The sequence below is a fragment of the Aristolochia californica genome, unplaced genomic scaffold (genome assembly GCF_029961685.1).
Source record: "Aristolochia californica isolate CCGP_79_NKW_82.1479 unplaced genomic scaffold, dmAriCali1.0.hap1 SCAF_4, whole genome shotgun sequence".
Classification (NCBI taxonomy): Eukaryota; Viridiplantae; Streptophyta; class Magnoliopsida; order Piperales; family Aristolochiaceae; genus Aristolochia; species Aristolochia californica.
This window is the reverse complement of record NW_027182103.1, coordinates 28069125-28141213: the sequence shown is the minus strand read 5'-3', so window position 1 is coordinate 28141213 and position 72089 is coordinate 28069125.

Below are 72089 nucleotides of genomic sequence, written 5' to 3'. Positions count from 1 at the left end.
TCATGCGTAACCGGCTATATTTTTGTAAGGAATGACATATGGATTGGTAGTCAACACTCAGTTAAAAATCCCTTGCCTCCCTTTTTTCCCAACGATTGTAGAACCTGAAATATAAAAACTAAAATGTGTTTACAATCCTTAAAAATTATAGACACTTTTATGAATTATCTCTCTTTACATTTTGTGCATTGTGCATTTCCTTTTTAGACGTATACTTTTTTCTTAAATCAAAACTTGTGTTTTCACTTTCCCATAATCTCGTAAACAAAAAAAGAGATAAAAGGCAAATCAATCACAACAAAATGAAAATTTTAGAGTTTATCTATGGAAAGAATTCAAAGCAATAAACAAATGTAAGTAAAGAAAATTTATTCACACATCACAAATGAAGACAAAATTTTTTTTATCAAAGATATTCAAATTCCACTAGTTCAACCCTAATAGCTTAGAATTTTGTAAGAAATAGATTTTTCTCCAGATGTTTTACAAAACGGATATGCATGCTTGAAATATGTTAAAAATAAAAATGACCTATGGATCAAAACCTTTTAAAGCGAATAACATTAAATTCTCAAGTGAACGTGCAGTGGGATATTTACCCGAATCAAACAAGCTATTATTTTGCCCATTTACAAAAAGCTGACCTAACGATCATAGATGATTGTAAAGTGATTTATCATGCATAACGGGCTATATTTTTGTTAGGAATGACTTATGGATTGGGAGTCAACACTAAGTTAAAATTCCCCCGCCACCCCCTTTTCCCAACGATTGCAGAACCTGATATATAAAGACTAAAAAGAGTTTACAATCCCTAAATATTATAGACTGTTTTTGGAATTATCTCTCTGTACATTTGTGCATTGTGCATTTCCATTTTTGATGTATACTTTTTTTCTTAAATCAAAGCTTAAGTTTTCACTTTCCCATCATCTCGTAAACAAAAAGAGATATAAAAGGCAAATAGATCACAAAAAAATGAAAGTTTTAGAGTTTATATATGGATATAGTTTAAATAAATAAACAAATGTAAGCAAATAAAATTTATTCACACACCACAAATGAACACAAAAGTTTTGTTATCCAAGTTTTGTAAATTCCACTAGGTCAACCCAAATATCTCGGAATTTTATAAGAGGGAGATGATAAAGATGCAGATGACCTATAGATCCAAACATTTTATAGGGAATAACATTATAGTCCCAAGTGAACGTGTGGTGGGATATTTACCCGAGTCAAAAGAGCCATTATTTTGTCCATTTACAAAATGCTAACCTAACGATCATAGATGATTGTAAAGTGAATTATCTTGTGAAACGGGATATATTTTTTTAAAGAATGGCATATGGATTGGTAGTCACCACTCAATTAAAAATCCCATGCCTTCCCCTTTTCCGGACGATTGAAGAACCTGATATATAAAAACTAAAATGTGTTTACAATCCTTAAAAATTACAGACACTTTTATTAATTATCTCTCTCTAAATTTGTGCATTGTGCATTTCCATTTTAGATGTATACTTTTTTTCTTAAATCAAAGCATGTGTTTTCACTTTCCCATAATCTCATAAACAAAAAAAGAGTTGAAAGGCAAATTGATCACAATAAAATGAAAATTTTAGAGTAGATGTATGGAAAGAATTCAAAGCAATAAACAAATGTAAGTAAAAAAATTATTCACACATCACAAAAGAACACAAAAGTTTTTTTATCCAAGTATTGGAAATTCCACTAGTTCAACCAAATAACTTGGAATTTTATAAGAAAGAGATTTTTCTACACATGTTTGAAAAAATGGATATGCATGCTTGAAATATGTTAAAGATACAAATGACCTATGGATCAAAACCTTTAAAGAGAATAACTTTAAATTCTCAAGTGAACGTGCGGTGGGATATTTACCCGAATCAAACAAGCTATTATTTTGTCCATATACAAAAAGCTGACCTAACGATCATAGATGATTGTAAAGTGATTTATCAGGCATAACGGGCTATATTTTTGTTAGGAATGACTTATGGATTGGGAGACAACACTCAGGTAAAATTCCGCCGCCACCCCCTTTTCCCAACGATTGCAGAACATGATATATAAAGACTAAAAAGGGTTTACAATCCCTAAATATTACTGACACTTTTTGGAATTATCTCTCTGTACATTTGTGCAATGTGCATTTCCATTTTCGATGTATATTTTTTTCTTAAATCAACCTTGAGTTTTCACTTTCCCTTTATCTCATAAGAAAATAGAGATAAAAGGCAAATAGATCACAACTAAAAGAAAATTTTAGATTTGATGTATGGAAAGAATTCAAAGCAATAAACAAATGTAAGCAAAGAAAATTTATTTACACACCACAAATAAACACAAAAGTTTTGTTATCCAAGTTTTGGAAATTCCACTAGTTCAACCCTAATAGCTCGGAATTTTATAAGAAAGAGATTTTTCTACGCATGTTTTAAAAAATGGATAAGCATGCTTCAAACAAGTTAAAGATGCAAATGAGCTATGGATCCAAACCTTATAAAGAGAATAACATTAAATTCTCAAGTGAACGTGCGATAGGATATTTACCCGAGTATAACAAGCCATTATTTTTCCCATTGACAAAAAGCAGACTTAACGATCATAAATGATTGTAAATTGATTTATCATGTGTTACGGACTATAATTTTGTAAGCAATGACTTATGTATTGTGAGTCAACACTCAATTAAAAATCCCCTGCCTCCCCCTTTTCTCGACGATTGCAAAACGAAATAAATAAAAACTAAAAAGTGTTTACAATCCAAAAAAATTACAAGCACTTTTTTAAGATTTTCTCTCTGTACATTTGTGCATTGTGCATTTCCATTTTAGATGTATACTTTTTTCTTAAATCAAAGCTTGAGTTTTCATTTTCCCTTCATTTGTAAAGAAAAAAATAGATAAAAGGAAAATACATCACAACAAAATGAAAATTTTAGAGTTTATGTATGGAAAGAATTCAAAGCAATAGAAAAATGTAAGTAAAGAAAATTTATTCACACACCACAAATGAACACAAAGGTTTTGTAATCTATGTTTGGGAAATGTCACTAGTTCAACCCTAATAGCTCTGAATTTTATAAGAAAGAGATTTATTTGCACATGTATAAAAATATGGATATGCTTGCTTGAAAGATTATAAAGTTGCAAATGACCTATGGATCCAAACATTTTATAGAGAATAACATTAAAGTCTCATGTGAACGTGCGGTGCGATATGTACTCGAGTCAAACAAGCCATTATTTTGTCCATTTACAAAAGCTAACCTAAAGATCATAAATGATTGTAAAGTGATTTATCATGCGTAACGGGCTATATTTTTGTAAGGAATGACATATGGATTGGTAGTCAACACTGAGTTAAAAATCCCCTGTCTCCCCCTTTTCTCAATGATTGCAGAGCCTGATATATAAAAACTAAAATGTCTATACAATCCCTAAAAATTACAGACACTTTTATCAATTATCTCTCTCTACATTTGTGCATTGTGCATTTCCATTTTAGATGTATGCTTTTTTCTTAAATCAAAGCTTGTGTTTTCACTTTCCCTTAATCTTGTAAAAAAAAAAGAGATAAAAGGCAAATTGATCACAACAAAATGAAAATTTTAGAGTTTAAGTATGGAAAGAATTCAAAGCAATAAACAAATTTAAGTAAATAAAATTTATTCACACATCACAAATGAACACAAAATTTTTGTTATCGGAGTTTTGGAAATTCCACTAGTTCAACCCTAATAGCTTGGAATTTTATAAGAAAGAGATTTTTCTACACATGTTTTACAAAATGGGTATGCATGCTTGAAACATGTTAAAGATACAAATGACCTATGGGCCAAAACCTTTTAAACATAATAACATTAAATTCTCAAGTGAACGTGCGGTGGGATATTTACCCGTATAAAACAAGCTATTATTTTGCCTATTTACAAAATATTAACCTAACGATTATAGATGATTGTAAAGTGATTTATCATGCATAACGAGCTATATTTGTGTTAGGAATGACTAATGGATTCGGAGTCAACACTCAGTTAAATTTCCACTGCCTCCCCTTTTTTTCCAACGATTGCTGAACCTGATATATAAAACCTAAAAAGAGTTTACAATCCCTAAATATTACAGACACTTTTTGGGATTATCTCTCTATACATTTGTGCATTGTGCATTTTCCATTTTAGAAGTATACATTTTTGTTAAATAAAAACTTGAGTTTTCACTTTCCCTTCATCTCGTAAACAAAAAAAGAGATAAAAGGCAAATAGATCACAATGAATGAAAGTTTTAGAGTTTATATATGGAAAAAATTTAAAGAAAAAAACAAATGTAAGTAAAGAAAATTTATTCACACACCACAAATGAACACAAAAGTTTTGTTATCCAAGTTTGGGAAATTCCACTAGTTCAACCCTAATAGCTCGGAATATTATAAGAAAGAGATATTTCTATACATGTTTTAAAAAATGGATATGCTTTTTTAAAACATGTTAAAGATGCAAATGACCTATGGATCCAAAACTTTTAAAGAGAATAACATTAAATTCTCATGTGAACGTGCGTAGAGATATTTTCCCGAGTCAAATAAGCCATTATTTTACCCATTTACAAAAAGTTGACCTAACAATCATAAATGATTGTAAATTGATTTATCATCTGTTACGGGCTATATTTTTGTAAGCAATGACTTATGGATTGTGAGTCAACACTCAGTTAAAAATCCCCCGCCTCCCCCTTTTCTCGATGATTGCAAAACCAGATAAATAAAAACTAAAAAGATTTTACTATCCAAAAAAATTACAGACACTTTTTTTAGATTTTCTCTCTATACATTTCTGCATTGTGCATTTCCATTTTATATGTATACTTTTTTCTTAAATAATAGCTTGAGGTTTCATTTTCCCTTCATCTTGTAAACAAAAAAAGAGATAAAAGGAAAATACATCACCACAAAATGAAAATTTTAGAGTTTATGTATTGAAAGAATTCAAAGCAATAAACAAATGTAAGTAAAGAAAATTTATTCACACACCACAAATGAACACAAACGTTTTGTAATCTATGTTTGGCAAATTCCACTAGTTCAACCCTAATAGCTCCGAATTTTATAAGAAAGAGATTTATCTACACATGTTTAAAAAAATGGATATGCTTGCTTGAAAGATTATAAAGATGCAAATGACCTATGGATCCAAACATTTTATAGAGAATAACATTAAAGTCTCATGTGAACGTGCGGTGCGATATGTACTCGAGTCAAACATGCCATTATTTTGTCTATTTACAAAAGCTAACCTAAAGATCATAAATGATTGTAAAGTGATTTATCATGCGTAACGGGCTATATTTTTGTAAGGAATGACATATGGATTGGTAGTCAACACTCTGTTAAAAATCCCATGCCTTCCCCTTTTCCCGATGATTGCAGAGCCTGATATATAAAAACAAAAATGTCTATACAATCCTTAAAAATTACAGACACTTTTATCAATTATCTCTCTCTACATTTGTGCATTATGTATTTCCATTTTAGATGTATACTTTTTTCTTAAATCAAAGCTTGTGTTTTCACTTTCCCATAATCTCGTAAAAAAAAAAAAGATAAAAGGCAAATTGATCACAACAAAATGAAAATTTTAGAGTTTTTGTATGGAAAGAATTCAAAGCAATAAACAAATGTAAGTAAATAAAATTTGTTCACACATCACAAATGAATGCAAAAGTTTTGTTATCCAAGTTTTGGAAATTCCACTAGTTCAACCCTAATAGCTTGGAATTTTATAAGAAATTTTTTTTTCTGCACATGTTTTACAAAATGGGTATGCATGCTTGAAACATGTTAAAGATACATATGACCTATGGGCCAAAACCTTTTAAACAGAATAACATTAAATTCTCAAGTGAACGTGCGGTGGGATATTTACCCGAATAAAACAAGTTATTATTTTGCCTATTTACAAACTGCTAACCTAACGATTATAGATGATTGTAAAGTGATTTATCATGCATAACGGGTTATATTTTTTTTAGGAATGACTAATGGAGTCGGAGTCAACACTCAGTTAAAATTCCCCCGCCTCCCCCTTTTTCCAACGATTGCAGAACCTGATATATAAAAACTAAAAAGAGTTTACAATCCATAAATATTACAGACACTTTTTGGAATTATCTCTCTATACATTTGTGCATTGTGCATTTTCCATTTTAGAAGTATACTTTTTTGTTAAATAAAAACTTGAGTTTTCACTTTCCTTTCATCTTGTAAACAAAAAAAGAGATAAAAGGCAAATTGATCACAATGAATGAAAGTTTTAGAGTTTATATATGGAAAGAATTTAAAGAAAAAAAATGTAAGTAAAGAAAATTTATTCACACACCACAAATGAACACAGAAGTTTTGTTATCCAAGTTTTGGAAATTCCACTAGTTCAACCCTAATAGCTCGGAATTTAATAAGAAAGAGATATTTCTACACATGTTTTAAAAACTGGATATGCTTTTTTAAAACATGTTAAGGATGCAAATGACCTATGGATCCAAACCTTTTAAAGAGAATAACATTAAATTCTCATGTGAACGTGCGTAGAGATATTTTCCTGAGTCAAACAAGCCATTATTTTACCCATTTACAAAAAGCTGACCTAACGATCATAGATGATTGTAAAGTGATTTATCATGTGTAACAGGCTCTATTTTTGTAACCAATGACTTATGGTTTGGGAGTCAGCACTCAGTTAAAAATCCCCCGCCTCCCCCTTTACCTGACGATTGCAGAACCTGATATATAAAAACTAAAAAGTGTTTACAATCCCTAAAAATTACTGACTCTTTTTGGAATTATATCTCTCTACATTTGTGCATTGTGTATTTCCATTTTAGATGTATACTTTTTTCTTAAATCAAAGCTTGAGTTTTCACTTTCCCTTCATCTCGTAAACAAAAAAAGAGAAAAAAGGCAAATAGATCACAACAAAATGAAAATTTTTCAGTTTATATGTGGAAAAAATTTAAAGCAATAAACAAATGTATGTAAATAAAATTTATTCACACACCACAAATGAACACAAAAGTTTTGTTTTCCAAGTTTGGGAAATTCCACTAGTTGAACCCAAATAGCTCAAAATTTTATAAGAAAGAGATTATTCTACAGAAGTTTAAAAAAATGGATATGCATGCTTGAAACATGTTAAAGATACAAATGACCTATGTATTAAAACCTTGCAAAGAGAATAACAGTAAATTCTAGAGTAAACATGCGGTGCGATATTTACCTGAGTCAAACCAGCCATTATTTTTCCCATTTACAAAAAGCTGACCTAGCTATCATAGATGATTGTAAAGTGATTTATCATGTGTAACGGACTATATTTTTTTAAGGAATGGCTTATGGATAGGGAGTCACCACTGAGTCAAAAATCACCCACCTCCCCCTTTTCCCAACGATTGCAGAACCTGATATAAAAAAACTAAAAAGGGATTTGAATCCCTAAATATTACAGACACTTTTTGGAATTATCTCTCTCTACATTTGTGCATTGTGCATTTCCATTTTAGATGTATACTTTTTTCGTAAATCAAACCTTGTGTTTTAACTTTCACTTCATCTCGTAAACAATAAAAGAGATAAAAGGCAAATAGTTCACAACAAAATGAAAAATTTAGAGTTTATATATGGAAGGAATATAAATTAATAAACAAATGTAAGTAAAGAAAATTTATTCACACACCACAAATGAACACAAAATCTTTGTTATCCAAGTTTAGTAAATTCCACAAGTTCAACCCTAATAGCTCGAAATCTTATAAGAAAGAGATATTTCTACACATGTTTTAAAAAATGGATATGCATGCTTTAAACATGTTAAAGATGCAAATGACCTATGGATCCAAACCTTTTAAAGAGAATAACATTAAATTCTCATGTGAACGTGCGGTAGGATATTTACCTGACTCAAACATGCCATTATTTTGCCTATTTACAAAAAGCTAACCTAACGATCATAGTTGATTGTAAAGTGATTTATCATGCATAACGAGGTATAGTTTATTATGAAATGACTTATGGATTGGGAGTCAACACTCAGTTAAAAATCTCTTGCCTCCCTCTTTTCCCGATGATTGCAAAACCTGATTTATAAAAACTAAAAGGAGTTATACAATCCCTAAAAATTATAGAAACTTTTTGGAATTATCTCTCTCTACATTTGTGCATTGTGCATTTCAATTTTAGATGTATACTTTTTTCTTAAATCAAAGCTTGAGTTTTCACTTTCCCTTCATCTCGTAAACTAAAAAAGAGATAAAAGGCAAATAGATCACAACAAAAAGAAAATCTTAGAGTTTATGTATCGAAAGAATTCAAAGCACTAAACAAATGTAAGTAAAGAAAATTTATTCACACACGACATAAGAACACAAATGTTTTATTATCCAAGTTTTCAAAATTTCACTAGTTCAACCTTATTAGCTCAAAATTTAATAAAAAAGAGATATTTCTACACATGTGTTAAAAAATGATTATGCATGCTTGAAACTAGTTAAAAACGTAAATGACCTACAGATCCAAACCTTTTAAAGAGAATAACATTAAATTCTTATATGAACATGCGGTGGGATATTTACCCGAGTCCAACAAGCCATTATTTTCCCCATTTACAAAAAGTTGACCTAACGATCATAGATGATTATAATGTGATTTATCATGCGTAACGGCTATATTTTTGTTAGGAATGACTTATGGATTGGGAGTCAACACTATATTAAAAATCCCACGCCTCCCCCTTTTCCCGACTATTGCAGAACCGGATATAAAAAAACTAAAAAGAGTTTACAATCCCTAAAATTTATAGAAACTTTTTGGAATTATCTCTCTTTACATTTGTGCATTGTACATTTCAATTTTATATGTATTCTTTTTTCTTAAATCAAAGATTGAGTTTTCACTTTCCCTTCATCTCGAAAAGAAAAAAAGAGATAAAAGCCAAATAGATCACAACAAAATGAAAATTTTAGATTTTATATATAGAAAGAATTTAAAGCAATAAACAAATGTAAGTAAAGAAAATTTATTCACACGCCACAAATGAACACAAAAGTTTTGTTATCCAAGTTTGGAAAATTCCACTAGTTCAACCCTAATAGCTCAGAATTTTATAAGAAAGAGATTATTCTACACAAGTTGTAAAAAATGGATGTGCATGCTTGAAAAGAGATAGAGATTGAAATGACCTATGGATCAAAACCTTTTAAAGAGAATAACATTCAATTCTAGAGTGAACGAGCGGTGGGATATTTAATAGAGTCAAACAAGCCATTTTTTTGCCCATTTACAAAAAGCTGACCTAACGATCATAGATGATTGTAAAGTGATTTATCATGCGTAACGGGATATATTTTTGTAAGGAATGACTTATGGATTGGGAGTCAACACGAAATTAAAAATCCCCCACCTCCCCCTTTTCCCAACGATTGCAGAACCTGATATATAAAAACTAAAAAGAGTTTACAATTCCTAAATATAACAAACACTTTTTGGAAGTATCTCTCTACATTTGCGCATTGTTCATTTCCATTTTAGATGTATAGTTTTTTCTTAAATCAATACGTCAGTTTTCACATTCCCTTCATCTCGTCAACAAAAAAAGGAGATAAAAGGAAAATAGATCACAACAAAATGAAAACTTTAGAGTTTATATATGGAAAGAATTTAAAACAATTAACATATCTACGTAAAAAAAATTTATCCACGCACCACAAATGAACACAAAAGTTTTTTCATCCAAGTTTGGGAAATTCCACTAGTTCAACCCTAATAGCTCAAAATTTTATAAGAAAAAGATTTTTCTACACATGTTTTAAAAAATGGATATGCATGCTTGAAACATGTTAAAGATGCAAATGACCTATGGATCCAAACCTTTTAAAGAGAATAACATAAAGTTCTCAAGTGAACGTGCGGTGGGATATTTACCCGAGTCACACATGCCATTACTTTGCCCTTTTACAAAACCCTGACCTAATGATCATAGATGATTGTAAAGTGATTTATCTTGCGTAACGGGTTATATTTTTGTAAGGAATGACTTATGGATTGGGAGTCAACACTCAGTTAAAATCCCCTGCCTCCCCCTTACAGAACCTAATATACAAAAACTACAAAGAGTTTACAATCCCTGAAAATTACAGACACTTTTTGGAATTATCTCTGTCTACATTTGTGCATTGTGCATTTGAATTTTAGTGGTATACTTTTTTCTTAAATTAAAGCTTGAGTTTTCACTTTCCCTTCATCTCGAAAACAAGAAAAGAGATAAAAGGCAAATAGATCAAAAGAAAATGAAAATTTTGGAGTTTATGTATGGAAAGAATTCAAAGCAATAAACAAATGTAAGTAAAGAAAATGTATTCACAGACCACAAATGAACACAAAAGTTTTGTTATCCAAGTTTGGGAAATTCGACTTGTTCAACTCTAATAGCTCAGAATTTTATAAGAAAATGATTTTTCTACACATGTTTTAAAAAATGGATATGCATGCTTGAAACATGTTAAAAATGCAAATGACCTAGGGATGCAACCCTTTTAAAGAGAAAACATTAAATTCTCAAGTGAACGTGTGGTGGGATATTTGCCCGAGTCAAACAAGCCATTATTTTGCCTATTTACAAAAAGCTGACCTACTGATCATAGATGATTGTAAAGTGATTTATCATGCGTAACAGGCAATTTTATTGTAAAAAATGACTTATGGATTGGGAGTCAACACTTAGGTAAAAATCCCCCGCCTCCCCATTTTCCCGACGGTTGCAGAACCTGATACATAAAAACTAAAATGAGTTTACAATCCCTAAATATTACAGACACATTTTAGAATTATCTCTCTCTACATTTGTGCATTGTGCATTTCCATTTTAGATGTAAACTTTTTTCTTAAATAAAAGGTTGAGTGTTTACTTTCCCTTCATCTCGTAAACAAAAAAAGAGATAAAAGGCAAATAAATCACAAAAAAATGAAAAATTTAGAGTTTATATATGGAAAGAATTTAAAGAAATAAAAAAATGTACGTAAAGAAACTTTATTCACACACACAAACATACACAAAAGTTTTGTTATCTAAGTTTGGGAAATTCCACTTGTTAACCTTTAATAGCTCGAAATTTTATAAGCAAGAGATTTTTCGACACATGTTTTTAAAAAATGGATATGCATGCTTGAAACATATTACAGATGCAACTGGCCTATGGATCCAAAAATCTTTTAAAGAGAATAACATTAAATTCTCAAGTGAACATGCGGTGGGAAATTTACTCGAGTCAAACAAGCCATTATTTTTTTCCTATTTCCACAAAGCTGACCTAATGATCATAGATGATTGTAAAATGATTTATCATGCATAATGGGCTATATTTTTTTAAAGAATGAATTATGGATTGGGAGTCAACACTTACTTAAAAATCCCCCGCCACCCTCTTTTGCCGACGATTGCAGAACTTGATATATAAAAATTAAAAGAAGTCCACAATCCCTAAAAATTACAGACTTTTTTTGGAATTATCTCTCTAAATTTGTGCATTGTGTATTTCCATTTTAGATGTATACTTTTTTCCTAAATCAAAGCTTGAGTTATCACTTTGCCTTCATCATGTAAACAAAAAAAGAGATAAAAGGCAATAAGATCTCAACAAAATGAAAATTTCAGAGTTTATGTATGGAAAGAATTCAAAACAATAAACAAATGTAAGTAAAGAAAATTTATTCCTACACCATAAATTAACACAAAATTTTTGTTATCGAAGTTTGGCAAATTCCACTAGTTCAACCCTAATAGCTTGTACTTTTATAAGAAAGAGATTTTTCGACACATGTTTTAAAAAATGGATATGCAAGCTTGAAACATGTTAAAGATACAAATGACCTATGGATAAAAACTTTTTAAAGAGAATAAAATTATATTCTAGAGTGAACGTGCAGTTGGATATTTACCTATGTCAAACAAGCCATTATTTTGCCCATTTGCAAAAAGCTAACCTAACGATCATAAATGATCGTAAAGCGATTTATCATGCGTAACATGCTCTTTTTTTTGTTAGGAATGACTTATGGATTTGGAGTCGACACTCAATTAAAAATCCCCCGCCTCCCCCTTTTTCAACACTAATGCAGAACTTGATATATAAAAACTAAAACGAGTTTACAATCCCTAAAAATTACATACACTTTTTGGAATTATCTCTCTCTATATTTTTGCATTGTGCATTTCCATTTTAGATGTATACTATTTTCTTAAATCAAAGCTTGATTTTTCACTTTCCCATCATCTCGTAAACAATAAAAGAGATAAAAAGCAAATAGGTCATAAAAAAATGAAAATTATAGAGTTTATGTATGGAAAGAATTCAAAGCAATAAACAAATGTATGTAAAGAAAATTTATTCACACACGACAAATGAACACAAAAGTTTTGTTATCCAAGTTTGGGAAATTCCACTAGTTCAACCCTAATAGATCGGAAATTTATTAAGAAAACGATTTTTCTACACATGTTTTAAAAAATGGATACGCATGCTTGAAACAAGTTAAAGATACAAATTACCTATGGATCAAAACGTTTTCTCGAGAATAACAATAAATTCTCAAGAGTGGGATATTTACTCGAGTCAACCAAACCAATATTTTGCCCATTTACAAAAACTGACCTAACGATCATAGATTATTGTAAAGTGATTTATCATGCGTAATGGGCTATATTTTTGTTAGGAATGAATTATCGATTGGGATTCAACACTTAGTTAAAAATCCCCCGCCTCCCCCTTTTCCCGATGATTGCAGAACCTAATAAATAAAAACTAAAAAGAGTTTATAATCCCTCAATATTACAGACACTTTTAGGAATTATCTCTCTCTATATTTGTGCATTATGCATTTCCATTTTAGAAATACACTTTTGTCTTAAATCAAAGCTTGAGTTTTCACTTTCCCTTTTAAAAAATGGCTATGCATGCTTGAAACATGTTAAAGATGCAAATGATCTTTGGATCCAAACCTTTTAAAGAAAATAACATTAAATTCTCAAGTGAAAGTGTGGTGGGATATTTACCCGAGTAAAACAAGCCATTATTTTGTCCATTAGCAAAAAGATCACCTAACGATCATAGACGATTGTAAAGTGATTTATCATGCGTAACGGGCTATATTTTAGTAAAGAATGACTTATGGATTGGGAGTCAACACTCCGTTAAAAATCCCCCGCCTCCCCCTTTTCCCGGCGATTGCAGACCTGATAAATAAAAACTGAAAAGAGTTTACAACCCATAAATATTACCAACACTTTATGGAATTATCTCTCTGTACATTTGTGCATTGTGCATTTCTCTTTTAGATGTATACTTTTTTCTTAAATCAAAGCTTGAGTTTTCACTTTCCCTTCATCTCGTAAACAAAAAAAGAGATAAAAGGCAAATACATCAGAATGAAATGAAAATTTTAGAGTTTATATTTGGAAAGAATTTAAGTAAAGATAATTTATTAACACACCAGAAATGAACACAAAAGTTTTGTTATCCAAGTTTGGGAAATTCCACTAGTTCAACCATAATTGCTCGGAATTTTATAAGAAAGAGATTTTTATACACATGTTTTAAAAAATGGATATGCATGCTTGAAACAAGTTAAAGATGCAAATGACCTATAGATCCAAACCTTTTTAAAAAGAATAACATTAAATTTTCATGTGAACGTGCTGTGGGATATTTACCCGAGTCAAACAAGCTATTATTTTGCCCATTTAAAAAAAGCTGACCTAACTATCATTGATGATTGTAAAGTGCTTTATCATGCATGACAGGCTATATTTTTGTAAGGAATGACTTATGGATGGGAGTCAACACTTAGTTTAAAATCCCCCGCCTCCCCCTTTTCTCGATGATTGCAGAACCTGATATATAAAAACTAAAAAAGAGTTTAGAATCCCTAACAGTTATAGACACTTTTTGAAATTATCTCTCTCTACATTTTTGCATTGTGCATTTCCATTTTAGATGTATACTTTTTTCTTAAATCAAAGCTTGAGTTTTCACTTTCCCTTCTTCTAGTAAACAAAAAAAAAAAAGATAAAAGGCAAATAGTTCACAACAAAATGAAAATTTTAGAGTTTATGTATGGAAAGAATTCAAAGCAATAAAGAAATGTAAGTAAAGAGAATTAATTCACACACCACTAATGAACACAAAATTTTTGTTATCCAAGTTTGGGAAATTTCACAAGTTCAACCCTAATAGCTCGAAATTTTATAAGAAAGAGAATTTTCTACACATATTTTAAAAAATGGATATGTATGCTTGAAACATGTTAAAGATGCAAATGACCTATCGATCCAAATATTTAAAAGAGAATAACATTAAATTCTCAAGTGAACGCGCGGTGGAATATTTAACCGAGTCAAACAAGCCATTATTTTGTCCATTTCCAAAAAACCTGACCCAACAATCATAAATGATTTTCAAGTGATTTATCATGCGTTACGGGCTATATTTTTGTAAGGAATGACTTATAGAGAGGGAGTCAAAACTCAGTTAAAAATCCCATGCCTCCCCTTTTCCCGACGATTGCAGAACTTGATATATAAAAACTAAATAGAGTTTAAAATCCCTAAAAATTATAGACACTTTTTGGAATTATCTCTCTTTACATTTGTGCATTGTTCATTTCCATTTTCGATGTATACTTTTTTCTTAAATCAAAGCTTCCCTTCATCTCGTAAACCAAAAAAAAAAAGATAAAAGGCAAATAGATAACAACAAAATGAAAATTTTAGAGTTTGTGTATGGAAAGAATTTAAAGAAATAAAATAATGTTAGAAAAGAAAACTTATTCACACACCACAAATGAACAAAAAAGTTATGTTATCCAAGTTTAGGAAATCCCTCTTGTTCATCCCTAATACCTCAGAATTTTATAAGAAAGAGATTTTTCTACACATGTTTTAAAAAATGGATATACATGCTTGAAACATGTTAAAGATGAAAATGACCTATGGATCCAAACCTTATCAAGAGAACAACATTAAATTCTCATGTGAACATGCGGTGGGATATTTACCCGAGTCAAACAAGTCATTATTTTTCCCATTTACAAAAAGTTAACCTAACGATCATAGATGATTGTAAAGTGATTTATCATGCGTAACAGGCTTTATTTTTTTAAGAAAAGACTCATGAATTGGGAGTCAATACTCAGTTAAAAATCCCCCGCCTCCCCCTTTTCTCGACGATTGCAGAATCTGATTTATAAAAACTAAAAAGAGTTTACAATCCCTAAAAATTACCAACTTTTTTTAGAATTATCTCTCTCTACATTTGTGCAAAGTGCATTTCCATTGTAGATGTATACTTTTTTCTTAAATCAAAACTTGAGTTTTCACTTTCCCTTCCCCTTCTTCGCGTAAATAAAAAAGAGATAAAAGGCAAATAGATCACAACAAAATGAAAATTCTTGAGTTTATGTATGGAAAGAATTTAAAGCAATAAACAAATGTCAGTAAAGAAAATTTATTGAAACACCAAAATGAACACAAAAGTTTTGTTATCCAAGTTTGGGAAATTCCACTAGTTCAAGCCTAATAGCTCGAAATTTTATAAGAAAGTGATTTTTCTACACATGTTTTAAAAAATGGATATGCATGCTTGAAACATGTTAACTACTCAAATGACTATGGATCCAGACCTTTTATAGACAATAACATTAAATTCTCATATGAACATGTGGTGGGATATTTACCCGAGTCGAACAAGCCATTATTTTGCTCATTTAAAAAAAGCTGACCTAACGATCATAGATGATTGTAAAGTGATTTATCATGCCTAACAGGCTATATTTTTGTAAGGAATGACTTATGGAGTGGGAGTCAACACTCTATTAAAAATCCCCAGACTCCCACTTTTCCCGATGGTTACAGAACTTGATATAAAAAAACTAAAAAGAGTTTACAATCCCTAAAAATTATAGACACGTTTTGGAATTTTCTTTTTCTACATTTGTGCATTGTTCATTTCCATTTTAGATGTGTACTTTTTTCATAAATCAAATTTTGAATTTTCACTTTCCCTACATCTCGTAAACATAAAAAGAGATAAAATGCAAATAAAACACAACAAAAGGAAAATTTTAGAGTTTATGTAAGGAAAGAATTCGAAGCAACAAAAAAATGTAAGTAAAGAAAATTTATTCACAACCACATATGAACACAAAAGTTTTGTCATCCACGTTTGGGAAATTCCACTAGTTCAACCCTAATAGCTCGGAATTTTATAAGAAAGAAAGTTTTCTACACATGTTTTTAAAAATGGATATGCATGCTTGAAACATGTTAAAGATGCAAATGACCTATGGGTCCAAACCTTTTATAGAGAATAATATTAAATTCTCATGTGAACGTGCGGTGGGATATTTACCTGAGTGAAACAAGCCATTATTTTTCCCATTTACAAAAAGCTGACCTAAGGATCATAGACGATTGTAAAGTGATTTATCATACGTAACGGGCTATATTTTTGTAAGGAATGACTCATAGATTGGGAGTCAACACTCAGTTAATAATCCCCCGCCTCCCCCTTTTCACGACAATTGTAGAACCTGATATATAAAAACTAAAAAGAGTTTACAATCCATAAAAATTACAGAAACTTTTTGGAATTATCTCTCTCTACATTTCTGCATTGTGCATTTCCATTTTAGATGTATACTTTTTTCTTAAATCAAAGCTTGAGTTTTCACTTTCCCTTCATCTCATAAACCAAAAAAATAGAAAAAAGGCAAATAGATCACAACAAAATGAAAATTTTAGAGTTTATGAATGGAAAGAATTTAAACCAATAAACAAATGCATGTAAAGAAAATTTATTCACACACCACAAATGAACACATGAGTTTAGTTATCCAAGATATGGAAATTCCACTAGTTCAACACTAATAGCTCTGAATTTTATAAGAAAGGGATATTTTAACACATGTTTTAAAAATTTGGAATGCATGCTTGAAACAAGTTAAAGTTGCAAATGACCTATGAATCCAAAACTTTTAAAGAGAATAACATTAAATTATCAAGTGAACGTGCGGTGGGATATTTACTAGAGTCAAATAAGCCATTATTTTTCCCAGTTAAAAAAGCTGACCTAACGGTCATAGATGATTGTAAATTGATTTATCATGTGCAACTGGCTATAATTTTTTTAAGGATTGACTTATGGATTGGGAGTCAACACCTAGTTAAAAATCCTCCGCCTCCCCCTTTTTCCGACGATTGCAGAACCTAATATATAAAAACTGGAAAAAGTTTACAATCCCTAAAATTACAAAAACTTTTTGGAATTATCTCTCTACATTTGTGCATTGTCCATTTCCATTATTGATGTGTACTTTTTCCTTAAATCAAAACTGTAGTTTTTACTTTCCCTTCGTCTCGTAAACAAAAAAAGAGATAAAAGACAAATAGATCATTAAAAAATGAGAATTTTAGAGTTTATGAATAGAAAGAATATAAAGCAATAAAAAAATGTAAGTAAATAAAATTTATGCACACAGCACAAATGAACAAAAAGGTTTTGTCAACCAAGTTTTAAAAATTCCACTAGATCAACCCTAATCGCTTGGAATTTTATAAGAAAGAGATTTTTGTTCACATGTTTTAAAAAATGGATATGCATGCTTGAAAGATGTTAAAGATGCCAATGACCTATGGATCAAAAACTTTTAAAAAGAATAACATTAAATTCTAAAGAGAACGTGCGGTGGGATATTTACCCGAGTCAAACAAGACATTATTTTGCCCATTTACCAAAAGCTGACCTAATGATCATAGATTATTGTAAAGTGATTTATCATGCGTAATGGGCTACATTTTTGTAAGCAATGACTTATGGATTGGGAGTCCACACTCAGTTAAAAATCCCATACCTCTCCCTTTTCCCGATGATTGCAGAACCTGATAAATAAAAACTAAAAAGAGTTTACAATCCCTAAATATTACAAAAAATTTTTGGAATTATCTCTTTGTATATTTGTGCATATTGCATTTCAATTTTAGATGTATACTCCTTTCTTAAATCAAAGCTTGAGTTTTCATTTTCCCTTCATCTCGTAAGCAAAAAAAGAGATAAAAGGGAAAAAGATCCCAACAAAATGAAAATTTTAGAGTTTATGTATGGAAAGAATTCAAAGCAATAAACAAATGTAAGTAAAGAAAATTTATTCACACATCACAAATGAACACAAAAGTTTTTTTATCCAAGTTAAGGAAATTCCATTAGTTCAACCCTAATAGCTCAGAATTTTATAAGAAAGAGAGTTTTCTACACATGTTTCAAAAAATGGATATGCATGCTAGAAACATGTTAAAGATACAAATGACCTATGGATCAAAACCTTTTAAAGAGAATAATATTAAATTCTCATGTGCATGTGCGGTTGGATATTTACCCAAGTCAAACAAGCCATTATTTTGCCCATTTACAAAAACCTAACCTAACGATCATAGATGATTGTAAAGCGATTTATCATGGGTAACATGCTATTTTTTATTTAGGAATGACTAATGGATTGGGAGTCAACACTGAGTTAAAAATCCCCAGCCTCCCTCTTTTCCCATCGATTGTTGAACCTGATATATTAAAACTAAAAAAAGTTTACAATCCCTAAAAATTACAAACACATTTTGGAATTATCTCACTCTATATTTATGCATTGTGCATTTCCATTTTATATGTATAATTTTTTCTTAAATCAAAGCTTGAGTTTTCAGTTTCCCTTCATCTCGTAAACAAAAAAAGAGATAAAAGGTAAATAGATCACAACAAAATGAAAATTTTAGAGTTTATGTATGGAAATAATTCAAAGAAATAAACAAATGTAATTAAAGAAAATTAATTCACACACCACAAAGGAACACAAAAGTTAGGTTATCCAAGTTTGGGAAATTCCACCAGTTCAACCATAATAACTCTGAATTTTATAAGAAAAATATTTTTCTACACATATTTGAAAAAATAGATATGGATGCTTGAAACATATTAACGATGCAAATGACCTATGGATCCAAACCTTTTAAAGAGAATAACATTAAATTATCAAGTGAACGTGCGGTGGGATATTTACCTGGGTCAAATAAGCCATTATTTTTCCCATTTACAAAAAGCTGACCTACCGGTCGTTGATGATTGTAAATTGATTTATCATGTGTAACCGGCTATATTTTTTTAGGATTGACTTATGGATTGGGAGTCAACACCTAGTTAAAAATCCTCCGCCTCCCCCTTTTCCCGAAAATTGTAGAACCTATTAAATAAAAACTAAAAAGAGTTTACAATCCCTAAATATTACAGACACTTTTTGGAATTATCTATCTCTTTATTTGTGCATTGTGCATTTCCATTTTGGATGTGTACTTTTTCCTTAAATCAAAACTGTAGTTTTTACTTTCCCTTCGTCTCGTAAACAAAAAAAGAGATAAAAGGCAAATAGATCACTAAAAAATGAAAATTTTAGAGTTTATGAATCGAAAGAATATAAAACAATAAAAAATTTTAAGTAAAGACAATTTATGCACACACAGCAAATGAAAAAAAAATTTTGTCATCCAAGTTTTAGAAATTCTGCTAGTTCAACCCTAATCGCTCGGAATTTTATAAGAAAGAGATTTTTGTACACATGTTTTAAAAAATGGATATGCATGCTTGAAAGATGTTAAAGATGCCAATGACCTATGGATCAAAAACTTTTAAAGATAATAACAATAAATTCTCAAGAGAACGTGCGGTGGGATATTTACCCGAGTCAAAAGAGCCATTATTTTGCCCATTAACTAAAAGCTGACCTAATGATCATAGATTATTGTAAAGTCATTTATCATGAATAATGGGCTACATTTTTGTAAGGAATGATTAATGGATTGAGAGTCCACACTCAGTTAAAAATCCCATACCTCTCCCTTTTCCCGACGATTGCAGAACCTGATAAATAAAAACTAAAAAGTGTTTACAATCCCTAAATATTATAGAAATTTTTTGGAATTATCTCTTTGTATATTTGTGCATATTGCATTTCCATTTTAGATGTATATTCTTTACTTAAATCAAAGCTTGAGTTTTCATTTTCACTTCATCTCGTAAGCAAAAAAAGAGATAAAAGGGAAATAGATCTCAACAAAATGAAAATTTTAGAGTTTATGTATGGAAAGAATCCAAATCAATAAAAAAATTTAAGTAAATAAAATTTATTCACACATCACAATGAACACAAAAGTTTTTTTATCCAAGTTAAGGAAATTCCACTAGTTCAACCCCAATAGCTCAGAATTTTATAAGAAAAAGAGTTTTCTACACATGTTTGAAAAAATGGATATGCATGCTAGAAACATGTTAAAGATACAAATGACCTATGGATAAAAACCTTTTAAAGAGAATAATATTAAATTCTCATGTGCATGTGCGGTTGGATATTTACCCGAGTCAAACAAGCCATTATTTTGCCCATTTACAAAAAGCTGACCTAATGATCATAGATGATTGTAAAGCGATTTATCATGGGTAACAGGCTATTTTTTATTTAGGAATGACTAATGGATTGGGAGTCAACACTGAGTTAAAAATCCCCAGCCTCCCTCTTTTCCCATCGATTGTTGAACCTGATATATTAAAACTAAAAAAAGTTTACAATCCCCAAAAATTACAAACACATTTTGGAATTATCTCACTCTATATTTGTGCATTGTGCATTTCCATTTTAGATGTATAATTTTTTCTTAAATCAAAGCTTGAGTTTTCAGTTTCCCTTCATCTCGTAAACAAAAAAAGAGATAAAAGGTCAATAAATCACAACAAAATGAAAATTTTAGAGTTTATGTATGGAAATAATTCAAAGAAATAAACAAATGTAAGTAAAGAAAATTAATTCACACACCACAAAGGAACACAAAAGTTAGGTTATCCAAGTTTTGGAAATTCCACTAGTTCAACCTTAATAGCTCTGAATTTTATAAGAAAGAGATTTTTCTACACATATTTGAAAAAATAGATATGGATGCTTGAAACATATTAACGATGCAAATGACCTATGGATCCAATCCTTTTAAAGAGAATAACATTAAATTATCAGGTGAACATGCAGTGGGATATTTACCTGGGTCAAACAAGCCATTATTTTGCCCATTTACAAGAAGCTGACCTAACGATCATTGATCATTGTAAAGTGATTTATCATGTGTAAAGGGCTACATTTTTGTAAGGAATAACTTATGGATTGGGAATCCGCACTCAGTTAAAAATCCACCACCTCCCCCTTTTCCTGAAAATTGCAGAACCTAATAAATAAAAACTAAAAAGAGTTTACAATCCCTAAATATTACAGAAACTTTTTTGAATTATCTATCTGTTTATTTGTGCATTGTGCATTTCCATTTTAGATGTATACTTTTTCTTAAATCAAAACTATAGTTTTTACTTTCCCTTCGTCTCGTAAACAAAAAAAGAGATAAAAGGCAAATAGATCACAACAAAATGAAAATTTTAGAGTTTATGTATGGAAAGAATTCAAAGCAATAAACAAATGTAAGTAAAGAAAATTTATTCAAACACCACAAATGATCACAAAAGTTTTGTTATACAAGTTTGGGAAATTCCGCTAGTTCAACCCTAATAGCTCGGACTTTTATAAGAAAAAGATTTTTCTACACATGTTTTAAAAATCGATATGCATGCTTGCAACATGTTAAAGATGCAAATGACCTAAGGATCCAAACCTTTTTAAGAGAAAAACATTAAATTCTCAAGTGAACGTGCGGTGGGATATTTACCCGAGTCAAAATGCCATTATTTTGCCCATTTACAAAAAGTTGACCTAATGATCATAGATGATTGTAAAGTGATTAATCATGCATAACGGGCTATATTTTTTTAAGTAATGACTTATAGATTGGGAGTCAACACAAAGTTAAAAATCCCCTGCCTCGCCCTTTTCCCTACAATTGCAGAACCTGATATATAAAAACTAAATGGAGTTTACAATCCTTAAAAATTACAGACACTTTTTGGAATTATCTCGCACTACATTTGTGCATTGTTCATTTCCATTTTCGATGTATACTTTTTTCTTAAATCAAAACTTGAGTTTTCACTTTACCTTCATCTCGTTAAAACAAAAGAGATAAAAGGCAAATAGATCACAACAAAAATGAAAATTTTAGAGTTCATGTATGGAAAGAATTTAATGTAATAAAAAAATGTAAGCATAGAAAATTTATTCACCCATCACAAATGAACACAAAATTTATGTTATCCAAGTTTGGGAAATTCCACGAGTTCATCCCTAATAGCTCAGAATTTTTTAAGAAAGTGATTTTTTTACACAAGTTTTAAAAAATGGAAATGCATGCTTGAAACATGTTAAAGATGCAAATGACCTATGGATCCAAACCTTTTAAAGAGAATAACATTAAATTATCAAGTGAACGTGTAGTGGGATATTTACCCGAGTCAAACAAGCCATTATTTTTTCCATTTACAAAAAGCTGACCTAATGATCATTGAAGATTGTAATGTGGTTTATCATGCGTAACGGGCTACATTTTTGTAAGTAATGACTTATGGATTGGGAGTCAACACCTAGTTAAAAATCCCCCGCCTCACCCTTTTCCAGACGATTGCAAAACCTGATATATAAAAACTGAAAAGAGTTTAAAATCCCTAAAAAGTACAGACACTTTTTGGAATTATATCTCTCTATATTTGTGCATTGTGCATTTTCATTTTAGATGTATAATTTTTTCTTAAATCAAAACATGAGTTTTCCATTTCCCTTCATCTCGTAAACATAAAAAGAGATAAAAGGCAAATAGATCACTACAAAATGAAAATTTTGGAGTTTATGAATGGAAAGAATTTAAAGCAATAAACAAATGTAAGTAAACAAAATTTATTGACACACCACAAATGAACACAAAATTTTGTTATCCAAGTTTTGGAAATTCCAGTAGTTCAACCCTAATATCTTAGAATTTTATAAGAAAAAGATTTTTCTACACATGTTTTAAATAATGAATATACAGGCTTGAGACATGTTAAAGATTCAAATGACCTATGGATCCAAAAGTTTTAAAGGGAATAACATTAAATTATCAAGTGAACATACTGTTGGATATTTACTCGAGTCAAAGAAGCCATTATTTTGCCCATTTACAAAAATCTGACCTAACGATTATAGATGATTTTAGAGTGATTTATCATGCGTAACGGGCTATATTTTTGTAGGAATGGCTTATGGATTGGGAGTCTACACTTAGTTAAAAATCCCCCGCCTCCCCCTTTTTCGGACGATTACAGAACCTGATATATAAAAACTGAAGAGAGTTTACAATCCCTAAAAATTACAAACACTTTTTGGAATTATCTTTCTCGACATTTGTGCATTGTGCATTTCTATTTTAGATGTATACATTTTTCTTAAATCAACATTTGAGTTTTCACTTTCCCTTCATCTCGTAAACAAAAAAAGAGATAAAAGGCAAATAGATCACTACAAAATGAAAAATTTAGAGTTTATGAATGGAAAAAATTTATAGCAATAAACCAATGTAAGTACATAAAATTTATTCACACACCACAAATGAACACAAATGTTTTGTTACCCAAGTTTGGGAAATTCCACTAGTTCAACCCTTTTAGCTCGGAATTTTATATGAAATAGATTTTTCTACACATGTTAAAGATGCAAATGATATATGGATCCTAAACTTTTAAAGAGAACAAAATTAAATTCTCAAGTGAACGTGCGGTGGGATATTTACCCGAGTCAAACAAGACATTATTTGCCGCATATACAAAAAGTTGACCTAACGATCATAGATTATTATAAAGTGATTTATCATGAGTAACGGGCTATATTTTTGTAAGGAATGCCTCAAACATTGGGAGTCAACACTCATTTAAAAATTCCCCGCCTCTCCCTTTTCTTGACTATTGCTGAACATGATATATAAAAACTGAAAAGAGTTTATTATCCTTAAAAATTACAGACACTTTTTGGAATTATGTGTCTCTACATTTGTGCATTGTGCATTTCCATTTTAGATGTATACTTTTTCGTAAATCAAAGCTTGAGTTTTCACTTTCCCTTCATCTCGTAAACAAGAAAAGAGATAAAAAGGCAAATAGATCACCACAAAATGAAAATTTTAAAGTCTATGTATGGAAAGAATTTAAAGCAATAAAAAATGTAAGTAAAGAAAATTTATTGACACAACACAAATGAACACAAAATTTTTGTAATCCAAGTTTGGGAAATTCCACTAGTTCAACCCTTATATCTCGAAATTTATAAGAAAGAGATTTTTCTACACATATTTTAAAAAATGAATATGCATGCATGAAACATGTTAAAGATGCAAATAACCTAAGGATACAAATCTTTTAAAGGGAATAACATTAAATTCTCAACTGAACGTGCGGTGGGTTATTTACCCGAGCCAGACAAGCCATTATTTTGCCCATTAACAAAAACCTGACCTTACGATCAAAGATGATTGTAAAGTGATTTATCATATGTAATGGGCTATATATTTTTAAGGAATTACTTATGGATTGAAAGTCAACACTCAGTTAAAAATCCCTCTCCTCCCCCTTTCCCCGACGATTGCAGAACCTGATTTAAAAACTAAAAAGCGTTTACAATCCCTAATAATTATAAACACTTTTTGGAAATATCTCTCTCTACATTTGTGCATTGTGCATTTCCATTTTAGATGTATAATTTTTTCTTAAATCAAAGCTTGAGTTTTCACATTCCCTTCATCTCTAAAACAAAAAAAGAGGTAAAAGGCAAATAGATCACAAAAAAATCAAAATTTTAAAGTTTATGTATGGAAAGAATCTAAATTAATATACAAATGTAAGTAAAGAGAATTAATTGACTCACCACAAATAAAAAAAAAAAGTTTTGTTATCCAAGTTTGGGAAATTTTACTTGTTCAACCCTAATAGCTCGGACTTTTATAAGAAAGAGATTTTTCTACACATGTTTTAAACATTGGATATGCATGCTTGAAACATGTTAAAGATGAAAATGACCTATGGATCCAAACCTTTTAAAGATAATAACATTAAATTCTCAAGTGAACGTGCTGTGGGATATTTACCCGAGTCCAACAAGCCATTATTTTGCCCATTTACGAAAAGTTGTCCTAATGGTCTTAGATGATTGTAAAGTGATTTATCATGTGTAACGGGCTATGTTTTTGTAAGGAATGACTTATGGATTGGGAGTCAACACTCAGTTAAAAATCCCCCGCCTCCCCCTTTTCCCGATGATTGAATAACTGGATATATCAAAACTAAAAAGAATTTACAATCCCTAAAAATTACAGACACTTTTGGGAATTATCTCTCTCTACATTTGAGAATTGTGCATTTCCATTTTAGATGTATAATGTTTTCTTAAACCAATGCTTGAGTTTTCAATTTCCCTTCATCTCGTAAAAAAAAAAAAAGGGATAAAAGGCAAACAGATCACAACAAAATGAAAATTATAGACTTTATGTATCGAAAGAATTTAAAGCAATAAAAAAATGTACGTTAAGAAAATTTATCCACACACCACAAATGAAAACAAAAGTTTTGTTATCCAAGTTAGGGAAATTCCACTAGTTCAACCCTAAGAGCTCGGAAATTTACTAGAAAGAGATTTTTCTACGCATGTTTTAAAAAATGGATATGCATGTTGGAAACAAGTTAAAGATATAAATGACCTATGGATCAAAACCTTTTAAAGATAATAACATTAAATTCTCAAGTAAACGTGCGGTGCGATATTTACCAGAGTCAAACAAGCCACTATTTTGCCCATTTACAAAAAGTTGACCTAACGATCATAGATCATTGTAAAGTGATTTATCATGCATAATGGGCTATATTTTTGCGAGGAATGACTTATGGATTGGGAGCCCACACTCAGTTAAAAATCCCCCGCCTCCCCCTTTTTCCTGACGATTGCAGTACCTGATACATAAAAACTAAAAAAAGTTTAAAATCCATAAACATTACAGACACTTTTTGGAATTATCTCTCTCTACATTTGTGCATTTTGAATTTACATTTTAGTTGTATACTTTTTTCTTAAATCAAAGCTTGAGGTTTCACTTTCCCTACATCTCATAAACAAAAAAGACATAACCGGCAACCAGATCACAACAAAAAGAAAATTTTAGAGTTTATGTATGGAAAGAATTGAAAGCAATAAAAAAATGTAAGTAAATAAAATTTATTCACACACCACAAATGAACACAAAAGTTTTGTTATCCAAGTTTGGGAAATTCTATGAGCTCAACCCTAATAGCTCGGAATTTTATTAGACAAATTTTTCTTCACATGTTTTAAAAAATGGATATGCATGCTTGAAACATGTTAAAGATACAAATGACCTATGGATCAAAACCTTTTAAAGAGAAAAACATTAAATTCTGAAGTGAACGTGCGGTGCGATATTTACACGAGTCAAACAAGCCATTATTTCAAACATTTACAAAAACTTGACCTAACGATCATAGATGATGCTAAAGTGATTTATAATGCGTAACGGGCTATATTTTTGTTAGGAATGACTTATCGATTGGGAGTCAACACTCAGTTAAAAATCCACCGCCTCCCCCTTTTCCCAACGATTGTAGAACCAGATATATAAAAAATAAAAAGAGTTTACAATCCATAAATGTAACAGACACTTTACGGAATTACCTCACTCTACAATTGTGCATTGTGCATTTCTATTTTAGATGTATATTTTTTTCTTAAATCAAAGTTGAGTTTTTACTTGTCCTTCATCTCATAAACAAAAAAAGAGATAAAAGGCAAATAGATGACAACAAAATGAAAATTTTAGAGTTGATAGATGGAATGAATTTAAAGCAATAAACAAATGTAAGTATAGAAAATTTATTCACACAACAAATATGAACACAAAAGTTTTGTTATCCAAGTTTGGGAAATTTCACTAGCTCAACACTAATAGCTCGGAATTTTAAAAGAAAGAGATTTTTCTACACATGCTTTAAAAAATGGAATGCATGCTTGAAACCTATTAAAGATGCAAATGACCTATGGATCCAAACCTGTTAAAGAGAATAACAATAAATTCTCATGTGAACGTGTGGTGGGATATTTACCCGAGTCAAACAAGCCATTATTTTGCTCATTTATAAAAATCTGACCTAAAGATCATAGATAATTGTAAAGTGATTTATCATGCATAACGGGTTATATTTTTTTTAAAGAATGACTTTTTGATTGGGAGTCAACACTCAGTTAATAATCCCCCGCCTTCGCCTTTTCCCGATGATTGCAGAACATGATATATAAAAACTAAAAAGAGTTTACTATCCCTAACAATTATAGACACTTTTTGGAATTATCTCTCTCCACATTTTTGCATTGTGCATTTCCATTTTAGATGTATACTTTTTTCTTAAATCAAAGCTTGAGTTTTCAATTTCCCTTCATCTCGTAAACAAAAAAAGAGATAAGAGGCAAATAGATCACTATAAAATGAAAATTTTAGAGTTTATGAATGGAAAGAATTTAGAGCAATAACCAAATGGAAGTAAATAAAATTTATTCACACACCACAAATGAACACAAAAGTTTTGTTACCAAAGTTTTGAAAATTCCACTAGTTCAACCCTTTTAACTCGAAATTTTATAAGAAAGAGATTGTTTTACACATGTTTTAAAAAAAGGATATGCATGCTTTAAACATGTTAAAGATGAAAATGATCTATGGATCCTAATCTTTTAAAGAGAATAATACTAAATTCTCAAGTGAACATCCGGTGGGATATTTACCCGAGTCAAACAAGCCATTATTTTGCCCATTTACAAAAAGTTGACCAAACGATCATAGATGACTGTAAAGTGATTTATCAAGCGTGACGGGTTATATTTTTGTAAGGAATGACTCATAAATTAGGAGTCAACACTCAAATAAAAATTCCCCGCCTCTCCCTTTTCTCGACGATTGCAGAACATGATATATAAAAACTAAAAAGAGTTTACTATCCCTAAAAATTACAGACACTTTTTGGAATTATGTCTCTCTTCATTTGTACATTGTGCATTTCCTTTTTAGATGTATACTTTTTTCATAAACCAAAGCTTGAGTTTTCACTTTCCCTTCATCTCGTAAACAAGAAAAGAGATAAAAAGGCAAAAAGATCACAACAAAATGAAAATTTTAAAGTTTATGTATGGAAATAATTTAAAGCAATAAACAAATATAAATAAAGAAAATTTATTGACACAGAACAAATGAACCCAAAATTTTTGTTATCAGAGTTTGGGAAATTCCACTAGTTCAACCCTAATATCTCGGAATTTTATAAGAAAGAGATTTTTCTAAACATGTTTCAAGAATTGAATATGCATGCTTGAAACTTGTTAAAGATGCAAATGACCTAAGGATCCAAACCTTTTAAATGGAATAACATTAAATTCTCAACTGAACGTGTGGTGGGATATTTACCTGAATCAGACAAGCCATTATTTTGCCCATTTACAAAAATCTGACCTAACAATCATAGTTGTAAAGTGATTTATCATATGTAATGGGCTATATTTTTAATAAATGACTTATGGATTAAAAGTCAAGACTCAGTCAAAAATCCCTCTCCTCCTCCTTTTTCCGGCGATTGCAGAACCTGATATATAAAAACTAAATAGAGTTTACAATCCCTAAAAATTGCAGAAACCTTTTTGAATTATCTATCTCTACATTTGTGCATTGTTCATTTCCATTTTCGATGTATACTTTTTTCTTAAATCAAAGCTTGAGTTTTCACTTTCCCTACGCAAACAAAAAAAGAGATAAAAGGCAAATAGATCACAACAAAATGAAAATTTTAGAGTTTATGTATGGATAGAATTTACAGCAATAAAAAAATATAAGCAAAGAAAATTTATTCACACACCACAAATGAACACAAAAGTTATATTATCCAAGTTTGGGAAATTTCTCTAGTTCATCGCTAATAGCTCAAAATTTTGTAAGAAAGAGTTTTTCCTACACATATTTTAAAAAATGGATATGCATGCTTGAAACATGTTTAAGATACAAATGACCTATGGATCCAAACCTTTTAAAGGAAATAACTTTAAATTCTCATGTGAACGTGGGGTGGGATATTTACCCGAGTCAAACAAGCCATTATTTTGCCCATTTAAAAAAAGTTGAGTTAACGATCATAGATGATTGTAAAGTGATTTATCATGCGTAATAGGCTTTATTTTTGTAAGGAATGAATTATGGATTGGGAGTCAACACGCAGTTAAAAATCCCCCGCATCCCCCTTTTCTCGACGATTGCAGAATCTGATATATATAAACTAAAAAGAGTTTACAATCCCTAAAAATTACAGACACTTTTGGAATTATCTCTCTCTACATTTGTGCATTGTGCATTTCCATTTTAGATTTATACCTTTTTCTTAAATCAAAACTTGAGTTTTCACTTTTCCTTCTTCTCGTTAACAAAAAAAGAAATAAAAGGTAAAGAGATCACAACAAAATGAAAATTTTAAAGTTTATGTATGGAAAAAATTTAAAGCAATAAACAAATGTAAGTAAATAAATTTATTGACACACCACAAATGAACACAAAAGTATTGTTATCCAAGTTTGCGAAATTCCACTAGTTATACCCTAATTGCTTGGAATTTTATGAGGAAGTGATTTTTCTACACATTTTAAAAAAAATTGATATGCATGCTTGAAACATGTTAAAGACTCAAATGACCTATGGATCCAAATTTTTTAAAGAGAATAACATTAAATTCTCATGTGAACATGCAGTGGGATATTTACCCGAGTCAAACAAGCCATTATTTTGCTCATTTACAAAAAGCTAACCTAACGATTATAGATGATTGTAAAGTGATTTATTATGCGTAATGGGCTATATTTTTTAAGGAATGACTTATGGATTGGGAGTCAAACTCTGTTAAAAATTCCCCGCCTCCCCCTTTTTCCGACGATTGCAGAACTTGATATAGAAAAACTAAAAAGAGTTTATAATCCCTAAAAATTATAGACACTTTTTGGAATTATCTTTTTCTACATTTGTGCATTTTTCATTTCAAATTTGGATGCATACTTTTTTCTTAAATAAAAGCTTGACTTTTCACTTTCCCTTCATCTCGTAATCATAAAAAGAGATAAAAGGCAAATAGATCACAACAAAAGTAAAATTTTAGAATTTATGTAAAGAAAGAATTGATAGCAATCAACAAATGTAAGTAAGGAAAATTTTAGAGTTTATGTAAAGAAATAATTGATAGCAATCAACAAATGTATGTAAATAAAATTTATTCATACACCACATATGAACACAAAAGTTTTGTTATCCAAGTTTGGGAAATTCCACTAGCTCAACACTAATAGCTCGGAATTTTAAAAGAAAGAGATTTTTCTACACATGTTTTAAAAAAAGGATATGCATGCTTGAAACTTGTTTAAAATGCAAATGTCCCATGGATCTAAACCTTTTAAAGAGAATAACATTAAATTCTCATGTGAACGTGCGGTGGGATATTTACCCGAGCCAAACAAGCCATTATTTTGCCCTATTACAAAAGGATGACCTAACGATTAGAGATGATTATAAAGTGATTTATCATGCGTAACGGGCTATATTTTTGTAAGGAATGACTCATAGATGGGGAGTCAACACTCAGTTAAAAATCCCTCTCCTCCCCCTTTTCACGACGATGGCAGAACCTGATATATAAAAAATAAAAAGAGTTTACAATACCTAAAAATTACAGACATTTTTTGGAATTATCTCTCTCTTCATTTGTGCATTGGGCATTTCAATTTTAGATGTATACTTTTTGCTTAAATCAAAGCTTGAGTTTTCACTTTCCCTTCAACTCGTAAAAAAAAAAGAGAAAAAAGGCACAAAGATCACAAAAAAAGAAACATTTTAGAGTTTATGTACGAAAAGAATTTAAATCAATAAACAAATGTAAGTAATGCAAATTTATTCACATACCACAAATGAACACAAAAGTTTTGTTATCCAAGTTTTGGAAATTCCACTAGTTCAACTCTAATAGCACGAAATTTTATAAGAAAGAGATTTTTCTACACATGTTTTAAAAAATGGATATGCATGTTTGAAACATGTTAAAGATGCAAATGACCTATGGATCCAAACCTTTTTAAGAGAATAACATTAAATTTTCAAGTGAACGTGCGGTGGGATATTTACCCAAGCCAAATTAGCCATTATTTTTCTCTTTTACAAAAATTTAACCTAAATATCATAAATGATTTTAAAGTGATTTATCATGCGTAACGGGCTATATTTTTTTAAGGAATGACTTATGGATTGGGAGTCAACACTCAGTTAAAAATCTCTTGCCTCCCCCTTTTCTCGACGGTTACATAACCTGATATATAGAAACTAAGAGGAGTTTACAATCCCTAAAAATCACAGACACTTTTTTGAATTATCTCTCTCTACATTTGTGCATTGTACATTTCCATTTTATATGTATACTTTTTTCTTAAATCAAAACTTCAGTTTTTACTTTTCATTCAGCTCGTAAACAAAAAAAGAGATAAAAGGCAAATAGATCACAACAAAAAGAAAATTTTAGAGTTTATGTATGGAAATAATTTAAAGAAATATAAAAATGTAAGTAAAGAAAATTTATTCACACACCACAAATGAACACAAAAGTTTTGTTATCCAAGTTTGGCAAATTCCACTAGTTCAGCCCTAATAGCTCAGAATTTTAAAGAAAGAGATTTTTCTACACATGTTTTAAAAAAAGGATATGCTTGCTTGAAACATGTTAAAGATGAAAATGAACAATGGATCCAAACCATTTAAAGAGAATAACATTAAATTCTCAAGTGAACGCGCGGTGGGATATTTACCTTTGTCAAACAAGCCATTATTTTGCCCATCTTCAGAATGCTGATCTAACGATCATCGATTATTGTAAAATTATTTATCATGCGTAATGGGCTATACGTATGGATATGGATTCAACACTTAGTTAAAAATCCCTCGCCTCCCCCTTTTCTCAAAAATTCTAGAACCTGATATATAAAAACTAAAAAGAGTTTACAATCCCTAAAAATTTTATAAAATTTTTGGAATTATCTCTCTCAAAATTTGTGCATTGAGCATTTCCTTTTTAGATGTATACTTTTTTCTTAAATAAAAACTTGAGTTTTCACTTTCGCTTCTTCTCGTAAAAAAAAAAAAAGAGATAAAAGGCAAATAGATCACAACAAAATGAAAATTTTAGAGTTTATGTATGGAAGGAATTTAAAGGAATAAACAAATGTAAGTAAAGAAAATTTATTCACACAGCTAAAATGAACACAAAAGTTTTGTTATCCAAGTTTGGGAAATTCCACTAGATCAACCCTAATTGCTCGAAATTTTAAGAAAGACATTTTTCAACACATGTTTTAAAAATTGGATATGCATGCTTGAAACATGTTAAAGATGCAAATGAACTATGGATCCAAACCTTTTAAAGAAAACAACATTAAATTCTCAAGTGAACGTATGGGGGGATATTTACCCGAGTTAAATAAGCCATTATTTTGCCCTTTAACAAAAAGTTGACCTAACAATCATAGATGATTGTAAAGAGATTTATCATGCGTAATGGGCTATATTTTTTTTAAGGAATGACTTATGGATTGGGAATCAACACTCAATTAAAAATCCCCCGGCTCCCCCTTTTCTCGTAGATTACAGAAGTTGATATACAAAAACTAAAAAGAGTTTATAATCCCTAAAAATTAAAGACACTTTTTTGAATTATCTCTCTCTACAATTGTGCATTGTGCATTTCAATTTTAGATGTATACTTTTTTCTTAAATCAAAGCTTGAGTTTTCCATTTCCCTTCATCTCGTAAACAAAAAAACAGATAAAAGGCAAATGGAGCACAGCAAAATAAAAATTTTAGAGTTCATGTATAGAAAGAATTAAAAGCAATAAAAAAATCTATGTAAAGAAAATTTATTCACACACCACAAATGAATACAAAAGTTTTGTTATCCCAAGTTTGGGAAATTCCACTAGTTCAACCCTAATAACTCAGAATTTTATAAGAATGTGATTTTTCTACACAAGTTTTACAAAATCGATATGCATGCTTGAAACATGTTAAAGATGCAAATGACTTATGGATCCAAACATTTTAAAAATAATAACATTAAATTCTCAAGTGAACGTGCGATGGGATATTTACCCGAGTCAAACAAGATATTATTTTGCCCATTAACAAAACGCTGACCTAACGTTCATAGATGATTCTAAAGTGATTGATCATACATAATGGGCTATATTTTTGTATGGAATGACTTATGGATTGGGAGTCAACACTCTATTAAAAATCCTCTGCGCCCCCCCCCCCCCCCCCCCCCCCCCCCCCCCTTTTTCCTGAAGATTGCAGAACCTGATATGTAAAAACTATAAAGAGTTTACAATCCCTAAAAATTACAGACACTTTTTGGAATTATATGTCTCTACATTTGTGCATTGTGCATTTCTATTTTATATGTATAGTTTTTTCTTAAATCAAAACTTGAGTTTTTACTTTCCCTTCATCTCGTAAACAAAAAAAGAGATAAAAGGCAAATAGATCACAACAAAATTAAAATTTTAGATTTTATGTATGGAAACAATTTAAAGCAGTATACAAATTTAAGTAAAGAAAATTTATACAAACACCATAAATGAATACAAAAGTTTTGTTATCCAAGTTTTGGAAATTCCACTAGTTCAACCTTAATAGCTCGAAATTTTGATAAGAAAAAGATTTTTCTGCACAAGTTTTAAAAAATGGATATAAATGCTTGAAACATGTGAAAGATGTAAATGAACTATGGATCCAAACCTTTTAAATAGAATAACATTAAATTCTCTAGTGAACGTGCGGTGGGATATTTACCCGAGTCAAACAAGCCATTATTTTGCCCATTTACAAAAAGTTGAGCAAACAATCATAGATGACTGTAAAGTGATTTATCATGCGTAATTGGCTAAATTTTTGTGAGGAATTACTTATGGATTGGGAGTCCACGCTTAGTTAAAAATCACCCTCCTGTCTCTTTTCCCGATGATTGCAGAACCTGATATATAAAAACTCATAAGAGTTTACAATCCCAAAAATTACAGACACTTTTTGGAATTATCTCTCTCTAAATTTGTGCTTTGTGCATTTCCATTTTAGATGTATACTTTTTTCTTAAATCAAAGCTTGAGTTGTCACTTTCCCTTCAACTCGTAAAAGAAAAAAGAGATTAAAGGCAAATAGATCACAACGAAATTAAAATTTTTGAGTATATACATGGAAAGAATTAAACGAAATAAAGAAATATAAGTAAAGAAAATTTATTCACACACCAAAAATGAAAACAAAATTTTTGTTATCCAAGTTTCGGAAATTCCACTAGTTTAGCCCAAATAGCTCGGAATTTTATAAGAAAGAGATTTTTCTACACATGTTTTAAAAATGGATATGCATGCTTGAAACATGATAAAGTTGCTAATGACCTATGGATCCAAACCTTTTAAAGAGAATAACATTAAATTCTCAAGTGAACGTGCGGTGGGATATTTACCTTAGTCAAGCAAGCCATTAATTTGCCCATTTAAAGAAAGCTGACCTAACGATCATTGATGAAGGTAAAGTGATTTATCATGTGTAATGGGCTATATTTTAGTTTGAATGATTTATCTATATGGATTCAACACTCAGTTAAAAATCCTCCACTTCCCCCTTCTCCCAACGTTTGCAAAACCTGATATATAAAACCTAAAAAGAGTTTACAATCCCTAAAAATTACAGACACTTTTTGGAATTATCTCTCTCTACATTTGTTCATTGTGCATTTCCATTTTAGGTGTATACTTTTTTTTTAAATCATAGTTAGAGTTTTCACTTTCCCTTCATCTCGTAAACAAAAAAAAGAAATAAAAGGCAAACAGATCACAACAAAATGAAAATTTTAGAGTTTATGTATGGAAATAATTTAAAATAATAAAAAATTGTAAGTAAAGGAAATTTATTCACACACCACAAATGACCACAAAAGTTTTGTTATCCTAGTTTGGGAAATTCCACTAGTTCAACCCTAATTGCTCGAAATTTTATAAGAAAGAGATTTTTCTACACATGTTTCAAAAAATGAATATGCATGCTTGAAACATGTTGATGCAAATGACCTATAGATCCAAACCTTTTAAAGAGAATAACTAGAAATTCTAAAGTGAACGTGCGGTGGGATATTTACTCGAGTCAAACAAGCCATTATTTTGCCCATTTACAAAAAGCTGACCTAACGATCGTAGATTGTAAAGTGATTTATCATGCATAACGGGCTATATTTTGTTAAGGAATAACCTAAGAATTTGGAGTCAACACTCAATTAAAAATCCCTTGCCTCCCCCTTTTTTCGACGATTGTAGATCCAGATATATAAAAACTAAAAAGAGTTTACAACTTTTAAAAATTATAGAAACTTTTTGGAATTGTCTCTCTCTAAATTTGTGCATTGTGCATTTCCATTCTAGATGTATACCTTTTTCTTAAATCAAACCTAGAGTTTTCACTTTTCGTTCATCTCATAAACAAAAAAAGAGATAAAAGGCAAATTGATCAGAACAAAATGAAAATGTTAGAGTTTATGTATGGAAAGAGTTTAAAACATTAAAAAAATGTAAGTAAAGAAAATTTATTCACACACAAAAAATGAACACAAAAGTTTTGTTATCTATGTTTGCAAAATTCCACTAGTTCAACCTAATAGCTCGGAATTTTATAAGGAAGAGATTTTTCTACACAAGTTTTAAAAATTGATATGCATGCTTAAAACATGTTAAAGATGCAAATAACCTATAGATCCAAACCATTTAAAGAGAATAACTTTAAATTCTCAAATGAACGTGGGGTGGGTCATTTACCCGAGTCAAACAAGCCATAATTTTGCCCATTTACAAAAAGCTGACCTAACGATCATAGATGATTGTAAAAAGATTTATCATGTGTGATGGGCTATAATTTTTTAAGGAATGACTTGTGGATTGGGAGTCAACACTCAGTTCAAAATCCGCCACTTCCCCCTTCTCCCGACATTTGCAAAACCTGATATATAAAAAATAAAAAGAGTTTACAATACCTAAAAATTACAAAAACTTTTTGGAATTATCTCTCTCTACATTTTGTTCATTGTGCATTTTCATTTTAGATGTATACTTTTTTTTTTAAATCATAGTTAGACTTTTCACTTTCCCTTCATCTCCTAAACAAAAAAAGAAATTAAAGGTAAATTAATCACAAAAAAATGAAAATTTTAGAGTTTATGTATGGAAATAATTTAAAATAATAAAAACTTGTTAGTAAAGGAAATTTATTCACACACCACAAATGACCACAAAAGTTTTCTTATCCTAGTTTGGGAAATTCCACTAGTTCAACCCTAATAGCTCGGAATTTTATATCAAAGAGATTTTTCTACACATGTTTTAAAAAATGGATATGCATGCTCGAAACAATTTAAAAAATCAAATGACCTATGGATGCAAACCTTTTATAAAGAATAACATTAAAATTTCAAGTGAACGGGTGGTGGGATATTTACCCAACTCAAACAAGCCATTATTTTGCCCATTTACAAAAAGGTGACCTAACGATCACAAATGATAGTAAAGTGATTTATCTTGTGTAATGGGCTATATTTTTTTAAGGAATGACTTATGGATTTGGAGTCAACACTCAGTTAAAAATCCCCCGCCTCCCCCTTTTCCCGACAATTGCAGAACCTGATATATAAAAACTAAAAAGAGTTTACAATCCTTAAAAATTACTGACACTTTTTGGAATTATCTCTCTCTACATTTATGCAATGTTCATTTCAATTCTTGATGTATACTTTTTTATTAAATCAAAGCTTGAGTTTTCACTTTCCCTTCATCTTGTAAATAAAAAAAGAAATAAAAGTTAAATAGATCACAACAAAAGGAAAATTTTAGTGTTTGTGTATCGAAAGAACTCAAAGCAATAACAAAAGTGAGGAAAGAAAATTTATTCACACAACACAAATGAACACAAAAACTTTGGAAAATTCTACTGGTTCAACCCTAATTGCTCGGAATTTTATATGAAAGAGATTTTTCTACACATGTTTTAAAAAATGGATATACATGCTTGAAACATGTTAAAGATGCAAATGAACTATGGATCCAAACCTTTTAAAGAGAACAACATTAAATTCTCAAGTGAACGTGCTGTGGGATATTTAACCGAGTCAAACAAGGCATTATTTTGCCCTTTAACAAAAAGCTGACGTAATGAGCAAAGATGATTGTAAACTGATTTATCATGCGTAATGCGCTGTATTTTTGTAAGAAATGACTTATGGATTCGGAGTCAACACTTAGTTAAAAATCTCCCACCTCTCCCTTTTCTAGTAGATTGCAGAACTTGATATACAAAAACTAAAAAGAGTTTATAATCCCTAAAAATTAAAGGCACTTTTTTGAATTATCTCTCTCTACATTTATACATTGTGCATTTCCATTTTAGATGTATAATTGTTTCTTAAATCAAAGCTTGATTTTCCATTATCGTAAACAAAAAAAGAGATAAAAGGCAAATAGATCACAACAAAATGAAAATTTTAGAGTTGATGTATAGAAAGAATTAAAAGCAATAAACAAAATTTAAGTTAAGAAAATTTATTCACACCCCCAAATGAATACAAAAGTTTTGTTATCCAAGTTTGGGAAATTCCACTAGTTCAACCCTTATAGCTCGGAATTTTATAAGAAAGGGATTTTTCTATACTTGTTTTAAAAAATGGATATGCATCCATGAAACATGTTAAAGATGCAAATCACCTATAGATCCAAACCTTTTAAAGAGAATAACATTAAAATATCAAGTGAAACTGTAGTAGGATATTTACCCGAGTCAAACAAGCCATTATTTTGTTCATTTACAAAAAGCTAACCTAACAATCATAGATGATTGTAGAGTGACTTATCCTTCACAACGGGCTATATTTTTGTAAGGAATGACTTATGGATTGGCAGTCAACACTTAGTTAAAAATCCTCTTCCTCCCTCTTTTTCCGATGATTGCAGATCCAGATATATAAAAACTAAAAATAGTTTACAATCCTTAAAAATTACGGACACTTTTTGGATTTATCTCTCTCTACATTTTTGCATCGTGCATTTACATTCTAGATGTATATCTTTTTCTTAAATCAAAGCTTGAGTTTCCTCTTTCCCTTCATCTCGTCAACAAAAAAAGAGATAAAAGGCAAATTGATCACAACAAAATGAAAATGTTAGAGTTTATGTATGGAAAGAATTTAAAACAATAAACAAATATAAGTAAAGAAAATGTATTCACACACCACAAATGAACACAAAAGTTCTGTTATCCATGTATGGGAAATTCCACTAGTTCAACCCTAATAGCTCGGAATTTTATAAGAAAGAGATTTTTCTACACGTGTTTTAAAAAATGGATATGAATGCTTGAAACATGTTAAAGATGTAAATGACCTATGGATACAATCCTTTTAAAGTGAATGACATTAAATTCTCAAGTGAACATGCGGTGGGATATTTACCCGAGTCAAACAAGCCATTATTTTGCCCATTTAAAAAATGCTGCCCTATCTATCATAGATGAATCTAAAGTGATTTATCATGCGTAACGGGCTATTTTTTTTAAGGAATGACTTATGGATTGGGAGTCAACACTCAATTAAAAATCCCCTATGGCCCCCTTTTCCCTACGATTGCACAACCTAATATATAAAAACTAAAAAGAGTTTACGATCCCTAAAAATTACAGACACTTCTTTGAATTATCTCTTTGTACGTTTGTGCATTATGCATTTCCATTTTAGATGTATACTTTTTTCTTAAATCAAAGTTTGAGTTTTCACTTTCCCTTCATCTCGTAAACAAAAAAAGAGATTAAAGGCAAATAGATCACAACAAAATGAAAATTTTTGAGTGTATGTTTGGAATGAATTCAAACCAATAACCGATGGAAGGAAAGAAAATTTATGCACACACCACAAATGAACACAAAAGTTTTGTTGCCCAAGTTTGGGAAATTACACTAGTTCTACCCTATTAGCTCGGAATTTTATAAGAAAGAGATTTTTCAACACATGTTTTAAAAAATGGATATGCATGCTTGAAGCATGTTAAAGATGCAAATGACATCTGGATCCAAACCTTTTAAAGAGAATAACATTAAATTCTCAAGTGAACGTGCGGTGGGATAATTACCCGAGTCAAACATGCCATTGTTTTGCCCATTTACAAAAAGCTCACCTAACGATCATCGATGATTGTAAAGTGATTGATCTTGCGTAATGGGCTATACTTTTGAAAGGAATGACTTATGGATTGGGAGTCAACACTTGGTTAAAAATCCCCCGCCTCCCCCTTTTCCTGACGATTGCAGAACCTGATAGATAAAATCTAAAAATATTTTACAATCCCTAAAAGTTACAGACACTTTTTGGAATTATCTATCTCTACATTTGTGCATTGTGCATTTCCATTTTAGATATATACTTCTTTATTAAATCAAAATTGAGTTTTCACTTTCCCATCAACTCGTAAACAAAAACAGAGATAAAAGGCAAATAGATCACAACAAAATGAAAATTTTAGAGTTTATGTATGGAAAGAATTTAAAGCAATATATAAATGTAAGTAAAGAAAATTTATTCACACACCACAAATGAACACAAAAGTTTTGTTATCCAAGTTTGCGAAATTCCACTAGTTCATCCTTAATAGCTCAAAATTTTGAAAGAAAAGAGATTTTTCTACACATGTTTTGAAAAATGGATATGCATATTTGAAACATGTTAGAGGTGCGAATGACCTATGGATGCAAACCTTTTTAAAGAGCATAAAATTAAATTCTCTAGTGAACGTGCGTTGGGATATTTACCCGAGCCAAAAAAGCCAATATTTTGCCCATTTACAAAATGCTGACCTAACGATCAAAGATGATTGTAAAGTGATTTTTCATGCGTAGCGGGCTATATTTTTTTAAGGAATAACATAAGGATTGGGAGTCAACACTCAGTTAAAAATCCCCCCATTCCCCCTTTTCCCGACGACTGCAAGACCTGATATATAAAAAGAAAAAAGAGTTTACGATCGCTTAAAATTACAAACACTTTTTGGAATTATCTCTCTCTACATTTTTTCATGGTGCATTTCAATTTTAGATGTATACTTTTTTCTTATATCAAAGCTAGAGTTTTCACTTTCCCAACATCTTGTAGACAAAAAAAGAGATAAAAAGCAAATAGATCACAACAAATTGAAAACTTTAGAGTTTATGTATCGAAATAACTCAAAGCAATAGCAAATGTGAGGAAAGAAAATTTATTCATACACCACAAATGAACACAAAAGTTTTGTTATCCAAGTTTGAGAAATTCCACAAGTTCAACCCTAATAAGTCGAAATTTTATAAGTAAGAGATTTTTCTTCACATGTTTTAAAAAATGGATATGCATGCTTGAAACATGTTAAAGACACAAATGACCAATGGATCCAAACCTTTTAAAGAGAATAACATTAAATTCTCAACTGAACGTGAGGTGGGTTATTTACCCGAGTCAAACAAGCCTTAATTTCGCCCATTTACAAAAAACTGACATAACGATCATAGATGATTGTAAAGTGATTTATCATGTGTAATGGGCTATATTTTTTTAAGGAATGACTTATGGATTGAGAGTCAACGCTCAGTTAAAAATCCCCTGCTTGCCCTTTTTCCCGACGATTGCAGAACCTGATATATAAAAACTAAAAAGAGTTTACAATCCCTAAAAATTACAGTCACTTTTTGGAAATATCTCTCTTCATTTGTTCATTGGGCATTTCCAATTTAGATGTATACTTTTTTCTGAAATCAAAGCTAGAGTTTTCACTATCCCTTTATCTAGTAAACAAAAAAAGAGATAAAAGGAAAATAGATCACAACAAAATGAAAATTTTTGAGTTTATGTATCGAAAGAACTCCATGCAATAACAAATGTGCGGGAAGAAAATTTATTCACACACCACAAATGAACACAAAAGTTTTGTTATCCAAGTTTGGGAAATTCCACTAGTTCAACCCTAATAGCTCGGAATTTTATAAGTAAAAGATTTTTCTTCACATGTTTTAAAAAATGGATATGCATGCTTGAAACATGTTAAAAATGCAAATGACCAAGGGATCCAAACCTTTCAAAGTGAATAACATTAAATTCTCAAGTGAACGTCCGGTTGGATATTTTCACTAATGATCATAGATGATTGTAAAGTGATTTATCATGTGTAACGGGCTATATTTTTGTAAGGAATGACTTATGGAATTGGAGTCAACACTTAGTTAAAGAGATAAAAGGAAAATAGATGACAACAAAATGAAAATTTTAGAATTTATGCATGGAAAGAATTTAAAGAAATAAACAAATGTAAGTAAAGAAAATTTATTCACACAACACAAATTAAAACAAAAGTTTTTTTATCCAAGTTTGCGAAATTCCTCTTGTTCATCCTTAATAGTTCAAAAATTTGTATGAAAGAGATTTTTCTGCACACGTTTTAAAAAATGGATATGCATGTTTGAAACATGTTAAAGGTGTGAATGACCTATGGACCCAAACCTTTTAAAGAGAATAACATTAAATTCCCAAGTGAATGTGCGGTGGGATATTTACCCGAGCCAAACAAGCCAATATTTTGCCCATTTAAAAAAAGTTGACCTAACGATCAAAGATGATTGTAAAGTGATTTTTCATACGTAACGGGCTATATTTTTTTAAGGAATAACATTTGGATTGGGTTTCAACACTTAGTTAAAAATCCCATGCCTTCCCCTTTTCCTAACGACTACAGAACCAGATATATAAAAAGAAAAAAAGTGTTTAAAATCCGTAAAAATTAGAGACACTTTTGGAATTATCTCTCTCTACATTTGTTAATTGTGCATTTCCATTTTCAATGTGTACTTTTTTCTTAAATCAAATCTGGAGTTTTCACTTTCCCTTCATCTCGTAAACAAAAAAAGAGATAAAAGGAAAATAGAACACAACAAGAAGAAAATTTTAGAGTTTATGTATGGAAATAATTTAAAGCAATAAAAAATGCAAGGAAAGAAAATTTATCCACACACCACAGCTGATCACAAAATTTTTGTTATCCATGTTTGGGAAATTCCATTAGTTGAACCCAAATAGCTCGGAATTTTTTAGGAAGAGATTTTTCTACGCATGTTTTCAAAAATGGATTTGCATGCTTGAAACATGTTAAATATGAAAATGACATATGGATCCACACCTTTTAAAGATAATAACATTCAATTCACAAGTCAACGTGCGGTGGGGTATTTACCTGAGTCAAACAAGCCATTATTTTGCCCATTTACAAAAAGCTGACCTAATGATCATAAATGATTGTAAAGTGATTTATCATGCGTAACGAGCTATATTTTTTTAAGGAATGACTTATGGATAGGGAGTCAACACTCATTTAAAAATCCCCCGCCTCCCCCATTTTCAGACGATTGCTGAGCCTGATATATAAAAACAAAAAAGAGTTTATAGTCCCTAAAATATACAGACATATTTTGGAATTATCTCTCTCTACATTTGTGCATTGTGCATGTCCATTTTACATGTATACTATTTTATTAAATCAAAACTTGAGTTTTCACTTTCCCATCAACTCGTAAAAAAAAAAAAAAAAAAAGAGATAAAAGGCAAACAGATCACTACAAAATGAAAATTTTAGAGTTTATGTATGGAAAGAATTTAACGCAATAAACAAATATAAGTAAAGAAAATTTATTCACACTCCACAAATGAACACAAAAGTTTTGTTATCTAAGTTTGCGAAATTCCAATTGTTCATCCTTAATAGCTCAAAATTTTGTAACAAAAGAGATTTTTCTACACATGTTTTAAAAAATGGATATGCATTTTTGAAACATGTTAAAGGTGCGAATGATCTATCGATCCAAACCTTTTAAAGAGAATAACATTAAATTCTCAAGTGAACGTGCGGTGGGATATTGACCCAAGTCAAACAAACCATTATTTTCCCCATTTACAAAGAGTTGACCTACCGATCGAAGATGATTGTAAAGTGATTTATCACGCGGAACAGGCTATATTTTTATAAGGAATAACTTATGGATTGGGCGTCAAAACTTAGTTAACAACCCCCTGCCTACCCCTTTTATCGACGATTGCAGAACCTTATATATAAAAAGAAAAAAGAGTTTATAATCCCAAAAAATTATAGACAATTTTTTGAATTATCTCTCTCTACATTTGTGAATTGTGTATTTCCATTTTAGATGTATAATCTTTTCTTAAATCAAAGCTTGAGTTTTCACTTTCCCTTCATCTCGGAAAAAAAAAAGAGATAAAAGGAAAATAGATCACAACAAAAAAAAAATTTTAGAGTTTATGTATGGAAATAATTTAAAGCTATAAAAATGCAAGGAAAGAAAATTTATCCACACACCACAAATGATCACAAAAGTTTTGTTATCCAAGTTGTGAAAATTCCACTAGATCAAACCAAATAGGTCGGATTTTTTTAAGGAAAAGATTTTTCTACACATGTTTTAAAAAATCAATTTGCATGCTTGAAACATGTTAAAGATGAAAATGACCTATGGATCTACACCTTTTAAATAAAATAACATCAAATTCACAAGTGAACGTGCGGTGGGGTATTTACCCGAGTCAAACAAGCCATTATTTTGCCCATTTACAAAAGCCTGACCTAACGATCACAGATGATTTTAAAGTGATTTATCGTACGTAACAGGCTATATTTTTTTAAGGAATGAATTATGGATTGGGAGTAACCACTCAGTTAAAAATCCCTACCCTCCCCCTTTTCACATAGATTGCAGTACCTGATATACAAAAACTAAAAAGAGTTTACAATCCCTAAAAAATAAAGTCACTTTTTGGAATTATCTCTCTCTACATTTGTGCAATTATAATTTATATTTTAAATGTATACTTTTTTCTTAAATCAAAGTTTGAGTTTTCCATTTCCCTTCATCTCGTTAACAAAAAAAGACATAACAGGCAAAAATATCACAAAAAAAAGAAAATTTTGGAGTTTATGTTTGGAAAGAATTTAAAGCAATAGACAAAATAAAAAAAAATTATTCACACACCACAAATGAACACAAAAGTTTTGTTATCCAAGTTTGAGAAATTCCACTAGTTCAAACCTAATAGCTCGGAATTTTACAAGAAAGAGATTTTTCTACACATGTTTTAAAAAAATGATATGCATGTTTGAAACATGTGAAAGATGCAAATGACCTATGGGTCCAAGCCTTTTTATGTGAATAACGTAAAATTCTCAAGTGAATGTGCAGTGGGATATTTACTAGAGTCAAATAAGCCATTATTTTTCCCATTTACAAAAAGCTGACTTAACGATCATAGTTGATTGTAAAGTGATTTATCATGCGTGACGGGCTATATTTTTGTAATGAATGACTTATGGATTGGGATTCAACACTCAGTTAAAAATCCCCCGCCTCCCCCTTTTCCCAATGATTGCAGATCCAGATATATAAAAACTAAAAAGAGTTTACAATCCCAAAAAATTAAAGACACTTTTTTGAATTATCTCTATCTACATTTGTGTATTGAGTATTTCCTTTCTAGATGTATACTTTTTTTAAAACCAAAGCTTGAGTTTTCACTTTCCCTTCATCTCGTAAACAAAAAAAGAAATAAAAGCCAAATAGACAACAACAAAATATAAATTTTAGAGCTCACGTCTGGAAAGAATTTAAAATAATAAACAAAAGTAAGCAAATAAAATTTATTCACACACCACAAATGAAGAAAAATGTTTTGTTATCCAAGTTTGGGAAATTCCACTAATTCAACCTTAATAGCTCGGAATTTTATAAGAAATAAAATTTTCTACACAAGTTAAAAATCCCCCGCCTTCCCCTTTTCCCCACCATTGCAGAACCTGATATAAAAAAACTAAAAAGAGTTTACAATCCGTAAAAATTATTGAAACTTTTTAGAATTATCTCTCTCTACATTTTTGCATTTGGCATTTCCATTTTAGATATACTTTTTTTCTTAAATAAAAACTTCAGCTTTCACTTTCCCTTCATCTCGTAAAAAAAAAAAGAGAAAAGGCAAATAGATCACAACAAAATGGAAATTTTAGAGTTTATGTATGGAATAAATTTAAAGCAATAACAAATGTAAGTAAAGAAATTTTATTCACACACCACAAATGAACAAAAAAATTTTGTTATCCAAGTTTGGGAAATTCCACTAGTTCAACCCTAGTAGCTCGGAATTTTATAAGAAAGATATTTTTCTACACATGTTTTAAAAAATGGATATGAATGCTTGAAACATGTTAAACATGCCAATGACCGATGGATCCATACCTTTTAAATAGAATAAAATTAAATTTCCAAATGAACGTGCAGAGGCATATTTACCCGAGTCAAACAAGCCATTATTTTTCCCATTTACAAAAAGTTGACCTAATGATCATAGATGATTGTAAGGGATTTATCAAGCGTAACGAGCTATATTTTTGTAAGGAATGACTTATGGATTGGGAGTCAAGACTCAATTTAAAATCCCCTGCCTCCACCTTTTCCCGATGATTACAGAACCTGATATATAAAAACTAAAAAGACTTTACAATCCCTAAAACTTACTGACACTTTCTGGAATTATCTCTCTCTACATTTGTGCATTGTACATTTTCATTTTAGATGTATACTTTTTTCTTAAATCAAAACTTGAGTTTTCTCTTTCCCTTCTACTCGTAAACAAAAACATATATAAAAGGCAAATAGATCACAACAAAATGAAAATTTTAGAGTTTATGTATGGAAAGAATTTAAAGCGATAACAAATGTAAGTAAAGAAAATTTATTCACACACCACAAATGAACACTAAAGTTTTGTTATCCAAGTTTGGGAAAATTCAACTTGTTCAACCCTAATAGCTCGGAATTTTAATAGAAAGAGATTTTTCTATATACGTTTTAAAAAATGGATATACATGCTTTAAAATAGTTAAAGATGGAAATGACCTATGGATCCAAACCTTTTAAAGAGAATAACATGAAATTCCCAAGTGAACATGCGATGGGATATTCACCCTAGTGTAACAAGCCACTATTTTGCCCATTTATAAAAATCTAACCAAATGATCATAGATGATTGTAAAGTGATTTATCATGCGTAACGGGCTATATTTTTGTAAGGAATGAATTATGGATTGGGAGTTAACACTCAGTTGAAAATCTCACGCCTCCCTCTTTTCCTGACAATTGCAGAACCTGATATAAAAAAACTAAAAATAGTTTACAATCCCTAAAAATTTCAAAAACTTTTTGAATGTATCTCTGTCAAAATTTTTGCATTGTGCATTTCCAATTTAGATGTATACTTTTTTCTTAAATTAAACATGAGTTTTCACTTTCCCTTCATCTCGTAAACAAAAAAAGAGATAAAAGCCAAATAAATCACAACAAAATGTAAATTTTAGAGTTTCTGTATGGAAAGAATTTAAGACAATAACAAATGTAAGTAAATAAAATTTATTCACACACCACAAATGAACACAAGAGTTTTGTGAACAAAGCTTGGGAAATTCCATTAGTTTAATCCTAAAAGCTCAGAATTTTTTAAGAAAGAGATTTCTTTAGACATGTTTTAAAAAATGGATATGCATTCTTGAAACATGTTAAAGATGCAAATGACCTATGGATCCAAACTTTTAAAGAGAATAACATTAAATTCCCAAAGTGAAGGTGCGGTGGGATATTTACCTGAGTCAGACAAGCCATTATTTTGCCCATTTACGAAAAGAAAACCTAACGATCATAGATGATTGTAAAGTGATTTATCATGCGTACCGAGCTATATTTTTGTATGGAATGAGTTACGGATTGGGCGTCAACACTGTTAAAAATCCCACGACTCCCCCTTTTCCCGACGATTGGAAAACCCGATATATAAAAACTAAAAATAGTTGACAATCCCTAAAAATTACAGAAACTTTTTGGTATTATCTCACTCTACATTTGGGCATTGTGCATTTCCATTTAGATGTACACTTTTTTCTTTAATCAAAACTTGAGTTTTCACTTTCCCTTTATCTTGTAAAAAAAAAGAGATAAAAGGCAAATAGATCACAACAAAATGAAAATTTTAGAGTTTATGATATGAAATAATTTAAAGCAATAACAAATCTAAGCAAAAAAAAATTATTCACACACCACAAATGAACACAAAAGTTTTGTTATCCAAGTTTGGGAAATTCCATTTGGTCAACCATTATAACTCGGAATTTTATAAGAAAGAGGTTTTTCTACACATGTTTTTAAAAATGGCTATACATGCCTGAAACATGTTAAAGATACCATTGACCTATGGAACCAAACCTTTTAAAGATAATAACATTAAATTCCCAAGTGAACGTGTGGTAGGATATTTACCCAAGCCAAACAAGCCATTATTTTGCCCATTTACTAATAGCTGACCTAACGATCATAGATGATTGTAAAGTGATTTATCATGTGTAACGGGCAATATTTTTTAAAGAATGATTTATGGATTGGGAGTCAACACTCAGTTAAAAATCCTCCACCTGCCCCTTTTCCCGACAAATGCTGAACTTGATAAATAAAAATTAAAAAGAGTTTACAATCGCTAAAAATTACAGACAGTTTATGGAATTATCTCTCTACATTTGTGCATTGAACATTTCAAGGTTAGATGTATACTTTTTTCTTAAATCCAAAACTGAATTTTCACTTTCCCTTCATCTCGTAAACAAAAAAAGAGATAAATGGCAAATAGATCACAACAAAATGAAAATTTTAGAAGTTGTGTATGGAAAGAATTTAAAGCAATAACAAATGTAAGTAAAGAAAATTTATTCACACACCACAAATGAACACAAAAGTTTTGTTAACCAAGTTTGGGAAATTCCACTAGTTCAACCCTAATAGCTTGGAATTTTATCAGAAAGAGATTTTTCTACACATTTTTAAAAATGGATATGCATGCTTGAAACATGTTAAAGATTCAAATGTCCTATGGATCCAAACCTTTTAAAGATAATAACATTAAATTTCCAAGTGAACGTTCTGTGGGATATTTCCCCGAGTCAAACAAGCCATTATTTTGCCCATTCACAAAAAGCTGACATAACGATTATAGATGATTGTAAAGTGATTTATCATGCATAACAGTCTATATTTTTTGTAAGGAATGACTTACGAATTGGGAGTCAACACTCAGTTAAAAATCCCCCTCGTCGCCCTTTTCCCGACGATTGCAGAACCTATTATATAAAAACTAAAAAGAGTTTACAATCCCTAAAAATTATAGAAACGTTTTTGGAATTATCTCTCTCTATATTTGTGCATTGTGCATTTTCATTTTAGATGTATCATTTTTCTTAAATCAAAACTTGCGTTTTCACTTTCCCTTCATCTCGTAAACAAAAAAAGAGATTAAAGGCAAAAAGATCACAATAAAATGAAAATTTTAGAGTTTATGTATGGAAAGAATTTAAAGCAATAAAAAATGTTAGTAAAGAAAATTTATTCACACACCACAAATGAACACAAAAGTTTTGTTAACCAAGTTTGGGAAATTCCATTAGTTCAACCCTAATAGCTCGGAATTTTATAAAAAAGACATTTTTCTACACATGTTTTTAAAAATGGATATGCATGCTTGAAACATGTTAAAGATGCAAATGACCTATGGATCCAAACTGTTTAAAGAGAATAACATTAAATTCTCAAGTGATCGTGTGGTGGGATATTTACCCGAGTGAAACAAGCCATTATTTTGCCCATTTACAAAAATCTGACCTAACGATCATAGATGATTTTTAAAGTGATTTATCATGTGTAACAGGCAATATTTTTGTAAGGAATGACTTATGGATTGGGAGTCAACACTATGTTAAAAATCCCCCGCCTCCCCCTTTTTTCGACGTTTACAGAACCTGATATATAAAAACAGAAAGAGTTTACAATCCCTGAAATTTACAGATACTTTTTGGAATTATCTCTCTCTCCAATTGTGCATTGTGCATTTCCATTTTAGATGTATACTTTTTTCTTAAATCAAAACTTGCGTTTTCACTTTCCCTTCATCTCTTAAACAAAAAAAGAGATAAAAGGCAAATAGATCACAACAAAATGAAAATTTTAGAGTTTATGTATGGAATGAATTTAACGCAATAACAAACATCAGAAAAGAAAATATATTCACACACCAAAAATGCACACAAATGTTTTGTTATCCAAGTTTGGGAAAATTACACTCGTTCAAAACTAAAAGCATTGAATTTTACAAGAAAGAAATTTTTCTACACATGTTTTAAAAAATGGATATGCCTGCTTGAAACATATTAAAGATGCAAATGACCAATGGATAAAAACCTTTTAATGAGAATAACATTTAATCCCCAAGTGAATGTGCGGTGGGATATTTACCCGAGTCATACAAGCCATTATTTTGCTCATTTACAAAAAGCTGACCTAACTGTCATAGATGATTGTAAAGTGATTTATCATGCGTAACGGGCAATATTTTTGTAAGGAATGACTTATGGATAGGGAGTAAACACTCAGTTAAAAGTCCCTAGCCTCCCCCATTTCCCGACGATTGCAGAATCTGATATATTAAAACTACAAAGAGTTTACAATCCCTCAAAATTATAGACACATTTTGGAATTATCTCTCTCTACATTTCTGCATTGTGCATTTCCGTTTTAGATGTGTACTTTTTTCTTAAATCCAAACTTGAGTTTTCACTTTCCCTTCATCTCGTAAACAAAACAAGAGATAAAAGGCAAAAAAGATCGCAACAAAATGAAAATTTTAGAGTTCAATAATGGAAATAATTTAAAGCAATAACAAATGTACATCAATTAAATTTATTCACACACCACAAATGAACACAAAAGTTTTGTTATTCAAGCTTGGAAAATTCCACTAGTTCAACCCTAATACCTCAGAATTTTTTAAGAAAGAGATTTTTGTACACATGTTTTAAAAAATGGATATGCATGTTTGAAACATGTTAAAGATGGAAATGACCTATGTATCCAAACCTTTTGAAGAGAATAGCATTAAATTCCCAAGTGAAAGTGCGGTGGGATATTTACCAGTTTCAAACAAGCCACTATTTTGCCCATTTAAAAAAAACTTACCTAACGATCATAGAATATTGTAAAGTGACTTATCATGTGTAACGGGCTATATTTTTTTAAGGAATGACTGATGGATTGGATGTCAACACTCAGTTAAAAATCCCCCGACTCCCCCTTTTCCCGACGATTGCAAAACCTGATATATAATAACTAAAAATATTTTACAATCCCTAAAAATTATAGACACTTTTTGGATTTATCTCTCTCTACATTTTTGGATTGTGCATTTCCATTTTAGATGTATACTTTTTTCTTAAATCAAAACTTGAGCTTTCACTTTCCTTTCATCTCTTAAACAAAAAAAGAGATAAAAGGCAAATAGATCACAACAACATGAAAATTTTAGAGTTTGTGTATGGAAAGAATTTAAAGAAATAACAAATGTAAGTAAAAAAAATTTATTCACACACCACAAATGAACAGAAAAGTTTTGTTATCCAAGTTTGGGAAATTCCATTTGTTCAACCCTTATAGCTCAAAAGTTTTTAAGAAAGAGATTTTGCTACACAAGTTTTAAAAAATGGCAATGCATGCTTGAAACATGTTAAAGACGCAAATGAGCTATGGATCCAAACCTTTTAAAGCTAGTAACATTAAATTTCCAAGTGAAAGTGCAGTGAGATATTTACCCAAGTCAAACAAGCCATTATTATGCCCATTTGCAAATAGCAGTCCCAACGATCATAGATGATTGTAAAGTGATTTATCATGTGTAACGAGCTATATTTTTGTAAGGAATGATTTATGGATTGGAAGTGAACACTAAGTTAAAAATCCCCCTCGTCGCCCTTTTCCCGACGATTGCAGAACCTATTATATAAAAACTAAAAAGAGTTTACAATCCCTAAAAATTATAGAAACGTTTTTGGAATTATCTCTCTCTATATTTGTGCATTGTGCATTTTCATTCTAGATGTATCATTTTTCTTAAATCAAAACTTGCGTTTTCACTTTCCCTTCATCTCGTAAACAAAAAAGAGATTAAAGGCAAAAAGATCACAATAAAATGAAAATTTTAGAGTTTATGTATGGAAAGAATTTAAAGCAATAAAAAATGTTAGTAAAGAAAATTTATTCACACACCACAAATGAACACAAAAGTTTTGTTAACCAAGTTTGGGAAATTCCATTAGTTCAACCCTAATAGCTCGGAATTTTATAAAAAAGACATTTTTCTACACATGTTTTTAAAAATGGATATGCATGCTTGAAACATGTTAATGATGCAAATGACCTATGGATCCAAACTGTTTAAAGAGAATAACATTAAATTCTCAAGTGATCGTGTGGTGGGATATTTACCCGAGTGAAACAAGCCATTATTTTGCCCATTTACAAAAATCTGACCTAACGATCATAGATGATTGTTAAAGTGATTTATCATGTGTAACGGGCAATATTTTTGTAAGGAATGACTTATGGATTAGGAGTCAACACTATGTTAAAAATCCCCCGCCTCCCCCTTTTTTCGACGTTTACAGAACCTGATATATAAAAACAGAAAGAGTTTACAATCCCTGAAATTTACAGATACTTTTTGGAATTATCTCTCTCTCCAATTGTGCATTGCGCATTTCCATTTTAGATGTATACTTTTTTCTTAAATCAAAACTTGAGTTTTCACTTTCCCTTCATCTCTTAAACAAAAAAAGAGATAAAAGGCAAATAGATCACAACAAAATGAAAATTTTAGAGTTTATGTATGGAATGAATTTAACGCAATAACAAACATCAGAAAAGAAAATATATTCACACACCACAAATGCACACAAATGTTTTGTTATCCAAGTTTGGGAAAATTACACTCGTTCAAAACTAAAAGCATTGAATTTTACAAGAAAGAAATTTTTCTACACATGTTTTAAAAAATGGATATGCCTGCTTGAAACATATTAAAGATGCAAATGACCAATGGATAAAAACCTTTTAATGAGAATAACATTTAATCCCCAAGTGAATGTGCGGTGGGATATTTACCCGAGTCAAACAAGCCATTATTTTGCTCATTTACAAAAAGCTGACCTAACTGTCATAGATGATTGTAAAGTGATTTATCATGCGTAACGGGCAATATTTTTGTAAGGAATGACTTATGGATAGGGAGTAAACACTCAGTTAAAAGTCCTTAGCCTCCCCCATTTCCCGACGATTGCAGAATCTGATATATTAAAACTACAAAGAGTTTCCAATCCCTCAAAATTATAGACACATTTTGGAATTATCTCTCTCTACATTTCTGCATTGTGCATTTCCGTTTTAGATGTGTACTTTTTTCTTAAATCCAAACTTGAGTTTTCACTTTCCCTTCATCTCGTAAACAAAACAAGAGATAAAAGGCAAAAAAGATCGCAACAAAATGAAAATTTTAGAGTTCAATAATGGAAATAATTTAAAGCAATAACAAATGTACATAAATTAAATTTATTCACACACCACAAATGAACACAAAAGTTTTGTTATCCAAGCTTGGAAAATTCCACTAGTTCAACCCTTATACCTCAGAATTTTTTAAGAAAGAGATTTTTCTACACATGTTTAAAAAATGGATATCCATGTTTGAAACATGTTAAAGATGGAAATGACCTATGGATCCAAACCTTTTGAAGAGAATAGCATTAAATTCCCAAGTGAAAGTGCGGTGGGATATTTACCAGTTTCAAACAAGCCACTATTTTGCCCATTTAAAAAAAACTTACCTAACGATCATAGATGATTGTAAAGTGACTTATCATGTCTAACGGGCTATATTTTTTTAAGGAATGACTGATGGATTGGATGTCAACACTCAGTTAAAAATCCCCCGACTCCCCCTTTTCCCGACGATTGCAAAACCTGATATATAATAACTAAAAATATTTTACAATCCCTAAAAATTATAGACACTTTTTGGATTTATCTCTCTCTACATTTTTGCATTGTGCATTTCCATTTTAGATGTATACTTTTTTCTTAAATCAAAACTTGAGCTTTCACTTTCCTTTCATCTCGTAAACAAAAAAAGAGATAAAAGGCAAATAGATCACAACAACATGAAAATTTTAGAGTTTGTGTATGGAAAGAATTTAAAGAAATAACAAATGTAAGTAAAAAAAATTTATTCACACACCACAAATGAACAGAAAAGTTTTGTTATCCAAGTTTGGGAAATTCCACTTGTTCAACCCTTATAGCTCGAAAGTTTTTAAGAAAGAGATTTTGCTACACAAGTTTTAAAAAATGGCAATGCATGCTTGAAACATGTTAAAGATGCAAATGAGCTATGGATCCAAACCTTTTAAAGGTAATAACATTAAATTTCCAAGTGAACGTGCAGTGGGATATTTACCCAAGTCAAACAAGCCATTATTATGCCCATTTGCAAATAGCAGTCCCAACGATCATAGATGATTGTAAAGTGATTTATCATGTGTAACGGGCTATATTTTTGTAAGGAATGATTTATGGATTGGGAGTGAACACTAAGTTAAAAATCCCCCGCCTCCCCATTTTCCCGACGATTGCAAAACTTGATATATAAAAATTAAAAATAGTTTACAATCCCTAAAAATTACAGACACTTTTTGCAATTATCTCTCTCTACATTTGACCATTGTGCATTTCAATTTTAGATGTATACTTTTTTCCTAAATCAAAACTTGAGTTTTCACTTTCCCTTCACATCGTAAACAAAAAAAGAGATAAACGGCAAATAGGTCACAACAAAATGAAAATTTTAGAGTTGATGTAAGGAAAAATTTTAATGCGATAAAAAATGTAAGTAAATTAAATTTATTCACACACCACAAATGAACACAAAAGTTTTGTTAACCAAGTTTGGGATATTCCACTAGTTCAACCTTTTTAGTTCGGAATTTTATAAGAAAGAGATTTTTCTACACATGTTTTAAAAAATGGATATGCATGCTTGAAACATGTTAAAGATTCAAATGACCTATGGATCCAAACCTTTTAAAGAGAATAACTTTAAATTCCTAAGAGAACGTGCGGTGGGATAATTACCCTAGTCAAACAAGCCATTATTTTGCCCATTTACAAAAAGCTGACCAAATGATCATAGATGATTGTAAAGTGATTTATCATGCGTAACAGGCTATATTTTTGTAAGGAATGAATTATGGATTGCGAGTCAACACTCAGTTAAAAATTCCTCGCCAACCCCTTTTCCCGACGATTGCCGAACCTGATATATAAAAACAAAAAAGAGTTTAAAATCCCTAAAAATTACAGATACTTTCTGGAATTATCTCTCTCTACATTTTTGCATTGTGCGTTTCCATTTTAGATGTATACTTTTCTCTTATATTAAAACTTGAGTTTTCACTTTCCCTTCATGTCGTAAACAAAAAAAGAGATAAAAGGCAAATAGATCTCAACAAATTAAAAATTTTAGATTTTATGTATGGAAAGAATTTAAAGCAATAAAAAATGTAAGTAAAGAAAATTTATTCACACACCACAAATGAACACAAAAGTTTAGTTATCCAAGTTTGGGAAAATTCCACTAGTTCGACCCTAATAGCTCGGAATTTAATAAAAAAAGATTTTTCTACACATGTTTTAAAAAATGGATATGCATGCTTTAAATATGTTAAGGATGCAAATAACCTATGGATCCAAACATTTTAAAGATAATAACATTAAATTCCCAAGTGAACGTGCGGTGGGATATTTACCCGTGTCAAACAAGTGATTATTTTGCCCATTTACAAAAAGCTGACCTAATGATCAAAGATGATTGTAAAGTGATTAATCAAGCGTCATGGGCTATATTTTTGTAAGGAATGCCTTATGGATTGGGAGTCAACACTCAGTTAAAAATCCCCCGCTTCCCCCTTTTTCCCGTCGATTGCTAAATGAGATATATAAAAACAAAAAAGAGTTTACAATCCCTAAAAATTACAGACACTTTTTGGAATTATCTCTCTCTACATTTGTGCATTGTGCATTTCCATTTTAGATGTATAATTTTTTCTTAAATCAAAACTTGAGTTTTCACTTTCCCTTCATCTCGTAAAGAAAAAAAGAGATAAAAGGCAAATAGATCTCAACAAAATGAAAATTTTAGAATTTATGTATGGAAATAATTTAATGCAATAAAAAATATAAGTAAAGAAAATTTATACACACACCACAAATGAACACAAAAGTTTTGTCATCCGAGTTTGGGAAATTCCACTAGTTCAACCCAAATAGCTCAGAATTTTTTAAGAAAGAGATTTTTCAACACATGTTTTAAAAAATTGATATGCATGCTTGAGACATGTTGATGATGCAAATGACCTATGGATCCTAACCAGTTAAAGATAATAACATTAAATTCCGAAGTGAACATTCGGTGGGATATTTACCCGAGTGAACGGGGCGATATTTTTGTAAAGAATTACTTATGGATTGGGAGTCAACACTCAGTTAAAAATCTCCCGCCTCCCCCTTTTCCCGATGATTGCAGAACATGATAAATAAAAAACTAAAAGGAGTTTACAATCCCTAAAAATTCCTGACACTTTTTGGAATTATCTCTCTTTATATTTTTGCAACGTGCATTTCCATTTAAGGTGTATACTTTTTTCTTAAATCAAAACTTGAGTTTTCAGTTTCACTTCATCTCGTAAACAAAAAAAGATATAAAAGTCAAATAGACCACAACAAAATGAAAATATTAAAGTTTATGTATTGGAATAAATTAAAGCAATAACAAATGTAAGAAAAGAAAATTTATTCACACACCACAAATGAACACAAAAGTTTTGTTAACATAGTTTGGGATATTCCACTAGTTCAACATTTTTTGTTCGAAATTTTATAAGAAAGAGATTTTAAAAAATGGATATGCATGCTTGAAACATGTTAAAGATTCAAATGACCTATGGATCCAAACCTTTTAAAGAGAATAACTTTGAATTCCTAAGAGAACGTGCAGTGGGATAATTACCATAGTTAAACAAGCCATTATTTTGCCCATTTACAAAAAGCTGACCTAACGATCATAGATGATTGTACAATGATTTATCATGTGTAACAGGCAATAATTTTGTAAGGAATGACTTATGGATTACGAGTCAACACTCAGTTAAAAATTCCTCGCCTCCCCCTTTTCCCGACAATTGCAGAACTTGATATATAAAAACACAAAATACTTTACAATCCCTAAAAATTAAAGATACTTTTTGGAATTATCTCTCTCTATATTTTTTGCATTGTGCGTTTCCATTTTAGATGTATACTTTTCTCTTATATTAAAACTTGAGTTTTCACTTTCCCTTCATGTCGTAAACAAAAAAAGAGAAAAAAGGCAAATAGATCTCAACAAATTAAAAATTTTAGATTTTATGTATGGAAAGAATTTAAAGAAATAAAAAATGTAAGTAAAGAAAATTTATTCACACACCACAAATGAACACAAAATTTTAGTTATCCAAGTTTGGGAAAATTCCACTAGTTCAACCCTAATAGCTCGGAATTTAATAAAAACGGGATTTTCTACACATGTTTTAAAAAATGGATATGCATGCTTGAAACATGTTAAGGATGCAAATAACCTATGGATCCAAACATTTTAAAGATAATAACATTAAATTCCCAAGTGAACGTGCTGTGGGATATTTACCCGAGTCAAACAAGCGATTATTTTACCCATTTACAAAAAGTTGACCTAATGATCTAAGATGATTGTAAAGTGATTAATCAAGCGTAACAGGCTATATTTTTGTAAGGAATGCCTTATGGATTGGGAGTCAACACTCAGTGAAAATTCCCCCGCCTCCCCGTTTTCCCGACAATTGTAGAGCCTGATATATAAAAAAACTAAAAAGTGTTTACAATCCCTAAAAATTACAAACACTTTTTGGAATTATCTCTCTCTATAATTGTGCATTGTGCATTTTCACTTTAGGTGTAAACTTTTTTCTTAAATCAAAATTTGAGTTTTCACTTTCCCTTCATCTCATAAACAAAAAAAGAGATAAAAGGCAAATAGATAACAATAAAATGAAAATTTTAGAGTTTACGTATGCAAATAATTTAAAGCAATAACAAATATAAGTAAAGAAAATTTATTCACACACCACAACTAAACACAAAAGTTTTGTTATCCTAGTTTGGGAAATTCCACTGGTTCAAACCTAATAGCTCGGAATTTTATAAGAAAGAGATTTTTATACACATGTTTTCAAAAATGGATATGCATGCTTGAAACATGTTAACATTAAAATTCCCAAGTAAACGTATGGTGAGATATTTACCCGAGTCAAACAAGCCATTATTTTGCCCAATTACAAAAAGCTGACCTAACAATCATAGATGATTGTAAAGTCATTTATCATGCGTAACAGGCTATATTTTTGAAAGGAACAACTTATGGACTGGGAGTCAACACTCAGATAAAAATCCTCCGCCTCCCCCTTTTCCCGTTGATTGCTGAACCTGATATATAAAAACTAGAAAGAGTTTACAGTCCTTAAAAATTACAGACACATTTTGGAATTATCTCTCGCTCAATTTGTGTATTGTGCATTTCCATTTTAGGTGTATACTTTTTTCTTCAATCAAAACTTGAGTTTCCATTTTCACTTCACCTCTTAAACAAGAAAAAGATATAAAAGGCAAATAGATCACAACAAAATGAAAATTTTAGAGCTTATGTATGGAAAGAATTTAAATCAATAACAAATGTAAGAAAACAAAATTTATTCACACACCAAAAATGAACACAAAAGTTTTGTTAACCAAGTTTGGGAAATTTCACTAGTTCAACCCTTTTAGCTCGGAATTTTATAAGAAAGAGATTTTTCTACACATGTTTTAAAAATTAGATATGCATGCCTGAAACATGTTAAAGATTCAAATGACCTATGGATCCAAACCTTTTAAAGAGAATAACTTTAAATTCCAAAGAGAACGTGCGGTGGGATATTTACCCGACTCAAACAAGCTATTATTTTGCCCATTTACAAAAAGCTGACCTAACGATCATAGATGATTGTAAAGTGATTTACCATGCGTAACGGGCTATTTTTTTAAGGAATGACTTATGGATTGCGCAGTTAAAAATCCCGCACCTCCCCCTTTTCCGAACGATTGCAGAACCTGATATATAAAAACAGAAAAGAGTTCACAATCCCTAAAAATTACAAACAATTTTTGGAATTATCTCTCTCTACATTTTTTCATTGTGCGTTTCCATTTTAGATGTATACTTTTCTCTTAAATTAAAATTTGAGTTTTCACTTTCCCTTTATCTCCTAAACAAAAAAAGAGATAAAAGGCAAATAGATCGCAACAAAATGAAAATTTTAGATTTTATTTATGGAAAGAACTTAAAGAAATAAAAAATGTAAATAAATAAAATTTATTCACACACCTCAAATGAACACAAAAGTTTTGTTTTCCAAGTTTGGGAAAATTCCACTGGTTCAACCCTTATAACTCGGAATTTCATATGAAAGAGATTTTTCTACACATGTTTTAAAAATTGGATATGCATGCTTGAAACATGTTAAAGATGCAAATGACCTATGGATCCAAACATTTTAAAGACAATAACATTAATTTTCCAAGTGAAAGTGTGGTGGGATATTTACCCGAGTCCAACAAGCCATTATTTTGCCCATTTACAAAAAACTAACTTAACGATTAATCATGCGTAACGGGCAATATTTTTGTAAGGAATGACCTATGGATTGGGGGTCAACACTCTGTTAAAAATCCCCCGCCAACCGCTTTTCCCAACGATTTCTGAACCAGATATATAAAAACATAAAAGAATTTACAATCCCTAAAAATTACAGAAACTTTTTGAAATTATCTCTCTCTATATTTGTGCACTGTGCATTTCCATTTTAGATGTATACTTTTTTCTTAAATCAAAACTTGAGTTTTCACTTTCCCTTCATCTCGTAAAGAAAAAAAGAGAAAAAAGGTATATAGATCACAACAAAATGAAAATTTTAGGGTTTTTCTATGGAAAGAATTTAAAGCAATAAAAAATTTAAGCAAAGAAAATTTATTCACACACCACAAATGAACACAAAAGTTTTGTTATCCATGTTTGGGAAATTCCACTAGCTCAACACCAGTAGCTCAAAATTTTATAAGAAAAATTTTTTCTACAAAAAAAGGATATGCATGTTTGAAACATGTTGAAGATTAAAATGACCTATGGATCCCAACCATTTAAAGATAATAACATTAAATTCCAAGGTGAACGTTCGGAGGGATATGTACCCGACTGAAACATGCCATTATTTTGCCCATTTACAAAAAGCTGACCTAACGATCATAGATGATTGTAAAGAGATTTATCAAGCGTAATGGGCTATATTTGGGAGTCAATACTCAGTTAAAAATCCCCCGCCTCCCCCATTTCCAGACGATTGCAAAACCTGATATGTAAAAACTAAAAAGAGTTTACAGTCCCTAAAAATAACAGACACTTTTTGGAATTATCTTACTCTAAATTTATGCATTGTGCATTTCCATTTAAGATGTATACTTTTTTCTTAAATCAAAACTTGATTTTTTACTTTCCCTTCATCACGTAAACAAAAAAATAGACAAAAGGCAATTAGATCACAACAAAATGAAAATTTCAGAGTATGTATGGAAAGAATTGAAAGCAATAACAAATGTAAGTAAAGAAAATTTATTCACACACCACAAAGGAACACAAAAGTTTTGTTAACCAAGTTTGGGAAATTCCACTAGTTCAACCCGAATAGGTCAAAAGAAATTTTTTTCTACACATGTTTTAAAAAATGGATATGCAAGCTTGTAACATGTTAAAGATTCAAATGCCCTACGGATCCAATCCTTTTAAAGAGAATAACTTAAAATTCCCAAATGCACGTGCGGTAAGATATTTTCCCGAGTCAAACAAGCCATTATTTTGACCATTTACAAAAAGTTGACCTAACGATCACAAAAGATTGTAAAGTGATTTATCATGCGTAATGGGCTATATTTTTTGTATGGAATGACTTATGGATTGGGAGTCAACAGTCAGTTAAAAATCCCCCGCCTGCCCCTTTTCCCGACGATTACAGAACTTGATATATAAAAACTAAAAAGAGTTTAAAATCCCTAAAAATTACAGGCACTCTTTGGAATTATCTCTCTTTGCATTTTCGCATTGTTTTTTTCCTTCTTAGAAATATACTTTTTTCTTAAATCAAAACATGAGTTTTCACTTTCCCTTCATCTTGTATATAAAAAAAGAATAAAAGGCAAATAGATCACAACAAAATGAAAAATTTAGAGTTTATGTATGGAAATAATTTAAAGCAATAATAAAGTTAAGTAAAGAAATTTATTAACACACCACAAATGAACACAAAATTTTAGTTATCCAAGTGTGGGAAAATTCCACACTTCAACCATAATATCTTGGAATTTTATAAGAAAGAGATTTTTCTACACCTGTTTTTAAAAAAGGATATGCATGCTTGAAAAATGTTATGGATGCAAATGACCTTTGGATCCAAACCTTTTAAAGATAATAAAATTAACTTCCCAAGTGAACGTTCGGTGGGATATTTACCCGAGTCAAACAAGCCATTATTTTGCCCATTCACAAAAAGCTAACATAACGATCATAGATGATTGTAAAGTGATTTATCAAGCATAACGGTCTATATTTTTGTAAGGAATGACTTATGGATTGGGAGTCAACACTCAGTTAAAAATACCCTGCCTCCCCCTTTTCCCGACGTTTGTAGAACCTGATATATAAAAACTAAAATGAGTTTACCATCCCTAAAAATTACAGTCACTTTTTGGAATTGTCACTCTCTACATTTTTGCACTGAGCATTTCCATTTTAGATGTATACTTTTTTCTTAAATCAAAACTTGAGTTTTCACTTTCCCATCATCTCGTAAAAAAAAAGAAGAGATAAAAGGCAAATAGATCATAACAAAAAGAAAATTTTACAGTTTATGTATAGAAAGAATTTAAAGCGATAAAAAATGTAAGTAAAGAAAATTTATTCTCACACCACAAATGAACAAAAAAGTTTTGTTATCCAAGTTTAGGAAATTCCACTAGTTTAACCATAATAGCTAGGAATTTTATAAGAAAGTTATTTTCTACAAATGTTTTAAAAAATGGATATGCTTGCTTGATACATGTTAAAGATTCAAATGACCTACGGATACAAACCTTTTAAAGATAATAACATTAAATTCCCAAGTGAACGTGCGGTGGGATATTTACTCGAGTCAAACTAGCCATTATTTGGCCCATTTACAAAAAGTTGACCTAACTATCATAGATGATTATAAAGTGATTTATCATGCGTTACGGGCTATATTTTGGTAAGGAATGTCAGATGTATTGGCTGTCAACACTCAGTTAAAAATCCCCCGCCTCACCCTTTTCCCGACGATTGCAGAAACTGATATATAAAAACTAGAAAGAGTTTAAAATCCCTAAAAATTAAAGACACTTTTTGGAATTATCTCTCTCTACATTTTTGCACTATGCATTTCTATTTTAGATGTATACTTTTTTCTTAAATCAAAACAAGATTTTTCAGTTGTCCTTCATCTCGTGAAAAAAAAGAAGAGATAAAAGGCCGATATATCACAACAAAATGAAAAATTTAGAGTTTATATATAGAAAGAATTTAAATCAATAAAAAACCGTAAGTAAAGAAAATTTATTCTCACACAAAAAATGAACATAAAAGTTTTGTTATCCAAGTTTGGGAAAGTCCACTTGTTCAACCCTAACAGCTCGGAATTTTATAAGAAAGAGATTCTTCTACATATGTTTTAAAAAATGGCTTTGCATGCTTGAAACATGTTAAAGATGCAAATGACCTATGGATCCAAACCTTTTAAAGATAATAACATTAAATTCCCAAGTTAACGTATGGTGGGATATTTACTCGAGTCAAACAAGCCAATTATTTTGCCCTTTTACAAAAAACTGACCTAACAATCATAGATGATTATAAAGCGATTTATCATCCATAACGGGCTATATTTTTGTAAGGAATGACTTATGGATTGGGAGTCAACACTCAGTTAAAAATCCCCGCCTCCCCCTTTTTCCCATGATTGCAGAACTTAATATATAAAACCTAAAATGAGTTTACAATCCCTAAAAATTACAAGCATTTTTTGGAATTATCTCTCTCTACATTTGTGCATTGTTTATCTCCATTTTAGATGCATACTTTTTTCTGAAATAAAAACTTGAGTTTTGCCTTTCCCTTCATCTCGTGAACAAAAAAAGAGATAACAGGCTAATAGATCACAACAAAATGAAAATTTTAGAGTTTATGTATGGAAAGAATTTAAAGCAATAACAAATGTAAGTAAAGAAAATTTATTCACACACCACAAACGAACATAAATTTTTGTTATCCAAGTTTGGGAAATTCCTCTAGTTCAACCCTAATTGCTCGGAATTTTATTAGAAAGAGATTTTCTACACATGTTTTTTAAAAAAGGATATGCATGCTTGAAACATGTTAAAGATGCAAAAGACGTATGGATCCAAACATTTTAAATATAATAACATTAAATTCCCAAGTGAACGTTCGGTGGGATATTTACCCGAGTCAAACAAGCCATTATTTTGCCTTTTAAAAGAAAACTGACGTAACGATCATAGATGATTGTACAGTGATTTATCGTGCGTAACGGGCTATATTTTTGTCAGGAATCACTTATTTATTGGGAGTCAACACTCAGTTAAAAATCCCATGCATTCCCCTTTTCTCGACTATTGCAGAACATGATATATAAAAAAACTAAAAAGGGTTTACAATCCGTAAAAATAAGAGAAATTTTTTGGAATTATCTCTCTCTACATTTGTGCATTGTACATTTCCATTTTAGATGTATACTTTTTTCTTAAATAAAAACTTGAGTTTTCACTTTCACTTCATCTCGTAAACTAAAAAAGAGATAAAAGGAAAATAGATCATTACAAAATGCAAATTTTAGAGTTTATCTATGGAAGGAATTTAAAGAAATAAAAAATATAATTAAAGAAAATTTATTCATACACTACAAATGATACGGAAAGTTTTGTTATCCAAGTTTGGGACGTTCCATTAGTTCAACCCTAATTGCTCGAAATTTTATAAGAAAAAAATTTGTGTACACATGTTTTAAAAATTTGATATGCATGCTTGAAACATGTTAAATATAAAAATGAACTATGGATCTAAACATTTTAAAGAGAATAACATTAAATTCCCAAGTGTATGTGCGGTGGGAAATTTACTCGAGTCAAACATGCCATTATTTTGCCTATTTACAAAAAACTGACTTACGATCATAGATGATTGTAAAGTGATTTATCTTGTATAACAGGTTATATTTTTGTGAGGAATGACTTATGGATTGGGAGTCAACACTCAGTTAAAAATCCCCCGCCTCCCCGTTTTCCCGACGATTGCAAAGCCTGATATATAAAAAACTGAAAAGTGTTTACCATCCCTAAAAATTACAAACACTTTTTGGAATTATCTCTCTCTAAAATTGTGCATTGTGTATTTTCACTTTAGATGTTAACTTTTTTCTTAAATCAAAATTTGAGTTTTCACTTTCCCTTCATCCCATAAAAAAAAAAGAGATAAAAGGCAAATAAATAACAAAAAGTGAAAATTTTAGAGTTTATGTATGCGAATAATTTAAAGCAATAACAAATGTAAGTAATGAAAATTTATTCACACACCTCAAATAAACACAAAAGTTTTGTTATCCTAGTTTGGGAAATTCCACTGGTTCAAACCTAATAGCTCGGAATTTTATAAGAAAGAGATTTTTATACACAAGTTTTAAAAAATGGATATGCATGCTTGAAACATGTTAAAGATGAAAATGACCTATGGATCCAAACCATTGGAAGAGTATAACATTAAAATTCCCAAGTGAACGTATGGTGGGATATTTACCCGAGTCAAACAAGCCATTATTTTGCCCAATTACAAAAAGCTGACCTAGCAATCATAGATGATTGTAAAGTGATTTATCATTCGTAACGGGCTATATTTTTGTAAGAAACAACTTATGGACTGGGAGTCAACACTCAGTTAAAAATCTCCCGCCTCCCCCTTTTTTCGACGGTTACAGAAACTGATATATAAAAACTAAAAAGAGTTTACAATCCTTAAAAATTACAGACACTTTTTGGAATTATATCTCTCTCCATTTGTGTATTGTGCATTTCCTTTTTAGATGTATACTTTTTTCTTAAATCAAAACTTGAGTTTTCACTTTCCCTTCATCTCGTAGACAAAAAAAGAGAAAAAAGGCAAATAGATCACAACAAAATGAAAATTTTAGAGTTTATGTATGGAAAGAATTTAAAGCAATAACAAATTTTAGAAAGAAAATTTATTCTCACACAACAAATGAACACAAGAGTTTTGTTATCCATGTTTTGGAAATTCCACTAGTTCAACCCTAATAGCTCAGAATTTTAAAGGATAGAGATTTTTCTACACATGTTTTAAAAAAAGGATATGCATGTTTGAAACATTTTAAAGATGCAAATGACCTATTGATCCAAAAATTTTAAAGATAATAACATTAAATTCCCAAGTGAACATTCAGTGGGATATTTACCCAAGTCAAACCAGCCATTACTTTGCCCATTTACAAAAGGCTGACCAAACGATCATTGATGATTGTAAAGTGATTTATCATGCATAATGGGCTAGATTTTTGTAAGGAATGACTTATGGATTGGGATTCAACACTCAATTAAAAGTCCCCGACCTCCCCCTTTTCCTGAAGATTACAAGACCTGATATATAAAAACTAAAAAGTGTTCGCAATCCCTAAAAATTACAGACACTTTTTGGAATTATCTCTCTCTACATATGTGCATTGTGCATTACCATTTTAGATGAATACTGTTTTCATAAATCAAAACTTGAATTTTCACTTTCCCTTCATCTCGTAAAAAAAAAGAGATAAAAGGCAAATAGATCACAACAAAATGAAAATTTTAGAGTTTATGTAAGGAAAGAATTTAAATCAACAAAAAATTTAAGTAAAGAAAATTTATTCACGCACCACAAATGAACAGAAAAGTTTTGTTATCCAAGTTGGGGAAATTCCACTTGTTCAAACCTAATAGCTCAAAATTTTATAAGAAAGAGAATTTTCTACACATGTTTAAAAAAATGGATATGCATGCTTGAAACGTGTTAAAGATGCAAATGATCTATGGATCCAAACCGTTTAAAGATAATAACATTAAATTCCCAAGTGAACGTGCGGTGGGATATTTAGCCGAGTCAAATAACCCATTATTTTACCCATTTACAAAAAGTTTACCTAACGATCATAGATGATTATAAAGTGATTTATGAAATGTAATGGGCTATATTTTTGTAAGGAATGACTTATGGATTGGGAGTTCATCTTAGTTAAAAATCCCTCACCTCCCCTTTTTCCCAACGATTGCAGAACTTGTTATATAAAAACTAATAATAGTTTACAATCCCTGAAAATTATAGACATTTTTTGGAATTCTCTCTCTCTAAATTTGTGCATTGTGAATTTTCATTTTAGATATATACTTTTTTCTTAAATCAAAACTTGAGTTTTCACTTTCACTTCATCTCGTATACAAAAAAAGAGATAAAAGGCAAATAGTTCACAACAAAATGAAAATTTTAGAGTTTATGTATGGAAAGAGTTTAAAGCAATAACAAATGTTAGTAAAGAAAATTTATTCACACACCACAAATGAACACTAAAGTTTTGTTATCCAAGTTTGGAAAATTCCACTAGTTCAACCCTAATAGCTCGGAATTTTTTAGGAAAGAGATTTTACTACACATGTTTTAAAAAATGGATATGCAAGTTTGAAACTTGTTAAAGATGCAAATGACCTATGGATCCAAACCATTTAAAGACAATAAGTGAACGTTTGATGGGATATTTACCCGAGTCAAACAAGCCATTATTTTGCCCATTTACAAAAGGCTGACCTACCGATCATAGATGAATACAAACTAGCTATATTTTTGTAAGGAATGACTTATGGATTGGGAGTCAACACTCAGTTAAAAATCCCCCGCCTCCTTCTTTTCCCGATCATTGCAAAACTTGATATATAAAAAATAAAAAGATTTTACAATCCCTAAAAATTACAGTCACTTTTTGGAATTATCTCTCTCTACTTTTGTGCATTGTGCATTTCCATTTTACAAATAAACTTTTTTCTTAAATCAAAACTTGAGCTTTCACTTTCCCTTCATCTCGTATACAAAGAAAGAGATAAAAGGCAAATAGATCACAACAAAATGAAAATTTTAGAGTTTGTGTATGGAAAGAGTTTAAAGCAATAACAAATGTTAGTAAAGAAAATTTATTCATACACCACAAATGAACACTAAAGTTTTGTTATCCAAGTTTGGAAAATTCCACTAGTTCAACCCTAATAGCTCGAAATTCTATAGGAAAGAGATTTTTCTACACATGTTTTAAAAAATGGATATGCAAGCTTGAAACATGTTAAAGATGCAAATGACCTATGGATCCAAACCTTTTAAAGACAATAAGTGAACGTTTGGTGGGTTATTTACCCGAGTCAAACAAGCCATTATTTTGCCCATTTACAAAAGGCTGACCTGCCTATCATAGATGAATGTAAACTGGCTATATTTTTGTAAGGAATGACCTATGGATTGGGAGTCAACACTCAGTTAAAAATCCCCCGCCTCCCCCTTTTCCCGACGTTTGTAAAACTTGATATATAAAAAATAAAAAGAGTTTACAATCCCTAAAAATTACAGTTGCTTTTTGGAATTATCTCACTACTTTTGTGCATTATGCATTTCCATTTTAGAAATAAACTTTTTTCTTAAATCAAAACTTGAGTTTTCACTTTCCCTTCATCTCGTAAACAAACAAATAGAAAAAAGGCAAATAGATCACTACAAAATGAAAATTTTAGAGTTTATGTATGGAAAGAATTTAAAACATTAAAAAATATTAGTAAAGAAAATTTATTCACACACCACAAACGAACACAAAAGTTTTGTTATCCAAGTTTGGGAAAATTCCACTAGTTCAACATTAATAGCTAAGAATTTTATAAGAAAGAGATTTTTATACACATGTTTTAAAAAAGGATATGCATGCTTGAAACTTGTTAAAGATGCAAATGACATATGGATCCAAACATTTTAAACATAATAACATTAAATTCCCAAAGTGAACGTGCGGTGGGATATTTACCCGAGTCAGACAAGCCATTAATTATCCCATTTACAAAAAGCTGACCTAACGATCATAGAAGATTGTAAAGTGATTTGTCATGCATAACGGGCTATATTTTTGTAAGGAATGACTTATGGATTGGGAGTCAACACTCAGTTGAAAATCCATCGCCTCCCCCTTTTCCCTACGATTGCATAACCTGATAAATAAAAACTAAAAAATTTTACAATTCCTAAAAATTACAGACACTTTTTGTAATTATTTATCTCTTTATTTTTGCATTGTGCATTTCCATTTTAGATGTATACTTTTTTCTTAAATCAAAACTTGAGTTTTCACTTTCCCTTCATCTCGTAAACAAACAAAGAGATAAAAGGCAAATAGTTCACAACAAAATGAAAATTTTAGAGTTTATGTATGGAAAGAGTTTAAAGCAATAACAAATGTTAGTAAAGAAAATTTATTCACACACCACAAATGAACACTAAAGTTTTGTTATCCAAGTTTGGAAAATTCCACTAGTTCAACCCTAATAGCTCGAAATTTTTTAGGAAAGAGATTTTACTACACATGTTTTAAAAAATGGATATGCAAGTTTGAAACTTGTTAAAGATGCAAATGACCTATGGATCCAAACCATTTAAAGACAATAAGTGAACGTTTGATGGGATATTTACCCGAGTCAAACAAGCCATTATTTTGCCCATTTACAAAAGGCTGACCTACCGATCATAGATGAATACAAACTAGCTATATTTTTGTAAGGAATGACTTATGGATTGGGAGTCAACACTCAGTTAAAAATCCCCCGCCTCCTTCTTTTCCCGATCATTGCAAAACTTGATATATAAAAAATAAAAAGATTTTACAATCCCTAAAAATTACAGTCACTTTTTGGAATTATCTCTCTCTACTTTTGTGCATTGTGCATTTCCATTTTACAAATAAACTTTTTTCTTAAATCAAAACTTGAGTTTTCACTTTCCCTTCATCTCGTATACAAAGAAAGAGATAAAAGGCAAATAGATCACAACAAAATAAAAATTTTAGAGTTTGTGTATGGAAAGAGTTTAAAGCAATAACAAATGTTAGTAAAGAAAATTTATTCATACACCACAAATGAACACTAAAGTTTTGTTATCCAAGTTTGGAAAATTCCACTAGTTCAACCCTAATAGCTCGAAATTCTATAGGAAAGAGATTTTTCTACACATGTTTTAAAAAATGGATATGCAAGCTTGAAACATGTTAAAGATGCAAATGACCTATGGATCCAAACCTTTTAAAGACAATAAGTGAACGTTTGGTGGGTTATTTACCCGAGTCAAACAAGCCATTATTTTGCCCATTTACAAAAGGTTGACCTGCCTATCATAGATGAATGTAAACTGGCTATATTTTTGTAAGGAATGACCTATGGATTGGGAGTCAACACTCAGTTAAAAATCCCCCGCCTCCCCCTTTTCCCGACGTTTGTAAAACTTGATATATAAAAAATAAAAAGAGTTTACAATCCCTAAAAATTACAGTTGCTTTTTGGAATTATCTCACTACTTTTGTGCATTGTGCATTTCCATTTTAGAAATAAACTTTTTTCTTAAATCAAAACTTGAGTTTTCACTTTCCCTTCATCTCGTAAACAAACAAATAGAAAAAAGGCAAATAGATCACTACAAAATGAAAATTTTAGAGTTTATGTATGGAAAGAATTTAAAACATTAAAAAATATTAGTAAAGAAAATTTATTCACACACCACAAACGAACACAAAAGTTTTGTTATCCAAGTTTGGGAAAATTCCACTAGTTCAACATTAATAGCTAAGAATTTTATAAGAAAGAGATTTTTATACACATGTTTTAAAAAAGGATATGCATGCTTGAAACTTGTTAAAGATGCAAATGACATATGGATCCAAACATTTTAAACATAATAACATTAAATTCCCAAGTGAACGTGCGGTGGGATATTTACCCGAGTCAGACAAGCCAATAATTATCCCATTTACAAAAAGCTGACCTAACGATAATAGATGATTGTAAAGTGATTTATCATGCGTAACGGGCAATATTTTTGTAAGGAATGACTTATGGATTGCGAGTCAACACTAAGTTTAAATCCCCTTCATCCCCCTTTTCCCGACAATTGAAGAACATGATATATAAAAAACTAAATAGAGTTTACAATCCCTAAAAATTACCAACAGTTTTTGGAATTATCTCTCTCTATATTTGTGCATTGTGCATTTACATTTTAGATGTACACTTTTTTCTTAAATCAAAACTTGAGTTTTCACTTTCCCTTCATCTCACAAACAAAAAAAAACATAAAGAGGAAAATAGATCACAACAAAATGAAAATTTTAGAGTTTATGTATGGAAAGAATTTAAAGCAATAACAAATGTAAGTAAATAAAATTTATTCACACACCACAAATGAACACAAAAGTTTTTTTGTCCAAGTTTGGGAAATTCCACTAGCCCAACCCTATTAGCTCGAAATTTTATAAGAAAGAGATTTTTTTACACTTGTTTTAAAAAATGGATATGCATACTTGAAACATGTGAAAGAACCAAATGACCTATGGATCCAAACCTTTTAAAGATAATAACATTAAATTCTGAAGTGAACGTGCGGTGGAATATTTACCCGAGTCAGACAAGCCATTATTTTGCCCATTTACAAAAAGCTGACCTAACGATCATAGATGATTGTAAAGTGATTTATCATGTGTTACGGGCTATATTTTTTTAAGGAATGACTTATGGATTGGGAGACAACACTCAGTTAAAAATCCCCCACATCCCCCGTTTCCCGACGATTGCAAAACATGATATATTAAAAACTAAAAAGAGTTTACAATCCCTAAAAATTACAGACACTCTTCGGAATTATCTCTCACTACATTTGTGCATTGTGCATTTCCATTGTAGATGTATACTTTTTTCTTAAATCAAAACTTGAGTTTTTACTTTCCTTTCATGTCGCAAACAAAAAAAGAGATAAAAGGAAAATAGATCACAACAAAATAAAAAATTTAGAGTTTATGTATGGAAATAATTTAAAGCAATAACAAATGTAAGTAAAGAAAATTTATTCATGCACCACAAATGAACTCAAAAGTTTTGTTATCCAAGTTTGGGAAATTGCACTAGCCCAACCCTAATAACTCGGAATTTTATTAGAGAGAGAATTTTCTACACATATTTTAAAAAATGAATATGCATGCTCGAAATATGTTAAAGATGAAAATGACCTTTGGATCTAATCCTTTTAAAGAGAATAACATTAAATTCGCAAGTAAACGTACTATGGGATATTTACCGGAGTCAAACAAGCCATTATTTTTTCCATTTACAAAAAGTTGACTTAACGGTCATAGATGATTGTAAAGTAATTTATCATGCGTAATGGGCTATATTTATGTAAGGAATGACTTATGGATTCGGCGTCAACACTCAGTTAAAAATCCCTTCCCTCCCCCATTTCCCGACGATTGGAGAACTTGGTATAGAAAAAACTAAAAAGAGTTTCCAATCCCTAAAAATTACAGACACGTTTTGGAATTACCTCTCTCTAAATTTGTGCATTGTGCATTTCGATTTTAGATGTATACTTTTTTCTTAAATCAAAACTTGAGTTTTCACTTTCCCTTTAGCTCGTAAACAAAATATGGGATAAAAGGCAAATAGATCACAACAAAATGAAACTTTTAGAGTTTATTTAAGGAAAGAATTTAAAGCAATAACAAATGTAAGGAAAGAAAATTTATTCTCACACCAGAAATGAACACAAAAGTTTTATTATCCTAGTTTGGGAAATTCCACTACTTCTACCTTGATTGCTCGAAATTTTATAAGAAAGAAATTTTTCTACACACGTTTCAAAAAATGGATGTCCATGCTTCAAACATGTTAAAGATGCAAATGACCTAGGGATCCAAACCTTTTAAAGAGAATAACATTAAATTCCCAAGTAAACGTGTAGTGGGATATTTACTCGAGTCAAAGAAGCCATTATTTGCCCATTTACAAAAAGCTGACCTAACGATCATAGATGATTTTAAAGTGAATTATCATGCGTAACGGGCTATATTTTTGTAAGGAATGACTTATGGATTGGAAGTCAACACTCAGTTAAAAATCCCTCGCCTGCCCCTTTTTCTGATGATTGTAGAACCGGATATATATAACAAACTAAAAAGAGTTTACAATCTCTAAAAATTAAAGAAACTTTTTGGAATTATCTCTCTCTACATTTGTGTATTGTGCATTTCCATTTTAGATGTATACTTTTTTCTTAAATTGAAACTTGAGTTATCACTTTCCCTTCATCTCGTAAACACAAAAAGAGATAAAAGGCAAATAGATCACAACAAAATGAAAATTTTAGAGTTTATTTATGGAAAGAATTTAAACAAATAAAAAATGTAAGTAAATAAAATTTATTCACATTCCACAAAAGAACACAAAAGTTTTGTTATCCAAGTTTGGGAAATTCCACTAGTTCAACCCT